Here is a 72,089-nt window from a genome sequence, read left to right as displayed (position 1 = left end):
TCAACTTCATGTCAGAATCTCGTCAATGTATGTCCAAGGGTTTGGACGATAGAGACATTTTAATTTTTCGAGATTATTCGAAAGTCAATTTTTAAAGGGCAAATATCTCCCGATGAGTAGGCATCTGAGAGACAAACCTTATGTCACTTTAAGCGAACGCATATGTCAACTTCATGTCAGAGTCTCGTCAATGTATGTCCAAGGGTTTGGAGGATAGAGACTTTTAAATTTTTCGAGATTATTCGAAAGTCAATTTTTGAAAAGGTAAATATCTCCCGATCTGTATCCATCTGAAAGACAAAACTTATGTAACTTTGAGGGAACGTATATGTCAACTTCATGTCAGAATCTCGTCAATGTATGTCCAAGAGTTTGGACGATAGAGACATTTTAATTTTTCGAGATTATTCGAAAGTCAATTTTTAAAAGGCAAATATCTCCCGATGTGTAGGCATCTGAGAGACAAACCTTATGTCACTTTGAGCGAACGCATATGTCAACTTCATGCCAGAGTCTCGTCACCGTATGTCCAAGGGTTTGGAGGATAGAGACATTTGAATTTTTCGAGATTATTCGAAAGTCAATTTTTAAAGGCAAATATCTCCCGATCTGTAGGAATCTGAGAGACAAAACTTATGTCACTTTCAGGGAACGTATATGTAAACTTCCTGTCAGAATCTCGTCAATTTATGTAAAAGGGTTTGGACGATAGAGACATTTTAATTTTTCGAGATTATTCGAAAGTCAATTTTTAAAAGGCAAATATCTCCCGATCTGTATTCATCTGAGAGACAAACCTTATGTCGCTTTGAGGGAACGCATACGTCAACTTCATGTCAGAGTCTCGTTAATGTATGTCTAAGGGTTTGGACGATAGAGACATTTAAATTTTTCGAGATTATTCGAAAATCAATTTTTAAAAGGCAAAAATCTCTCGATCTGTAGGCATCTGAGAGACAAATCTTATGACACTTTGAGGGAACGCATATGTCAACTTCATGTCAGAGTCTCGTCAATGTATGTCCAAGAGTTTGAAGGATAGAGACATTTTAATTTTTCGAGATTATTCGAAAGTCAATTTTTGAAAAGGCAAATATCTCCCGATCTGTATTAATCTGAGAGACAAAACTTATATCACTTTGAGGGAACGTATATGTCAACTTCATGTCAAAGTCACGTCAATGTATGTCGAAGGGTTTGGAGGATAGAGACATTTAAATTTTTAGAGATTATTCGAAAGTCAATTTTTGAAAAGGCAAATATCTCCCGTTCTGTAGGAATCTGAGAGACAAAACTTATGTCACCTTGAGGGAACGTATATGTCAACTTCATGTCAGAGTCTCGTCAATGTATGTCCAAGGGTTTGAAGGATAGAGACTTTTAAATTTTTCGAGATTATTCGAAAGTCAATTCTTGAAAAGGCAAATATCTCCCGATCTGTATTAATATGAAAGACAAAACTTATGTAACTTTGAGGGAACGTATATGTCAACTTCATGTCAGAATCTCGTCAATGTATGTCCAAGGGTTTGGACGATAGAGACATTTTAATTTTTCGAGATTATTCGAAAGTCAATTTTTAAAAGGCAAATATCTCCCGATCTGTAGGCATCTGAGAGACAAACCTTATGTCACTTTGAGGGAACGCATATGCCAACTTCATGTCAGAGTCTCGTCAATGTATGTCCAAGGGTGTGGAGGATAAGGCATTTTAATTTTTCGAGATTATTCGAAAGTCAATTTTTAAAAGGCAAATATCTCTCGATCTGTAGGCATCTGAGAGACATACCTTATGTCACTTTGAGTGAACGTATATGTCAACTTCATGCCAGAATCTCGTCAATGTATGTCCAAGGGTTTGGACGATAGAGACATTTAAATTTTTCGAGATTATTCGAAAGTCAATTTTTAAAGGGCAAATATCTCCCGATGAGTAGGCATCTGAGAGACAAACCTTATGTCACTTTGAGCGAACGCATATGTCAACTTCATGTCAGAGTCTCGTCAATGTATGTCCAAGGGTTTGGAGGATAGAGACTTTTAAATTTTTCGAGATTATTCGAAAGTCAATTTTTGAAAAAGCAAATATCTCCCGATCTGTATTAATCTGAGAGACAAAACTTATGTAACTTTGAGGGAACGTATATGTCAACTTCCTGTCATAGTCACGTCAATGTATGTAGAAGGGTTTGGAGGATAGAGACATTTAAATTTTTAGAGATTATTCGAAAGTCAATTTTTAAAAGGCAAATATCTCCCGATCTGTAGGAATCTGAGAGACAAAACTTATGTCACCTTGTGGGAACGTATATGTCAAAGTCATGTCAGAATCTCGTCAATGTATGTCAAAGGGTTTGGACGATAGAGACATTTTAATTTTTCGAGATTATTCGAAAGTCAATTTTTAAAAGGCAAATATCTCCCGATCTGTAGGCATCTGAGAGACAAACCTTATGTCACTTTCAGGGAAGACATATGTCAACTTCATGTCAGAGTCTCGTCAATGTATGTCAAAGGGTTTGGAGGATAAACACATTTTAATTTTTCGAGATTATTCGAAAGTCAATTTTTGAAAAGGCAAATATCTCCCGATCTGTATTAATCTGAGAGACAAATCTTATGTCACTTTGAGGGAACGTATATGTCAACTTCATGTCAGAATCTCGTCAATGTATGTCAAAGGGTTTGGACGATAGATACATTTAAATTTTTCGAGATTATTCGAAAGTCAATTTTTAATAGGCAAATATCTCCCGATCTGTAGGAATCTGAGAGACAAAACTTATACCACTTTGAGGGAACGTATATGTTAATGTCCTGTCAGAGTCACGTCAATGTATGTCCAAGTGTTTGGAGGATAGAGACATTTAAATTTTTAGAGATTGTTCGAAAGTCAATTCTTAAATGGCAAATATCTCCCGATCAGTAGGAATCTGAGATACAAAACTTATGTCACTTTGAGGGAACGTATATGCCAACTTCATGTCAGAGTCACATCAATGTATGTCCAAGGGTTTGGAGGATAGAGACATTTAAATGTTTAGAGATTATTCGAAAGTCAATTTTTAAAAGGCAAATATCTCCCGATCTGTTGGCATCTGAAAGACAAACCTTATGTCACTTTGAGGGAACGCATATGTCAACTTCATGTCAGAGTTTCGTCAATGTATGTCGAAGGGTTTGGAGGATAGAGACATTTTAATTTTTCGAGATTATTCGAAAGTCAATTTTTAAAAGGCAAATATCTCCCGATCTGTAGGCATCTGAGAGACAAACCTTATGTCACTTTGAGGGAACGCATATGTCAACTTCATGTCAGAGTCTCGTCAATATATTTCCAAGGGTTTGGAGGATAGAGACATTTAAATTTTTCGAGATTATTCGAAAGTCAATTTTTGAAAAGGCAAATATCTCCCGATCTGTATAAATCTGAGAGACAAAACTTATGTCACTTTGAGGGAACGTATATGTCAACTTCATGTCATAATCACGTCAATGTATGACGAAGGGTTTGGAGGATAGAAACATTTAAATTTTTCGAGATTATTCGAAAGTCAATTTTTAAAGGCAAATATCTCCCGATCTGTAGGAATCTGAGAGACAAAACTTATATCACTTTGAGGGAACGTATATGTCAACTTCATGTCATAGTCACGTCAATGTATGTCGAAGGGTTTGGAGGATAGAGACATTTAAATTTTTAGAGATTATTCGAAAGTCAATTTTTGAAAAGGCAAATGTCTCCCGTTCTGTAGGAATCTGAGAGACAAAACTTATGTCACCTTGATGGAACATATATGTCAACTTCATGTCAGAATCTCGTCAATGTATGTCCAAGGGTTTGGACGATAGAGACATTTTAATTTTTCGAGATTATTCGAAAGTCACTTTTTAAAAGGCAAATATCTCCCGATCTGTAGGCATCTGAGAGACAAACCTTATGTCACTTTGAGGGAACGCATATGTCAACTTCATGTCAGAGTCTCGTCAATGTATGTCCAAGGGTTTGGAGGATAACACAGTTTAATTTTTCGAGATTATTCGAAAATCAATTTTTGAAAAGGCAAATATCTCCCGATCTGTATTAATCTGAGAGACAAAACTTATGTCACTTTGAGGGAACGTATATGTCAACTTAATGTCAGAATCTCGTCAATGTATGTCCAAGGGTTTGGACGATAGAGACATTTTAATTTTTCGAGATTATTCGAAAGTCTATCTTTATAGGCAAATATCTCTCGATATGTAGGCATCTGAGAGACAAACCTTATGTCACTTTGAGGGAACGTAAATGTCAACTTCATGTCAGAATCTCGTCAATGTATGTCAAAGGGTTTGGACGATAGAGACATTTTAATTTTTCGAGATTATTCGAAAGTCAATTTTTAAAAGGCAAATATCTCCCGATGTGTAGGCATCTGAGAGACAAACCTTATGTCACTTTGAGCGAAAGCAAATGTCAACTTCATGTCAGAGTCTCGTCACTGTATGTCCAAGGGTTTGGAGGATAGAGACATTTTCATTTTTCGAGATTATTCGAAAGTCAATTATTAAAAGGCAAATATCTCCCGATCTGTAGGAATCTAAGAGACAAAACTTATGTCACTATCAGGGAACGTATATGTCAACTTCGTGTCAGAATCCTGTCAATGTATGTCCAAGGGTTTGGACGATAGAGACATTTTAATTTTTCGAGATTATTCGAAAGTCAATTTTTAAAAGGCAAATATCTCCCGATCTGTAGGCATCTGAGAGACAAACCTTATGTCACTTTGAGGGAACGCATATGCCAACTTCATGTCAGAGTCTCGTCAATGTATGTCCAAGGGTGTGGAGGATAAGACATTTTAATTTTTCGAGATTATTCGAAAGTCAATTTTTAAAAGGCAAATATCTCTCGATCTGTAGGCATCTGAGAGACAAACCTTATGTCACTTTGAGGGAACGTATATGTCAACTTCATGTCAGAATCTCGTCAATGTATGTCCAAGGGTTTGGACGATAGAGACATTTTAATTTTTCGAGATTATTGGAAAGTCAATTTTTAAAGGGCAAATATCTCCCGATGAGTAGGCATCTGAGAGACAAACCTTATGTCACTTTAAGCGAACGCATATGTCAACTTCATGTCAGAGTCTCGTCAATGTATGTCCAAGGGTTTGGAGGATAGAGACTTTTAAATTTTTCGAGATTATTCGAAAGTCAATTATTGAAAAGGCAAATATCTCCCGATCTGTAGGAATCTGAGAGACAAAACTTATGTCACTTTCAGGGAACGTATATGTAAACTTCCTGTCAGAATATCGTCAATTTATGTAAAAGGGTTTGGACGATAGAGACATTTTAATTTTTCGAGATTATTCGTAAGTCAATTTTTAAAAGGCAAATATCTCCCGATCTGTATTCATCTGAGAGACAAACCTTATGTCACTTTGAGGGAACGCATATGTCAACTTCACGTCAGAGTCTCGTTAATGTATGTCCAAGGGTTTGGACGATAGAGACATTTAAATTTTTCGAGATTATTCGAAAATCAATTTTTAAAAGGCAAATATCTCTCGATCTGTAGGCATCTGAGAGACAAATCTTATGACACTTTGAGGGAACGCATATGTCAACTTCATGTCAGAGTCTCGTCAATGTATGTCCAAGAGTTTGAAGGATAGAGACATTTTAATTTTTCGAGATTATTCGAAAGTCAATTTTTGAAAAGGCAAATATCTCCCGTTCTGTAGGAATCTGAGAGACAAAACTTATGTCACCTTGAGGGAACGTATATGTCAACTTCATGTCAGAGTCTCGTCAATGTATGTCCAAGGGTGTGGAGGATAAGACATTTTAATTTTTCGAGATTATTCGAAGGTCAATTTTTAAAAGGCAAATATCTCCCGATCTGTAGGCATCTGAGAGACAAATCTTATGACACTTTGAGGGAACGCATATGTCAACTTCATGTCATAGTCACGTCAATGTATGTCGAAGGGTTTGGAGGATAGAGACATTTAAATTTTTAGAGATTATTCGAAAGTCAATTTTTGAAAAGGCAAATATCTCCCGTTCTGTAGGAATCTGAGAGACAAAACTTATGTCACCTTGAGGGAACGTATATGTCAACTTCATGTCAGAGTCTCGTCAATGTATGTCCAAGGGTGTGGAGGATAAGACATTTTAATTTTTCGAGATTATTCGAAAGTCAATTTTTAAAAGGCAAATATCTCTCGATCTGTAGGCATCTGAGAGACAAACCTTATGTCACTTTGAGGGAACGTATATGTCAACTTCATGCCAGAATCTCGTCAATGTATGTCCAAGGGTTTGGACGATAGAGACATTTTAATTTTTCGAGATTATTCGAAAGTCAATTTTTAAAGGGCAAATATCTCCCGATGAGTAGGCATCTGAGAGACAAACCTTATGTCACTTTGAGCGAACGTATATGTCAACTTCATGTCAGAGTCTCGTCAATGTATGTCCAAGGGTTTGGAGGATAGAGACTTTTAAATTTTTCGAGATTATTCGAAAGTCAATTTTTGAAAAGGCAAATATCTCCCGATCTGTATTAATCTGAGAGACAAAACTTATGTAACTTTGAGGGAACGCATATGTCAACTTCATGTCAGAGTCTCGTCAATGTATGTCCAAGGGTTTGAAGGATAGAGACTTTTAAATTTTTCGAGATTATTCGAAAGTCAATTCTTGAAAAGGCAAATATCTCCCGATCTGTATTAATATGAAAGACAAAACTTATGTAACTTTGAGGGAACGTATATGTCAACTTCATGTCAGAATCTCGTCAATGTATGTCCAAGGGTTTGGACGATAGAGACATTTTAATTTTTCGAGATTATTCGAAAGTCAATTTTTAAAAGGCAAATATCTCCCGATGTGTAGGCATCTGAGAGACAAACCTTATGTCACTTTGAGCGAACGCATATGTCAACTTCATGCCAGAGTCTCGTCACTGTATGTCCAAGGGTTTGGAGGATAGAGACATTTGAATTTTTCGAGATTATTCGAAAGTCAATTTTTAAAGGCAAATATCTCCCGATCTGTAGGAATCTGAGAGACAAAACTTATGTCACTTTCAGGGAACGTATATGTAAACTTCCTGTCAGAATATCGTCAATTTATGTAAAAGGGTTTGGACGATAGAGACATTTTAATTTATCGAGATTATTCGAAAGTCAATTTTTAAAAGGCAAATATCTCCCGATCTGTATTCATCTGAGAGACAAACCTTATGTCACTTTGAGGGAACGCATATGTCAACTTCATGTCAGAGTCTCGTTAATGTATGTCCAAGGGTTTGGACGATAGAGACATTTAAATTTTTCGAGATTATTCGAAAATCAATTTTTAAAAGGCAAATATCTCTCGATCTGTAGGCATCTGAGAGACAAATCTTATGACACTTTGAGGGAACGCATATGTCAACTTCATGTCAGAGTCTCGTCAATGTATGTCCAAGAGTTTGAAGGATAGAGACATTTTAATTTTTCGAGATTATTCGAAAGTCAATTTTTGAAAAGGCAAATATCTCCCGATCTGTATTAATCTGAGAGACAAAACTTATATCACTTTGAGGGAACGTATATGTCAACTTCATGTCATAGTCACGTCAATGTATGTCGAAGGGTTTGGAGGATAGAGACATTTAAATTTTTAGAGATTATTCGAAAGTCAATTTTTGAAAAGGCAAATATCTCCCGTTCTGTAGGAATCTGAGAGACAAAACTTATGTCACCTTGAGGGAACGTATATGTCAACTTCATGTCAGAGTCTCGTCAATGTATGTCCAAGGGTGTGGAGGATAAGACATTTTAATTTTTCGAGATTATTCGAAAGTCAATTTTTAAAAGGCAAATATCTCCCGATCTGTAGGCATCTGAGAGACAAACCTTATGTCACTTTGTGGGAACGCATATGCCAACTTCATTTCAGAGTCTCGTCAATGTATGTCCAAGGGTGTGGAGGATAAGACATTTTAATTTTTCGAGATTATTCGAAAGTCAATTTTTAAAAGGCAAATATCTCTCGATCTGTAGGCATCTGAGAGACAAACCTTATGTCACTTTGAGGGAACGTATATGTCAACTTCATGCCAGAATCTCGTCAATGTATGTCCAAGGGTTTGGACGATAGAGACATTTTAATTTTTCGAGATTATTCGAAAGTCAATTTTTAAAAGGCAAATATCTCCCGATGAGTAGGCATCTGAGAGACAAACCTTATGTCACTTTGAGCGAACGCATATGTCAACTTCATGTCAGAGTCTCGTCAATGTATGTCCAAGGGTTTGGAGGATAGAGACTTTTAAATTTTTCGAGATTATTCGAAAGTCAATTTTTGAAAAGGCAAATATCTCCCGATCTGTATTAATCTGAGAGACAAAACTTATGTAACTTTGAGGGAACGTATATGTCAACTTCCTGTCATAGTCACGTCAATGTATGTAGAAGGGTTTGGAGGATAGAGACATTTAAATTTTTAGAGATTATTCGAAAGTCACTATTTAAAAGGCAAATATCTCCCGATCTGTAGGCATCTGAGAGACAAACCTTATGTCACTTTGAGGGAACGCATATGTCAACTTCATGTCAGAGTCTCGTCAATGTATGTAAAAGGGTTTGGAGGATAACACAGTTTAATTTTTCGAGATTATTCGAAAATCAATTTTTGAAAAGGCAAATATCTCCCGATCTGTATTAATCTGAGAGACAAAACTTATGTCACTTTGAGGGAACGTATATGTCAACTTAATGTCAGAATCTCGTCAATGTATGTCCAATGGTTTGGACGATAGAGATATTTTAATTTTTCGAGATTATTCGAAAGTCAATTTTTAAAAGGCAAATATCTCCCGATCTGTAGGAATCTGAGAGACAAAACTTATATCACTTTGAGGGAACGTATATGTAAACTTCCTGTCAGAGTCACGTCAATGTATGTCCAAAGGTTTGGACGATAGAGACATTTTAATTTTTCGAGATTATTCGTAAGTCAATTTTTGAAAAGGCAAATATCTCCCGATCTGTATGCATCTGAAAGACAAAACGTATGTCACTTTGAGGGAACGTATATGTCAATTTCATGTCAGAATCTCGTCAATGTATGTCCAAGTCTTTGGACGATACAGTCATTTAAATTTTTCGAGATTATTCGAAAGTCAATTTTTTAAAAGCAAATATCTCCCGATCTGTATGCATCTGAAAGACAAAACGTATGTCACTTTGAGGGAACGTATATGTCAACTTCATGTCAGAATCTCGTCAATGTATGTCCAAGTGTTTGGACGATAGAGACATTTTAATTTTTCGAGATTATTCGAAAGTCACTTTTTAAAAGGCAAATATCTGCCGATGTGTATTAATCTGAGAGACAAAACTTATATCACTTTGAGGGAACGTATATGTCAACTTCATGTCATAGTCACGTCAATGTATGTCGAAGGGTTTGGAGGATAGAGACATTTAAATTTTTAGAGATTATTCGAAAGTCAATTTTTGAAAAGGCAAATATCTCCCGTTCTGTAGGAATCTGAGAGACAAAACTTATGTCACCTTGAGGGAACGTATATGTCAACTTCATGTCAGAGTCTCGTCAATGTATGTCCAAGGGTGTGGAGGATAAGACATTTTAATTTTTCGAGATTATTCGAAAGTCAATTTTTAAAAGGCAAATATCTCCCGATCTGTAGGCATCTGAGAGACAAACCTTATGTCACTTTGAGGGAACGCATATGCCAACTTCATGTCAGAGTCTCGTCAATGTATGTCCAAGGGTGTGGAGGATAAGACATTTTAATTTTTCGAGATTATTCGAAAGTCAATTTTTAAAAGGCAAATATCTCTCGATCTCTAGGCATCTGAGAGACTAACCTTATGTCACTTTGAGGGAACGTATATGTCAACTTCATGCCAGAATCTCGTCAATGTATGTCCAAGGGTTTGGACGATAGAGACATTTTAATTTTTCGAGATTATTCGAAAGTCAATTTTTAAAGGGCAAATATCTCCCGATGTGTAGGCATCTGAGAGACAAACCTTATGTCACTTTGAGCGAACGCATATGTCAACTTCATGTCAGAGTCTCGTCAATGTATGTCCAAGGGTTTGGAGGATAGAGACTTTTAAATTTTTCGAGATTATTCGAAAGTCAATTTTTGAAAAGGCAAATATCTCCCGATCTGTATTAATCTGAGAGACAAAACTTATGTAACTTTGAGGGAACGTATATGTCAACTTCCTGTCATAGTCACGTCAATGTATGTAGAAGGGTTTGGAGGATAGAGACATTTAAATTTTTAGAGATTATTCGAAAGTCACTATTTAAAAGGCAAATATCTCCCGATCTGTAGGCATCTGAGAGACAAACCTTATGTCACTTTGAGGGAACGCATATGTCAACTTCATGTCAGAGTCTCGTCAATGTATGTAAAAGGGTTTGGAGGATAACACAGTTTAATTTTTCGAGATTATTCGAAAATCAATTTTTGAAAAGGCAAATATCTCCCGATCTGTATTAATCTGAGAGACAAAACTTATGTCACTTTGAGGGAACGTATATGTCAACTTAATGTCAGAATCTCGTCAATGTATGTCCAATGGTTTGGACGATAGAGATATTTTAATTTTTCGAGATTATTCGAAAGTCAATTTTTAAAAGGCAAATATCTCCCGATCTGTAGGAATCTGAGAGACAAAACTTATATCACTTTGAGGGAACGTATATGTAAACTTCCTGTCAGAGTCACGTCAATGTATGTCCAAAGGTTTGGACGATAGAGACATTTTAATTTTTCGAGATTATTCGTAAGTCAATTTTTGAAAAGGCAAATATCTCCCGATCTGTATGCATCTGAAAGACAAAACATATGTCACTTTGAGGGAACGTATATGTCAATTTCATGTCAGAATCTCGTCAATGTATGTCCAAGTCTTTGGACGATACAGTCATTTAAATTTTTCGAGATTATTCGAAAGTCAATTTTTTAAAAGCAAATATCTCCCGATCTGTATGCATCTGAAAGACAAAACGTATGTCACTTTGAGGGAACTTATATGTCAACTTCATGTCAGAATCTCGTCAATGTAGGTCCAAGTGTTTGGACGATAGAGACATTTTAATTTTTCGAGATTATTCGAAAGTCAATTTTTAAAAGGCAAATATCTGCCGATGTGTAGGCATCTGAGAGACAAACCTTATGTCACTTTGAGGGAACGCATATGTCAACTTCATGTCAGAGTCTCGTCACTGTATGTCTAAGGGTTTGGAGGATAGAGACATTTTAATTTTTCGAGATTATTCGAAAGTCAATTTTTGAAAAGGCAAATATCTCCCGATCTGTATTAATCTGAGAGACAAAACTTATGTCACTTTGAGGGAACGTATATGTCAACTTCATGTCATAGTCACGTCAATGTAGGTAGAAGGGTTTGGAGGATAGAGACATTTAAATTTTTAGAGATTATTCGAAAGACAATTTTTGAAAAGGCAAATATCTCCCGATCTGTAGGAATCTGAGAGACAAAACGTATGTCACCTTTCGGGAACGTATATGTCAAAGTCATGTCAGAATCTCGTCAATGTATGTCCAAGGGTTTGGACGATAGAGACATTTTAATTTTTCGAGATTATTCGAAAGTCAATTTTTAAAAAGCAAATATCTCCCGATCTGTAGGCATCTGAGAGACAAACCTTATGTCACTTTCAGGGAAAATATATGTCAACTTCATGTCAGAGTCTCGTCAATGTATGTCCAAGGGTTTGAAGGATAAACTCATTTAAATTTTTCGAGATTATTCGAAAGTCAATTTTTGAAAAGGCAAATATCTCCCGATCTGCAGTAATCTGAGAGACAAAACTTATATCACTTTGAGGGAACGTATATGTTAACGTCCTGTCAGGGTCACGTCAATGTATGTCAAAGTGTTTGGAGGATAGAGACATTTAAATTTTTCGAGATTATTCGAAAGTCAATTTTTAAAAGGCAAATATCTCCCGATCAGTAGGAATCTGAGAGACAAACCTTATGTCACATTGAGGGAACGTATATGTCAACTTCATGCCAGAATCACGTCAATGTATGTCCAAGGGTTTGGACGATAGAGATATTTTAATTTTTCGAGATTATTCGAAAGTCAATTTTTAAAGTGCAAATATCTCCCGATGAGTAGGCATCTGAGAGACAAACCTTATGTCACTTTGAGCGAACGCATATGTCAACTTCATGTCAGAGTCTCGTCAATGTATGTCCAAGGGTTTGGAGGATAGAGACTTTTAAATTTTTCGAGATTATTCGAAAGTCAATTTTTGAAAAGGCAAATATCTCCCGATCTGTATTAATCTGAGAGACAAATCTTATGTAACTTTGAGGGAACGTATATGTCAACTTCCTGTCATAGTCACGTCAATGTATGTCGAAGGGTTTGGAGGATAGAGACATTTAAATTTTTAGAGATTATTCGAAAGTCAATTTTGAAAAAGCAAATATCTCCCGATCTGTAGGAATCTGAAAGACAAAACTTATGACACTTTGAGGGAACGTATATGTCAACTTCCTCTCAGAGTGACGTCAATGTATGTCCAAGGGTTTGGAGGATAGAGACATTTAAATTTTTAGAGATTATTCGAAAGTCACTTTTTAAAAGGCAAATATCTCCCGATCTGTAGGCATCTGAGAGACAAACCTTATGTCACTTTGAGGGAACGCATATGTCAACTTCATGTCAGAGTCTCGTCACTGTATGTCCAAGGGTTTGGAGGATAGAGACATTTTAATTTTTCGAGATTATTCGAAAGTCAATTTTTGAAAAGGCAAATATCTCCCGATCTGTAATAATCTGAGAGACAAAACTTATGTCACTTTGAGGGAACGTATATGTCAACTTCATGTCATAGTCACATCAATGTATGTAGAAGGGTTTGGAGGATAGAGACATTTAAATTTTTAGAGATTATTCGAAAGTCAATTTTTGAAAAGGCAAATATCTCCCGATCTGTATAAATCTGAGAGACAAAACTTATGTCACTTTCAGGGAAAATATATGTCAACTTCATGTCAGAGTCTCGTCAATGTATGTCAAAGGGTTTGGAGGATAAACACATTTTAATTTTTCGAGATTATTCGAAAGTCAATTTTTGAAAAAGGCAAATATCTCCCGATCTGCATTAATCTGAGAGACAAATCTTATGTCACTTTGAGGGAACGTATATGTCAACTTCATGTCAGAATCTCGTCAATGTATGTCGAAGGGTTTGGACGATAGATACATTTAAATTTTTCGAGATTATTCGAAAGTCAATTTTTAAAAGGCAAATATCTCCCGATCTGTAGGAATCTGAGAGACAAAACTTATATCACTTTGAGGGAACGTATATGTTAACGTCCTGTCAGAGTCACGTCAATGTATGTCCAAGGGTTTGGAGGATAGAGACATTTAAATTTTTAGAGATTATTCGAAAGTCAATTTTTAAAAGGCAAATATCTCCCGATCTGTAGGCATCTGAAAGACAACCCTTATGTCACTTTGAGGGAACGCATATGTCAACTTCATGTCAGAGTTTCGTCAATGTATGTCAAAGGGTTTGGAGGATAGAGACATTTTAATTTTTCGAGATTATTCGAAAGTCAATTTTTAAAAGGCAAATATCTCCCGATCTGTAGGCATCTGAGAGACAAACCTTATGTCACTTTCAGGGAAAATATATGTCAACTTCATGTCAGAGTCTCGTCAATGTATGTCCAAGGGTTTGGAGGATAAACACATTTTAATTTTTCGAGATTATTCGAAAGTCAATTTTTGAAAAGGCAAATATCTCCCGATCTGCATTAATCTGAGAGACAAAACTTATATCACTTTGAGGGAACGTATATGTTAACGTCCTGTCAGAGTCACGTCAATGTATGTCCAAGTGTTTGTAGGATAGAGACATTTAAATTTTTAGAGATTGTTCGAAAGTCAATTCTTAAAAGGCAAATATCTCCCGATCAGTAGGAATCTGAGAGACAAACCTTATGTCACATTGAGGGAACGTATATGTCAACTTCATGCCAGAATCACGTCAATGTATGTCCAAGGGTTTGGACGATAGAGACATTTTAATTTTTCGAGATTATTCGAAAGTCAATTTTTAAAGTGCAAATATCTCCCGATGAGTAGGCATCTGAGAGACAAACCTTATGTCACTTTGAGCGAACGCATATGTCAACTTCATGTCAGAGTCTCGTCAATGTATGTCCAAGGGTTTGGAGGATAGAGACTTTTAAATTTTTCGAGATTATTCGAAAATCAATTTTTGAAAAGGCAAATATCTCCCGATCTGTATTAATCTGAGAGACAAATCTTATGTAACTTTGAGGGAACGTATATGTCAACTTCCTGTCATAGTCACGTCAATGTATGTAGAAGGGTTTGGAGGATAGAGACATTTAAATTTTTAGAGATTATTCGAAAGTCAATTGTGAAAAAGCAAATATCTCCCGATCTGTAGGAATCTGAAAGACAAAACTTATGACACTTTGAGGGAACGTATATGTCAACTTCCTCTCAGAGTCACGTCAATGTATGTCCAAGGGTTTGGAGGATAGAGACATTTAAATTTTTAGAGATTATTCGAAAGTCACTTTTTAAAAGGCAAATATCTCCCGATCTGTAGGCATCTGAGAGACAAACCTTATGTCACTTTGAGGGAACGCATATGTCAACTTCATGTCAGAGTCTCGTCAATATATGTCCAAGTGTTTGGAGGATAACACAGTTTAATTTTTCGAGATTATTCGAAAATCAATTTTTGAAAATTCAAATATCTCCCGATCTGTATTAATCTGTGAGACAAAACTTATGTCACTTTGAGGGAACGTATATGTCAACTTAATGTCAGAATCTCGTCAATGTATGTCCAAGGGTTTGGACGATAGAGACATTTAAATTTTTCGAGATTATTCGAAAGTCAATTTTTAAAAGGCAAATATCTCCCGATCTGTAGGAATCTGAGAGACAAAACTTATATCACTTTGAGGGAACGTATATGGAAACTTCCTGTCAGAGTCACGTCAATGTATGTCCAAGGGTTTGGACGATAGAGACATTTTAATTTTTCGAGATTATTCGTAAGTCAATTTTTGAAAAGGCAAATATCTCCCGATCTGTATGCATCTGAAAGACAAAACGTATGTCACTTTGAGGGAACGTATATGTCAACTTCATGTCAGAATCTCGTCGATGTATGTCCAAGTCTTTGGACGATACAGACATTTAAATTTTTCGAGATTATTCGAAAGTCAATTTTTTAAAAGCAAATATCTCCCGATCTGTATGCATCTGAAAGACAAAACGTATGTCACTTTGAGGGAACGTATATGTCAACTTCATGTCAGAATCTCGTCAATGTATGTCCAAGTGTTTGGACGATAGAGACATTTTAATTTTTCGAGATTATTCGAAAGTCAATTTTTGAAAAGGCAAATATCTCCCGATCTGTATAAATCTGAGAGACAAAACTTATGTCACCTTTCGGGAACGTATATGTCAAAGTCATGTCAGAATCTCGTCAATGTATGTCCAAGGGTTTGGACGATAGAGACATTTAAATTTTTCGAGATTATTCGAAAGTCAATTTTTAAAAAGCAAATATCTCCCGATCTGTAGGCATCTGAGAGACAAACCTTATGTCACTTTCAGGGAAAATATATGTCAACTTCATGTCAGAGTCTCGTCAATGTATGTCAAAGGGTTTGGAGGATAAACACATTTTAATTTTTCGAGATTATTCGAAAGTCAATTTTTGAAAAGGCAAATATCTCCCGATCTGCATTAATCTGAGAGACAAATCTTATGTCACTTTGAGGGAACGTATATGTCAACTTCATGTCAGAATCTCGTCAATGTATGTCGAAGGGTTTGGACGATAGATACATTTTAATTTTTCGAGATTATTCGAAAGTCAATTTTTAAAAGGCAAATATCTCCCGATCTGTAGGAATCTGAAAGACAAAACTTATGACACTTTGAGGGAACGTATATGTCAACTTCCTCTCAGAGTCACGTCAATGTATGTCCAAGGGTTTGGAGGATAGAGACATTTAAATTTTTAGAGATTATTCGAAAGTCACTTTTTAAAAGGCAAATATCTCCCGATCTGTAGGCATCTGAGAGACAAACCTTATGTCACTTTGAGGGAACGCATATGTCAACTTCATGTCAGAGTCTCGTCAATGTATGTCCAAGTGTTTGGAGGATAACACAGTTTAATTTTTCGAGATTATTCGAAAATCAATTTTTGAAAAGGCAAATATCTCCCGATCTGTATTAATCTGTGAGACAAAACTTATGTCACTTTGAGGGAACGTATATGTCAACTTAATGTCAGAATCTCGTCAATGTATGTCCAAGGGTTTGGACGATAGAGACATTTAAATTTTTCGAGATTATTCGAAAGTCAATTTTTAAAAGGCAAATATCTCCCGATCTGTAGGAATCTGAGAGACAAAACTTATATCACTTTGAGGGAACGTATATGGAAACTTCCTGTCAGAGTCACGTCAATGTATGTCCAAGGGTTTGGACGATAGAGACATTTTAATTTTTCGAGATTATTCGTAAGTCAATTTTTGAAAAGGCAAATATCTCCCGATCTGTATGCATCTGAAAGACAAAACGTATGTCACTTTGAGGGAACGTATATGTCAACTTCATGTCAGAATCTCGTCGATGTATGTCCAAGTCTTTGGACGATACAGACATTTAAATTTTTCGAGATTATTCGAAAGTCAATTTTTTAAAAGCAAATATCTCCCGATCTGTATGCATCTGAAAGACAAAACGTATGTCACTTTGAGGGAACGTATATGTCAACTTCATGTCAGAATCTCGTCAATGTATGTCCAAGTGTTTGGACGATAGAGACATTTTAATTTTTCTAGATTATTCGAAAGTCAATTTTTGAAAAGGCAAATATCTCCCGATCTGTATAAATCTGAGAGACAAAACTTATGTCACCTTTCGGGAACGTATATGTCAAAGTCATGTCAGAATCTCGTCAATGTATGTCCAAGGGTTTGGACGATAGAGACATTTAAATTTTTCGAGATTATTCGAAAGTCAATTTTTAAAAAGCAAATATCTCCCGATCTGTAGGCATCTGAGAGACAAACCTTATGTCACTTTCAGGGAAAATATATGTCAACTTCATGTCAGAGTCTCGTCAATGTATGTCAAAGGGTTTGGAGGATAAACACATTTTAATTTTTCGAGATTATTCGAAAGTCAATTTTTGAAAAGGCAAATATCTCCCGATCTGCATTAATCTGAGAGACAAATCTTATGTCACTTTGAGGGAACGTATATGTCAACTTCATGTCAGAATCTCGTCAATGTATGTCCAATGGTTTGGACGATAGATACATTTTAATTTTTCGAGATTATTCGAAAGTCAATTTTTAAAAGGCAAATATCTCCCGATCTGTAGGAATCTGAGAGACAAAACTTATATCACTTTGAGGGAACGTATATGTTAACGTCCTGTCAGAGTCACGTCAATGTATGTCCAAGGGTTTGGAGGATAGAGACATTTAAATTTTTAGAGATTATTCGAAAGTCAATTTTTAAAAGGCAAATATCTCCCGATCTGTAGGCATCTGAAAGACAACCCTTATGTCACTTTGAGGGAACGCATATGTCAACTTCATGTCAGAGTTTCGTCAATGTATGTCAAAGGGTTTGGAGGATAGATACATTTTAATTTTTCGAGATTATTCGAAAGTCAATTTTTAAAAGGCAAATATCTCCCGATCTGTAGGCATCTGAGAGACAAACCTTATGTCACTTTGAGGGAACGCATATGTCAACTTCATGTCAGAGACTCGTCAATATATGTCCAAGGGTTTGGAGGATAGAGACATATTAATTTTTCGAGATTATTCGAAAGTCAATTTTTGAAAAGGCAAATATCTCCCGATCTGTATTAATCTGAGAGACAAAACTTATGTCACTTTGAGGGAACGTATATGTCAACTTCATGTCATAGTCACGTCAATGTATGTCGAAGGGTTTGGAGGATAGAGACATTTAAATTTTTAGAGATTATTCGAAAGTCAATTTTTGAAAAGGCAAATGTCTCCCGTTCTGTAGGAATCTGAGAGACAAAACTTATGTCACCTTGAGGGAACGTATATGTCAACTTCATGTCAGAATCTCGTCAATGTATGTCCAAGGTTTTGGACGATAGAGACATTTTAATTTTTCGAGATTATTCGAAAGTCACTTTTTAAAAGGCAAATATCTCCCGATCTGTAGGCATCTGAGAGACAAACCTTATGTCACTTTGAGGGAACGCATATGTCAACTTCATGTCAGAGTCTCGACAATGTATGTCCAAGGGTTTGGAGGATAACACAGTTTAATTTTTCGAGATTATTTGAAAATCAATTTTTGAAAAGGCAAATATCTCCCGATCTGTAGGAATCTGAGAGACAAACCTTATGTCACATTGAGGGATCGTATATGTCAACTTCATGTCATAGTCACGTCAATGTATGTAGAAGGGTTTGGAGGATAGAGACATTTAAATTTTTCGAGATTATTCGAAAGTCAATTTTTAAAAGGTAAATATGTCCCGATCTGTAGGAATCTGAGAGACAAAACTTTTGTCACATTGAGGGAACGTATATGTTAACTTATTGTCAGAATCTCGTCAATGTATGTCCAAGGGTTTGGACGATAGAGACATTTTAATTTTTCGAGATTATTCAAAAGTCAATTTTTTAAAGGCAATTATCTCCCGATCTGTAGGAATCTGAGAGACAAAACTTATGTCACTTTGAGGGAACGTACATGTCAACTTCATGTCAGAATCTCGTCAATGTATGTCCAAGGGTTTGGACGATAGAGACATTTAAATTCTTCGAGATTATTCGAAAGTCAATTTTTAAAAGGCAAATATCTCTCGATCTGTAGGCATCTGAGAGACAAACCTTATGTCACTTTGAGGGAACGTAAATGTCAACTTCATGTCAGAATTTCGTTAATGTATGTCCAAGGGTTTGGACGATAGAGACATTTTAATTTTTCGAGATTATTCGAAAGTCAATTTTTAAAAGGCAAATATCTCTCGATCTGTAGGCATCTGAGAGACAAACCTTATGTCACTTTGAGGGAACGCATATGTCAACTTCATGTCAGAATCTCGTCAATGTATGTCCAAGGGTTTGGAGGATAGAGACTTTTAAATTTTTCGAGATTATTCGAAAGTCAATTTTTGAAAAGGCAAATATCTCCTGATCTGTATTAATCTGAGAGACAAAACTTATGTAACTTTGAGGGAATGTATATGTCAACTTCATGTCATAGGCACGTCAATGTATGTAGAAGGGTTTGGAGGATAGAGACATTTAAATTTTTAGAGATTATTCGAAAGTCAATTTTGAAAAAGCAAATATCTCCCGATCTGTAGGAGTCTGAATGACAAAACTTATGACACTTTGAGGGAACGTATATGTCAACTTCCTCTCAGAGTCACGTCAATGTATGTCCAAGGGTTTGGAGGATAGAGACATTTAAATTTTTAGAGGTTATTCGAAAATCAATTTTTGAAAATTCAAATATCTCCCGATCTGTAGGAATCTGAGAGACAAAACTCATGTCACTTTGAGGGAACGTATATGTCAACTTCATGTCAGAATCTCGTCAATGTATGTCCAAGTCTTTGGACGATACAGACATTTAAATTTTTCGAGATTATTCGAAAGTCAATTTTTAAAGGCAAATATCTCCCGATCTGTATGCATCTGAAAGACAAATCGTATGTCACTTTGAGGGAACGTATATGTCAACTTCATGTCAGAATCTCGTCAATGTATGTCCAAGTGTTTGGACGATAGAGACATTTAAATTTTTCGAGATTATTCGAAAGTCAATTTTTAAAAGGCAAATATCTCCCGATGTGTAGGCATCTCAGAGACAAACCTTATGTCACTTTGAGGGAACGCATATGTCAACTTCATGTCAGAGTCTCGTCACTGTATGTCCAAGGGTTTGGAGGATAGAGACATTTTAATTTTTCGAGATTATTCGAAATTCAATTTTTGAAAAGGCAAATATCTCCGGATCTGTATTAATCTGAGAGACAAAACTTATGCCACTTTGAGGGAACGTATATGTCAACTTCATGTCATAGTCACGTCAATGTATGTCGAAGGGTTTGGAGGATAGAGACATTTAAATTTATTGAGATTATTCGAAAGTCAATTTTTGAAAAGGCAAATATCTCCCGATCTGTAGGAATCTGAGAGACAAAACTTATGTCACTTTGAGGGAACGTATATGTCAACTTCATGTCATAGTCACGTCAATGTATGTCCAAGGGTTTGGACGATAGAGACATTTTAATTTTTCGAGATTATTCGAAAGTCAATTTTTAAAAGGCAAATATCTCCCGATCTGTAGGCATCTGAGAGACAAACCTTATGTCACTTTCAGGGAAAACATATGTCAACTTCATGTCAGAGTCTCGTCAATGTATGTCAAAGGGTTTGGAGGATAAACACATTTTAATTTTTCGAGATTATTCGAAAGTCAATTTTTGAAAAGGCAAATATCTCCCGATCTGTATTAATCTGAGAGACAAATCTTATGTCACTTTGAGGGAACGTGTATGTCAACTTCATGTCAGAATCTCGTCAATATATGTCGAACGGTTTGGACGATAGATACATTTAAATTTTTAGAGATTGTTCGAAAGTCAATTTTTAAAATTCAAATATCTCCCGATCTGTAGGCATCTGAAAGACAAACCTTATGTCACTTTGAGGGAACGCATATGTCAACTTCATGTCAGAGTCACGTCAATGTATGTCCAAGGGTTTGGAGGATAGAGACATTTAAATTTTTAGAGATTATTCGAAAGTCAATTATTAAAATTCAAATATCTCCCGATCTGTAGGCATCTGAAAGACAAACCTTATGTCACTTTGAGGGAACGCATATGTCAACTTCATGTCAGAGTCTCGTCAATGTATGTCAAAGGGTTTGGAGGATAGAGACATTTAAATTTTTCGAGATTATTCGAAAGTCAATTTTTAAAAGGCAAATATCTCCCGATCTGTAGGCATCTGAGAGACAAACCTTATGTCACTTTGAGGGAACGCATATGTCAACTTCATGTCAGAGTCTCGTCAATATATGTCCAAGGGTTTGGAGGATAGAGACATTTAAATTTTTCGAGATTATTCGAAAGTCAATTTTTGAAAAGGCAAATATCTCCCGATCTGTATTAATCTGAAAGACAAAACTTATGTCACTTTGAGGGAACGTATATGTCAACTTCATGTCATAGTCACGTCAATGTATGTCGAAGGGTTTGGAGGATAGAGACATTTAAATTTTTAGAGATTATTCGAAAGTCACTTTTTAAAAGGCAAATATCTCCCGATCTGTAGGCATCTGAGAGACAAACCTTATGTCACCTTGAGGGAAAGCATATGTCAACTTCATGTTAGAGTCTCGTCAATGTATGTCCAAGGGTTTGGAGGATAACACAGTTTAATTTTTCGAGATTATTCGAAAATCAATTTCTAAAAAGGCAAATATCTCCCGATCTGTATTAATCTGAGAGACAAAACTTATGTCACTTTGAGGGAACGTATATGTCAACTTAATGTCAGAATCTCTTCAATGTATGTCCAAGGGTTTGGACGATAGAGACATTTTCATTTTTCGAGATTATTCGAAAGTCAATTTTTAAAAGGCAAATATCTCCCGATCTGTAGGAATCTGAGAGACAAAACTTATATCACTTTGAGGGAACGTATATGTAAACTTCCTGTCAGAGTCACGTCAATGTATGTCCAAGGGTTTGGACGATAGAGACATTTTAATTTTTCGAGATTATTCGAAAGTCAATTTTTGAAAAGGCAAATATCTCCCGATCTGTAGGAATCTGAGAGACAAAACTTATGTCACTTTGAGGGAACGTATATGTCAACTTCATGTCAGAATCTCGTCAATGTATGGCCAAGGGTTTGGACGATAGAGAAATTTCAATTTTTCGAGATTATTCGAAAGTCAATATTAAAAGACAAATATCTCTCGATCTGTAGGCATCTGAGAGACAAACCTTATGTCACTTTGAGGGAACGTAAATGTCAACTTCGTGTCAGAATCTCGTCAATGTATGTCCAAGGGTTTGGACGATAGAGATATTTTAATTTTTCGAGATTATTCGAAAGTCAATTATTAAAACGCAAATATCTCCCGATGTGTAGGCATCTGAGAGACAAACCTTATGTCACTTTGAGCGAAAGCAAATGTCAACTTCATGTCAGAGTCTCGTCACTGTATGTCCAAGGGTTTGGAGGATAGAGACATTTGAATTTTTCGAGATTATTCGAAAGTCAATTTTTAAAAGGCAAATATCTCCCGATCTGTGGGAATCTAAAAGACAAAACTTATGTCACTTTCAGGGAACGTATATGTCAACTTCATGTCAGAATCTCGTCAATGTATGTCCAAGGGTTTGGACGATAGAGACATTTTAATTTTTCGAGATTATTCGAAAGTCAATTTTTAAAAGGCAAATATCTCCCGATCTGTAGGAATCTGAGAGACAAAACTTATGTCACTTTCAGGGAACGTATAAGTAAACTTCCTGTCAGAATCTCGTCAATGTATGTCCAAGAGTTTGGACGATAGAGACATTTTAATTTTTCGAGATTATTCGAAAGTCAATTTTTAAAAGGCAAATATCTCCCGATCTGTAGGCATCTGAGAGACAAACCTTATGTCACTTTGAGGGAACGCATATGTCAACTTCATGTCAGTGTCTCGTTAATGTATGTCCAAGGGTTTGGACGATAGAGACATTTAAATTTTTCGAGATTATTCGAAAATCAATTTTTAAAAGGCAAATATCTCCCGATCTGTAGGCATCTGAGAGACAAATCTTATGACACTTTGAGGGAACGCATATGTCAACTTCATGTCAGAGTCTCGTCAATGTATGTCCAAGAGTTTGAAGGATAGAGACATTTAAATTTTTCGAGATTATTCGAAAGTCAATTTTTGAAAAGGCAAATATCTCCCGATCTGTATTAATCTGAGAGACAAAACTTATATCACTTTGAGGGAACGTATATGTCAACTTCATGTCATAGTGACGTCAATGTATGTCGAAGGGTTTGGAGGATAGAGACATTTAAATTTTTAGAGATTATTCGAAAGTCAATTTTTGAAAAGGCAAATGTCTCCCGTTCTGTAGGAATCTGAGAGACAAACCTTATGTCACCTTGAGGGAACGTATATGTCAACTTCATGTCAGAATCTCGTCAATGTATGTCCAAGGGTTTGGACGATAGAGAAATTTTAATTTTAAGAGATTATTCGAAAGTCAATTTTTAAAATGCAAATATCTCCCGATCTGTAGGCATCTGAAAGACAAACCTTATGTTACTTTCAGGGAACATATATGTCAACTTCATGTCAGAGTCTCGTCAATGTATGTCAAAGGGTTTGGAGGATAAACACATTTTAATTTTTCGAGATTATTCGAAAGTCAATTTTTGAAAAGGCAAATATCTCCCGATCTGTATTAATCTGAGAGACAAATCTTATGTCACTTTGAGGAAACGTATATGTCAACTTCATGTCAGAATCTCGTCAATGTATGTCGAAGTGTTTTGACGACAGAGACATTTTAATTTTTCGAGATTATTCGAAAGTCAATTATTAAAAGGCAAATATCTCCCGATCTGTAGGAATCTGAGAGACAAAACTTACATCACTTTGAGGGAACGTATATGTCAACTTCCTGTCAGAGTCACGTTAATGTATGTCCAAGGGTTTGGAGGATAGAGACACTTGATTTTTAGAGATTGTTCGAAAGTCAATTCTTAAAAGGCAAATATCTCCCGATCAGTAGGAATCTGAGAGAAAAAACTTATGTCACATTGAGGGAACGTATATGTCAAATTCATGTCAGAGTCACGTCAATGTATGTCCAAGGGTTTGGAGGATAGAAACATTTAAATTTTTAGATATTATTCGAAAGTCAATTTTTAAAAGGCAAATATCTCCCGATCTGTAGGAATCTGGGAGTCAAAACTTATGTCACTTTGAGGGAACGTATATGTAAACTTCCTTTCAGAGTCACGCCAATGTATGTCCAAGGGTTTAGAGGATAGAGACATTTTAATTTTTCGAGATTATTCGAAAGTCAAGTTTTGAAAAGGCAAATATCTCCCAATCTGTAGGAATCTGAGAGACAAAACTTATGTCACTTTGAGGGAACGTATATGTAAACTTCCTGTCAGAGTCACGTCAATGTATGTCCAAGGGTTTGGAGGATAGAGACATTTTAATTTTTCGAGATTATTCGTAAATCAATTTTTGAAAAGGCAAATATCTCCCGATCTGTAGGAATCTGAGAGACAAACCTTATGTCACTTTGAGGGAACGTATATGTCAACTTCATGTCAGAATCTCGTCAATGTATGTCCAAGGGTTTGGACGATAGAGATATTTAAATTTTTCGAGATTATTCGAAAGTCAATTTTTAAAAGGCAAATATCTCTCGATCTGTAGGCATCTGAGAGACAAACCTTATGTCACTTTGAGGGAACGTATATGTCAACTTCATATCAGAATCTCGTCAATGTATGTCCAAGGGTTTGGACGATAGAGACATTTTAATTTTTCGAGATTATTCGAAAGTCAATTTTTAAAAGGCAAATATCTCCCGATGTGTAGGCATCTGAGAGACAAACCTTATGTCACTTTGAGCGAAAGCATATGTCAACTTCATGTTAGAGTCTCGTTACTGTATGTCCAAGGGTTTGGAGGATAGAGACATTTGAATTTATCGAGATTATTCGAAAGTCAATTTTTAAAAGGCAAATATCTCCCGATCTGTAGGAATCTGAGAGACAAAACTTATGTCACTTTCAGGGAACGTATATGTCAACTTCATGTCAGAATCTCGTCAATGTATATCCAAGGGTTTGGACGATAGAGACATTTTAATTTTTCGAGATTATTCGAAAGTCAATTTTTAAAAGGAAAATATCTCCCGATCTGTAGGCATCTGAGAGACAATCCTTATGTCACTTTGAGGGAACGCATATGTCAACTTCATGTCAAAGTCTCGTCAATGTATGTCCAAGGGTTTGGAGGATAACACAGTTTAATTTTTCGAGATTATTCGAAAATCAATTTTTGAAAAGGCAAATATCTCCCGATCTATATTAATCTGAGAGACAAAACTTATGTCACTTTGAGGGAACGTATATGTCAACTTAATGTCAGAATCTCGTCAATGTATGTCCAAGGGTTTGGACGATAGAGACATTTTAATTTTTCGAGATTATTCGAAAGTCAATTTTTAAAAGGCAAATATCTCCCGATCTGTAGGCATCTGAGAGACATACCTTATGTTACTTTCAGGGAACATATATGTTAACTTCATGTCAGAGTCTCGTCAATGTATGTCAAAGGGTTTGGAGGATAAACACATTTTAATTTTTCGAGATTATTCGAAAGTCAATTTTTGAAAAGGCAAATATCTCCCGATCTGTATTAATCTGAGAGACAAATCTTATGTCACTTTGAGGGAACGTACATGTCAACTTCATGTCAGAATCTCGTCAATGTATGTAGAAGGGTTTTGACGATAGAGACATTTTAATTTTTCGAGATTATTCGAAAGTCAATTCTTAAAAGGCAAATATCTCCCGATCTGTAGGAATCTGAGAGACAAAACTTACATCACTTTGAGGGAACGTATATGTCAACGTCCTGTCAGAATCTCGTCAATGTGTGTCCAAGGGTTTGGACGATAGAGACATTTTAATTTTTCGAGATTATTCGAAAGTCAATTTTTAAAAGGCAAATATCTCCCGTTGTGTAGGCATCTGAGAGACAATCCTTATGTCACTTTGAGCGAACGCATATGTCAACTTCATGTCAGAGTCTCGTCACTGTATGTCCAAGTTTTTGGAGAATAGAGACATTTGAATTTTTCGAGATTATTCGAAAGTCAATTTTTAAAAGGCAAATATCTCCCGATCTGTAGGAATCTGAGAGACAGAACTTATGTCACTTTCAGGGAAACGTTTATGTAAACTTCCTGTCAGAATCTCGTCAATGTATGTCCAAGGGTTTGGACGATAGAGACATTTTAATTTTTCGAGATTATTCGAAAGTCAATTCTTAAAAGGCAAATATCTCCCGATCTGTAGGCATCTGAGAGACAAACCTTATGTCACTTTGAGGGAACGCATATGTCAACTTCATGTCAGAGTCTCGTTAATGTATGTCCAAGGGTTTGGACGATAGAGACATTTAAATTCTTCGAGATTATTCGAAAATCAATTTTTAAAAGGCAAATATCTCCCGATCTGTAGGCATCTGAGAGACAAATCTTATGACACTTTGAGGGAACGCATATGTCAACTTCATGTCAGAGTCTCGTCAATGTATGTCCAAGAGTTTGAAGGATAGAGACATTTTAATTTTTCGAGATTATTCGAAAGTCAATTTTTGAAAAGGCAAATATCTCCCGATCTTTATTAATCTGAGAGACAAAACTTATATCGCTTTGAGGGAACGTATATGTCAACTTCATGTCATAGTCACGTCAATGTATGTCGAAGGGTTTGGAGGATAAACACATTTTAATTTTTAGAGATTATTCGAAAGTCAATTTTTGAAAAGACAAATGTCTCCCGTTCTGTAGGAATCTGAGAGACAAACCTTATGTCACCTTGAGGGAAAGTATATGTCAACTTGATGTCAGAATCTCGTCAATGTATGTCCAAGGGTTTGGACGATAGAGAAATTTTAATTTTAAGAGATTATTCGAAAGTCAATTTTTAAAAGGCAAATATCTCCCGATCTGTAGGCATCTGAGAGACAAACCTTATGTTACTTTCAGGGAATATATATGTTAACTTCATGTCAGAGTCTCGTCAATGTATGTCAAAGGGTTTGGAGGATAAACACATTTTAATTTTTCGAGATTATTCGAAAGTCAATTTTTGAAAAGGCAAATATCTCCCGATCTGTATTAATCTGAGAGACAAATCTTATGTCACTTTGAGGGAACGTACATGTCAACTTCATGTCAGAATCTCGTCAATGTATGTAGAAGGGTTTTGACGATAGAGACATTTTAATTTTTCGAGATTATTCGAAAGTCAATTTTTAAAAGGCAAATATCTCCCGATCTGTAGGAATCTGAGAGACAAAACTTACATCACTTTGAGGGAACGTATATGTCAACGTCCTGTCTGAGTCACGTTAATGTATGTCCAAGGGTTTGGAGGATAGAGACACTTAAATTTTTAGAGATTGTTCGAAAGTCAATTCTTAAAAGGCAAATATCTCCCGATCAGTAGGAATCTGAGAGAAAAAACTTATGTCAAATTGAGGGAACGTATATGTCAACTTCATGTCAGAGTCACGTCAATGTATGTCCAAGGGTTTGGAGGATAGAGACATTTAAATTTTTAGAGATTATTCGAAAGTCAATTATTAAATGGCAAATATCTCCCGATCTGTAGGAATCTGGGAGTCAAAACTTATGTCACTTTGAGGGAACGTATATGTAAACTTCCTTTCAGAGTCACGCCAATGTATGTCCAAGGGTTTGGAGGATAGAGACATTTTAATTTTTCGAGATTATTCGAAAGTCAAGTTTTGAAAAGGCAAATATCTCCCAATCTGTAGGAATCTGAGAGACAAAACTTATGTCACTTTGAGGGAACGCATATGTTATCGTCATGTCAGAGTCACGTCAATGTATGTCCAAGGGTTTGCAGGATACAGACATTTTAATTTTTCAGGGTTATTCAAAAGAAAATTATTCAGAGGCATATATCTCTCGATATGTAGGAATCTGAGTGACAAAACTCATGTCACTATGAGGACATTTAAATATCAACTTCATGTCAGAGTCCCGACAATGTACGAAAAAGGGTTTGAAGGATAGAGACATTTGAATTTTTCGAGATTATTCGAAAGTCATTATTTGAAAAGGCAAATATCTCCCGATCTGTAGGAATCTGAGAGACAAACCTTATGTCACATTGAGGGAACATATATGTCAACTTCATGTCAGAGTCAGGTCAATGTATGTGCAAGGGTTTGGAGGATAGAGACATCATAATTTTTCGAGATTATTCTAAAGTCAATTTTTAAAAAACAAATACCTCCCGATCTGTAGGAATCTGAGAGACAAAACTTATGTCACTTTGAGGGAACGTATATGTAAACTTCCTGTCAGAGTCACGCCAATGTATGTCCAAGGGTTTGGAGGATAGTCACATTTTAATTTTTCGAGATTATTGGAAAGTCAATTTTTAAAAGGGAAATATCTCCCGATCTGTAGGAATCTGAGAGACAAAACTTATGTCACTTTGAGGGAACGTATATGTCAACTTCATGTCAGAATCTCGTCAATGTATGTCCAAGGGTTTGGACGATAGAGACATTTTAATTTTTCGAGATTATTCGAAAGTCAATTTTTAAAAGGCAAATATCTCCCGATCTGTAGGCATCTGAGAGACAAACCTTATGTCACTTTGAGGGAACGCATATGGTATCGTCATGTCAGAGTCACGTCAATGTATGTCCAAGGGTTTGCAGGATACAGACATTTTAATTTTTCAGGGTTATTCGAAAGAAAATTATTCAGAGGCATATATCTCTCGATATGTAGGAATCTGAGAGACAAAACTCATGTCACTATGAGTACATTTAAATATCAACTTCATTTCAGAGTCACGACAAAGTACGAAAAAGGGTTTGAAGGATAGAGACATTTGAATTTTTCGAGATTATTCGAAAGTCAATTTTTGAAAAGGCAAATATCTCCCGATCTGTAGGATTCTGAGAGACAAACCTTATGTCACATTGAGGGAACATATATGTCAAATTCATGTCAGAGTCACGTCAATGTATGTGCAAGGGTTTGGAGGATAGAGACATCATAATTTTTCGAGATTATTCGAAAGTCAATTTTTAAAAAACAAATATCTCCCGATCTGTAGGAATCTGAGAGACAAAACTTATGTCACTTTGAGGGAACGTATATGTAAACTTCCTGTCAGAGTCACGCCAATGTATGTCCAAGGGTTTGGAGGATAGTCACATTTTAATTTTTCGAGATTATTGGAAAGTCAATTTTTAAAAGGAAAATATCTCCCGATCTGTAGGAATCTGAGAGACAAAACTTATGTCACTTTGAGGGAACGTAAATGTCAACTTCATGTCAGAGTCTCGTCAATGTATGTCCAAGGGTTTGGAGGATAACACAGTTTAATTTTTCGAGATTATTCGAAAATCAATTTTTGAAAAGGCAAATATCTCCCGATCTGTATTAATCTGAGAGACAAAACTTATGTCACTTTGAGGGAACGTATATGTCAACTTAATGTCAAAATCTTGTCAATGTATGTCCAAGGGTTTGGACGATAGAGACATTTTAATTTTTCGAGATTATTCGAAAGTCAATTTGTTAAAGGCAAATATCTCCCGATCTGTAGGAATCTGAGAGACAAAACTTATGTCACTTTGAAGGAACGTATATGTAAACTTCCTGTCAGAGTCACGTCAATGTTTGTCCAAGGGTTTGGAGGATAGAGACATTTTAATTTTTCGAGATTATTCGTAAGTCAATTTTTGAAAAGGCAAATATCTCCCGATCTGTAGGAATCTGAGAGACAAAACTTATGTCACTTTGAGGGAACGTATATGTCAACTTCATGTCAGAATCTCGTCAATGTATGTCCAAGGGTTTGGACGATAGAGACATTTCAATTTTTCGAGATTATTCGAAAGTCAATACTTAAAAGCAAATATCTCTCGATCTGTAGGCATCTGAGAGACAAACCTTATGTCACTTTGAGGGAACGTATATGTCAACTTCATGTCAGAATCTCGTCAATGTATGTCCAAGGGTTTGGACGATAGAGACATTTTAATTTTTCGAGATTATTCGAAAGTCAATTATTAAAAGGCAAATATCTCCCGATGTGTATTTATCTGAGAGACAAACCTTATGTCACTTTGAGGGAACGCATATGTCAACTTCATGTCAGAGTCTCGTCAATGTATGTACAAGGGTTTGGAGGATAACACAGTTTAATTTTTCGAGATTATTCGAAAATCAATTATTGAAAAGGCAAATATCTCCCGATCTGTATTAATCTGGGAGACAAAACTTATGTCACTTTGAGGGAACGTATATGTCAACTTAATGTCTGAATCTCGTCAATGTATGTCCAAGGGTTTGGACGATAGAGACATTTTAATTTTTCGAGATTATTCGAAAGTCAATTTTTAAAAGGCAAATATCTCCCGATCTGTAGGCATCTGAGAGACATACCTTATGTTACTTTCAGGGAACATATATGTTAACTTCATGTCAGAGTCTCGTCAATGTATGTCAAAGGGTTTGGAGGATAAACACATTTTAATTTTTCGAGATTATTCGAAAGTCAATTTTTGAAAAGGCAAATATCTCCCGATCTGAATTAATCTGAGAGACAAATCTTATGTCACTTTGAGGGAACGTACATGTCAACTTCATGTCAGAATCTCGTCAATGTATGTAGAAGGGTTTTGACGATAGAGACATTTTAATTTTTCGAGATTATTCGAAAGTCAATTCTTAAAAGGCAAATATCTCCCGATCTGTAGGAATCTGAGAGACAAAACTTACATCACTTTGAGGGAACGTATATGTCAACGTCCTGTCAGAATCTCGTCAATGTGTGTCCAAGGGTTTGGACGATAGAGACATTTTAATTTTTCGAGATTATTCGAAAGTCAATTTTTAAAAGGCAAATATCTCCCGTTGTGTAGGCATCTGAGAGACAATCCTTATGTCACTTTGAGCGAACGCATATGTCAACTTCATGTCAGAGTCTCGTCACTGTATGTCCAAGTTTTTGGAGAATAGAGACATTTGAATTTTTCGAGATTATTCGAAAGTCAATTTTTAAAAGGCAAATATCTCCCGATCTGTAGGAATCTGAGAGACAGAACTTATGTCACTTTCAGGGAAACGTTTATGTAAACTTCCTGTCAGAATCTCGTCAATGTATGTCCAAGGGTTTGGACGATAGAGACATTTTAATTTTTCGAGATTATTCGAAAGTCAATTCTTAAAAGGCAAATATCTCCCGATCTGTAGGCATCTGAGAGACAAACCTTATGTCACTTTGAGGGAACGCATATGTCAACTTCATGTCAGAGTCTCGTTAATGTATGTCCAAGGGTTTGGACGATAGAGACATTTAAATTCTTCGAGATTATTCGAAAATCAATTTTTAAAAGGCAAATATCTCCCGATCTGTAGGCATCTGAGAGACAAATCTTATGACACTTTGAGGGAACGCATATGTCAACTTCATGTCAGAGTCTCGTCAATGTATGTCCAAGAGTTTGAAGGATAGAGACATTTTAATTTTTCGAGATTATTCGAAAGTCAATTTTTGAAAAGGCAAATATCTCCCGATCTTTATTAATCTGAGAGACAAAACTTATATCGCTTTGAGGGAACGTATATGTCAACTTCATGTCATAGTCACGTCAATGTATGTCGAAGGGTTTGGAGGATAAACACATTTTAATTTTTAGAGATTATTCGAAAGTCAATTTTTGAAAAGACAAATGTCTCCCGTTCTGTAGGAATCTGAGAGACAAACCTTATGTCACCTTGAGGGAAAGTATATGTCAACTTGATGTCAGAATCTCGTCAATGTATGTCCAAGGGTTTGGACGATAGAGAAATTTTAATTTTAAGAGATTATTCGAAAGTCAATTTTTAAAAGGCAAATATCTCCCGATCTGTAGGCATCTGAGAGACAAACCTTATGTTACTTTCAGGGAATATATATGTTAACTTCATGTCAGAGTCTCGTCAATGTATGTCAAAGGGTTTGGAGGATAAACACATTTTAATTTTTCGAGATTATTCGAAAGTCAATTTTTGAAAAGGCAAATATCTCCCGATCTGTATTAATCTGAGAGACAAATCTTATGTCACTTTGAGGGAACGTACATGTCAACTTCATGTCAGAATCTCGTCAATGTATGTAGAAGGGTTTTGACGATAGAGACATTTTAATTTTTCGAGATTATTCGAAAGTCAATTTTTAAAAGGCAAATATCTCCCGATCTGTAGGAATCTGAGAGACAAAACTTACATCACTTTGAGGGAACGTATATGTCAACGTCCTGTCTGAGTCACGTTAATGTATGTCCAAGGGTTTGGAGGATAGAGACACTTAAATTTTTAGAGATTGTTCGAAAGTCAATTCTTAAAAGGCAAATATCTCCCGATCAGTAGGAATCTGAGAGAAAAAACTTATGTCAAATTGAGGGAACGTATATGTCAACTTCATGTCAGAGTCACGTCAATGTATGTCCAAGGGTTTGGAGGATAGAGACATTTAAATTTTTAGAGATTATTCGAAAGTCAATTATTAAATGGCAAATATCTCCCGATCTGTAGGAATCTGGGAGTCAAAACTTATGTCACTTTGAGGGAACGTATATGTAAACTTCCTTTCAGAGTCACGCCAATGTATGTCCAAGGGTTTGGAGGATAGAGACATTTTAATTTTTCGAGATTATTCGAAAGTCAAGTTTTGAAAAGGCAAATATCTCCCAATCTGTAGGAATCTGAGAGACAAAACTTATGTCACTTTGAGGGAACGCATATGTTATCGTCATGTCAGAGTCACGTCAATGTATGTCCAAGGGTTTGCAGGATACAGACATTTTAATTTTTCAGGGTTATTCAAAAGAAAATTATTCAGAGGCATATATCTCTCGATATGTAGGAATCTGAGTGACAAAACTCATGTCACTATGAGGACATTTAAATATCAACTTCATGTCAGAGTCCCGACAATGTACGAAAAAGGGTTTGAAGGATAGAGACATTTGAATTTTTCGAGATTATTCGAAAGTCATTATTTGAAAAGGCAAATATCTCCCGATCTGTAGGAATCTGAGAGACAAACCTTATGTCACATTGAGGGAACATATATGTCAACTTCATGTCAGAGTCAGGTCAATGTATGTGCAAGGGTTTGGAGGATAGAGACATCATAATTTTTCGAGATTATTCTAAAGTCAATTTTTAAAAAACAAATACCTCCCGATCTGTAGGAATCTGAGAGACAAAACTTATGTCACTTTGAGGGAACGTATATGTAAACTTCCTGTCAGAGTCACGCCAATGTATGTCCAAGGGTTTGGAGGATAGTCACATTTTAATTTTTCGAGATTATTGGAAAGTCAATTTTTAAAAGGGAAATATCTCCCGATCTGTAGGAATCTGAGAGACAAAACTTATGTCACTTTGAGGGAACGTATATGTCAACTTCATGTCAGAATCTCGTCAATGTATGTCCAAGGGTTTGGACGATAGAGACATTTTAATTTTTCGAGATTATTCGAAAGTCAATTTTTAAAAGGCAAATATCTCCCGATCTGTAGGCATCTGAGAGACAAACCTTATGTCACTTTGAGGGAACGCATATGGTATCGTCATGTCAGAGTCACGTCAATGTATGTCCAAGGGTTTGCAGGATACAGACATTTTAATTTTTCAGGGTTATTCGAAAGAAAATTATTCAGAGGCATATATCTCTCGATATGTAGGAATCTGAGAGACAAAACTCATGTCACTATGAGTACATTTAAATATCAACTTCATTTCAGAGTCACGACAAAGTACGAAAAAGGGTTTGAAGGATAGAGACATTTGAATTTTTCGAGATTATTCGAAAGTCAATTTTTGAAAAGGCAAATATCTCCCGATCTGTAGGATTCTGAGAGACAAACCTTATGTCACATTGAGGGAACATATATGTCAAATTCATGTCAGAGTCACGTCAATGTATGTGCAAGGGTTTGGAGGATAGAGACATCATAATTTTTCGAGATTATTCGAAAGTCAATTTTTAAAAAACAAATATCTCCCGATCTGTAGGAATCTGAGAGACAAAACTTATGTCACTTTGAGGGAACGTATATGTAAACTTCCTGTCAGAGTCACGCCAATGTATGTCCAAGGGTTTGGAGGATAGTCACATTTTAATTTTTCGAGATTATTGGAAAGTCAATTTTTAAAAGGAAAATATCTCCCGATCTGTAGGAATCTGAGAGACAAAACTTATGTCACTTTGAGGGAACGTAAATGTCAACTTCATGTCAGAGTCTCGTCAATGTATGTCCAAGGGTTTGGAGGATAACACAGTTTAATTTTTCGAGATTATTCGAAAATCAATTTTTGAAAAGGCAAATATCTCCCGATCTGTATTAATCTGAGAGACAAAACTTATGTCACTTTGAGGGAACGTATATGTCAACTTAATGTCAAAATCTTGTCAATGTATGTCCAAGGGTTTGGACGATAGAGACATTTTAATTTTTCGAGATTATTCGAAAGTCAATTTGTTAAAGGCAAATATCTCCCGATCTGTAGGAATCTGAGAGACAAAACTTATGTCACTTTGAAGGAACGTATATGTAAACTTCCTGTCAGAGTCACGTCAATGTTTGTCCAAGGGTTTGGAGGATAGAGACATTTTAATTTTTCGAGATTATTCGTAAGTCAATTTTTGAAAAGGCAAATATCTCCCGATCTGTAGGAATCTGAGAGACAAAACTTATGTCACTTTGAGGGAACGTATATGTCAACTTCATGTCAGAATCTCGTCAATGTATGTCCAAGGGTTTGGACGATAGAGACATTTCAATTTTTCGAGATTATTCGAAAGTCAATACTTAAAAGCAAATATCTCTCGATCTGTAGGCATCTGAGAGACAAACCTTATGTCACTTTGAGGGAACGTATATGTCAACTTCATGTCAGAATCTCGTCAATGTATGTCCAAGGGTTTGGACGATAGAGACATTTTAATTTTTCGAGATTATTCGAAAGTCAATTATTAAAAGGCAAATATCTCCCGATGTGTATTTATCTGAGAGACAAACCTTATGTCACTTTGAGGGAACGCATATGTCAACTTCATGTCAGAGTCTCGTCAATGTATGTACAAGGGTTTGGAGGATAACACAGTTTAATTTTTCGAGATTATTCGAAAATCAATTATTGAAAAGGCAAATATCTCCCGATCTGTATTAATCTGGGAGACAAAACTTATGTCACTTTGAGGGAACGTATATGTCAACTTAATGTCTGAATCTCGTCAATGTATGTCCAAGGGTTTGGACGATAGAGACATTTTAATTTTTCGAGATTATTCGAAAGTCAATTTGTTAAAGGCAAATATCTCCCGATCTGTAGGAATCTGAGAGACAAAACTTATGTCACTTTGAGGGAACGTATATGTAAACTTCCTGTCAGAGTCACGTCAATGTATGTCCAAGGGTTTGGAGGATAGAGACATTTTAATTTTTCGAGATTATTCGTAAGTCAATTTTTGAAAAGGCAAATATCTCCCGATCTGTAGGAATCTGAGAGACAAAACTTATGTCACTTTGAGGGAACGTACATGTCAACTTCATGTCAGAATCTCGTCAATGTATGTCCAAGGGTTTGGACGATAGAGACATTTAAATTGTTCGAGATTATTCGAAAGTCAATTTTTAAAAGGCAAATATCTCTCGATCTGTAGGCATCTGAGAGACAAACCTTATGTCACTTTGAGGGAACGTATATGTCAACTTCATGTCAGAATCTCGTCAATGTATGTCCAAGGGTTTGGACGATAGAGACATTTTAATTTTTGAGATTATTCGAAAGTCAATTTTTAAAAGGCAAATATCTCCCGATGTGTAGGCATCTGAGAGACAAACCTTATGTCACTTTGAGCGAAAGCATATGTCAACTTCATGTCAGAATCTCGTCAATGTATGTCCAAGGGTTTGGACGATAGAGACATTTTAATTTTTCGAGATTATTCGAAAGTCAATTATTAAAAGGCAAATATCTCCCGATCTGTAGACATCTGAGAGACACACCTTATGTCACTTTGAGGGAACGCATATGTCAACTTCATGTCATAGTCTCGTCAATGTATGTACAAGGGTTTGGAGGATAACACAGTTTAATTTTTCGAGATTATTCGAAAATCAATTATTGAAAAGGCAAATATCTCCCGATCTGTATTAATCTGGGAGACAAAACTTATGTCACTTTGAGGGAACGTATATGTCAACTTAATGTCTGAATCTCGTCAATGTATGTCCAAGGGTTTGGACGATAGAGACATTTTAATTTTTCGAGATTATTCGAAAGTCAATTTTTAAAGGCAAATGTCTCCCGATCTGTAGGAATCTGAGAGACAAAACTTATGTCACTTTGAGGGAACGTATATGTCAACTTCATATCAGAATCTCGTCAATGTATGTCCAAGGGTTTGGACGATAGAGACATTCTAATTTTTCGAGATTATTCGAAAGTCAATTTTTAAAGGCAAATATCTCCCGATCTGTAGGCATCTGAGAGACAAACCTTATGTCACTTTGAGGGAACGCATATGTCAACTTCATGTCAGAAACTCGTCAATGTATGTCCAAGGGTTTGGAGGATAACACAGTTTAATTTTTCGAAATTATTCGAAAGTCAATTATTGAAAAGGCAAATATCTCCCGATCTATATTAATCTGAGAGACAAAACTTATGTCACTTTGAGGGAACGTATATGTCAACTTAATGTCAGAATCTCGTCAATGTATGTCCAAGGGTTTGGACGATAGAGACATTTAAATTTTTCGAGATTATTCGAAAGTCAATTTTTAAAAGGCAAATATCTCCCGATCTGTAGGAATCTGAGAGACAAAACTTATATCACTTTGAGGGAACGTATATGTAAACTTCCTGTCAGAGTCACGTCAATGTATGTCCAAGGGTTTGGAGGATAGAGATATTTTAATTTTTCGAGATTATTCGAAAGTCAATTTTTGAAAAGGCAAATATCTCCCGATCTGTAGGAATCTGAGAGACAAAACTAATGCCACTTTGAGGTAACGTATATGTCAACTTCATGTCAGAATCTCGTCAATGTATGTCCAATGGTTTGGAAGATAGAGACATTTTAATTTTTCGAGATTATTCGAAAGTCAATTTTTAAAAGGCAAATATCTCTCGATCTGTAGGCATCTGAGAGACAAACCTTATGTCACTTTGAGGGAACGTATATGTCAACTTCATGTCAGAATCTCGTCAATGTATGTCAAAGGGTTTGGACGATAGAGACATTTTAATTTTTCGAGATTATTCGAAAGTCAATTTTTAAAAGGCAAATATCTCCCGATCTGTAGGAATCTGAGAGACAAAACTTATGTCACTTTCAGGGAACGTATATGTAAACTTCCTGTCAGAATCTCGTCAATGTATGTCCAAGGGTTTGGACGATAGAGACATTTTAATTTTTCGAGATTATTCGAAAGTCAATTATTAAAAGGCAAATATCTCCCGATCTGTAGGCATCTGAGAGACAAACCTTATGTCACTTTGAGGGAACGCATATGTCAACTTCATGTCAGAGTCTCGTTAATGTATGTCCAAGGGTTTGGACGATAGAGACATTTAAATTCTTCGATATTATTCGAAAATCAATTTTTAAAAGGCAAATATCTCCCGATCTGTAGGCATCTGAGATACAAATCTTATGACACTTTGAGGGAACGCATATGTCAAGTTCATGTCAGAGTCTCGTCAATGTATGTCCAAGAGTTTGAAGGATAGAGACATTTTAATTTTTCGAGATTATTCGAAAGTCAATTTTTGAAAAGACAAATATCTCCCGTTCTGTAGGCATCTGAGAGACAAACCTTATGTTACTTTCAGATAACATATATGTCAACTTCATGTCAGAGTCTCGTCAATGTATGTCAAAGGGTTTGGAGGATAAACACATTTTAATTTTTCGAGATTATTCGAAAGTCAATTTTTGAAAAGGCAAATATCTCCCGATCTGTATTAATCTGAGAGACAAATCTTATGTCACTTTGAGGGAAGGTATATGTCAACTTCATGTCAGAATCTCGTTAATGTATGTCGAAGGGTTTTGTCGATAGAGACATTCTAATTTTTCGAGATTATTCGAAATTCAATATTTAAAAGGCAAATATGTCCCGATCTGTAGGAATCTGAGAGACAAAACTTATATCACTTTGAGGGAACGTATATGTCAACGCCCTGTCAGAGTCACGTTAATGTATGTCCAAGGGTTTGGAGGATAGAGACATTTAAATTCTAAGAGATTGTTCGAAAGTCAATTTTTTAAAGGCAAATATCTCCCGATCAGTAGGAATCTGAGAGAAAAAACTTATGTCACATTGAGGGAACGTATATGTCAACTTCATGTCAGAGTCACGTCAATGTATGTCCAAGGGTTTGGAGGATAAACACATTTTAATTTTTAGAGATTATTCGAAAGTTAATTATTAAAATTCAAATATCTGCCGATCTGTAGGAATCTGAGAGACAAAACTTATGTCACTTTGAGGGATCGTATATGTCAACTTTCTGTCAGAGGTACGTCAATGTATGTACAAGGGTTTGGAGGATAGAGACATTTAAATTTTTAGAGATTATTCGAAAGTCAATTTTTAAAAGGCAAATATCTCCCGATCTGTAGGAATCTGGGAGTCAAAACTTATGTCACTTTGAGGGAACGTATATGTATACTTCCTTTTAGAGTCACGCCAATGTATGTCCAAGGGTTTGGAGGATAGAGACATTTTAATTTTTCGAGTTTATTCGAAAGTCAAGTTTTGAAAAGGCAAATATCTCCCAATCTGTAGGAATCTGAGAGACAAAATTGATGTCACTTTGAGGGAACGCATATGTTATCGTCATGTCAGAGTCACGTCAATGTATGTCCAAGGGTTTGCAGGATACAGACATTTAAATTTTTCAGGGTTATTCAAAAGAAAATTATTCAGAGGCATATATCTCTCGATATGTAGGAATCTGAGAGACAAAACTCATATCACTATGAGGACATTTAAATATCAACTTCATGTCAGAGTCACGACAATGTACGAAAAAGGGTTTGAAGGATAGAGACATTTGAATTTTTCGAGATTATTCGAAAGTCAATTTTTGAAAAGGCAAATATCTCCCGATCTGTAGGAATCTGAGAAACAAACCTTATGTCACATTGAGGGAACATATATGTCAACTTCATGTCAGAGTCACGTCAATGTATGTGCAAGGGTTTGGAGGATAGAGACATCATAATTTTTCGAGATTATTCGAAAGTCAATTTTTGAAAAGGCAAATATCTCCCGATCTGTATTAATCTGAGAGACAAAACTTATGTCACTTTGAGGGAACGTATATGTCAACTTCATGTCATAGTCACGTCAATGTATGTCGAAGGGTTTGGAGGATAGAGACATTTAAATTTATTGAGATTATTCGAAAGTAAATTTTTGAAAAGGCAAATATCTCCCGATCTGTAGGAATCTGAGAGACAAAACTTATGTCACTTTGAGGGAACGTATATGTCAACTTCATGTCATAGTCACGTCAATGTATGTCCAAGGGTTTGGACGATAGAGACATTTTAATTTTTCGAGATTATTCGAAAGTCAATTTTTAAAAGGCAAATATCTCCCGATCTGTAGGCATCTGAGAGACAAACCTTATGTCACTTTCAGGGAAAACATATGTCAACTTCATGTCAGAGTCTCGTCAATGTATGTCAAAGGGTTTGGAGGATAAACACATTTTAATTTTTCGAGATTATTCGAATGTCAATTTTTGAAAAGGCAAATATCTCCCGATCTGTATTAATCTGAGAGACAAATCTTATGTCACTTTGAGGGAACGTGTATGTCAACTTCATGTCAGAATCTCGTCAATATATGTCGAAGGGTTTGGACGATAGATACATTTAAATTTTTAGAGATTGTTCGAAAGTCAATTTTTAAAATTCAAATATCTCCCGATCTGTAGGCATCTGAAAGACAAACCTTATGTCACTTTGAGGGAACGCATATGTCAACTTCATGTCAGAGTCACGTCAATGTATGTCCAAGGGTTTGGAGGATAGAGACATTTAAATTTTTAGAGATTATTCGAAAGTCAATTTTTAAAATTCAAATATCTCCCGATCTGTAGGCATCTGAAAGACAAACCTTATGTCACTTTGAGGGAACGCATATGTCAACTTCATGTCAGAGTCTCGTCAATGTATGTCAAAGGGTTTGGAGGATAGAGACATTTAAATTTTTCGAGATTATTCGAAAGTCAATTTTTAAAAGGCAAATATCTCCCGATCTGTAGGCATCTGAGAGACAAACCTTATGTCACTTTGAGGGAACGCATATGTCAACTTCATGTCAGAGTCTCGTCAATATATGTCCAAGGGTTTGGAGGATAGAGACATTTTAATTTTTCGAGATTATTCGAAAGTCAATTTTTGAAAAGGCAAATATCTCCCGATCTGTATTAATCTGAAAGACAAAACTTATGTCACTTTGAGGGAACGTATATGTCAACTTCATGTCATAGTCACGTCAATGTATGTCGAAGGGTTTGGAGGATAGAGACATTTAAATTTTTAGAGATTATTCGAAAGTCACTTTTTAAAAGGCAAATATCTCCCGATCTGTAGGCATCTGAGAGACAAACCTTATGTCACCTTGAGGGAACGCATATGTCAACTTCATGTTAGAGTCTCGTCAATGTATGTCCAAGGGTTTGGAGGATAACACAGTTTAATTTTTCGAGATTATTCGAAAATCAATTTCTAAAAAGGCAAATATCTCCCGATCTGTATTAATCTGAGAGACAAAACTTATGTCACTTTGAGGGAACGTATATGTCAACTTAATGTCAGAATCTCTTCAATGTATGTCCAAGGGTTTGGACGATAGAGACATTTTCATTTTTCGAGATTATTCGAAAGTCAATTTTTAAAAGGCAAATATCTCCCGATCTGTAGGAATCTGAGAGACAAAACTTATATCACTTTGAGGGAACGTATATGTAAACTTCCTGTCAGAGTCACGTCAATGTATGTCCAAGGGTTTGGACGATAGAGACATTTTAATTTTTCGAGATTATTCGAAAGTCAATTTTTGAAAAGGCAAATATCTCCCGATCTGTAGGAATCTGAGAGACAAAACTTATGTCACTTTGAGGGAACGTATATGTCAACTTCATGTCAGAATCTCGTCAATGTATGGCCAAGGGTTTGGACGATAGAGAAATTTCAATTTTTCGAGATTATTCGAAAGTCAATATTAAAAGGCAAATATCTCTCGATCTGTAGGCATCTGAGAGACAAACCTTATGTCACTTTGAGGGAACGTAAATGTCAACTTCGTGTCAGAATTTCGTCAATGTATGTCCAAGGGTTTGGACGATAGAGATATTTTAATTTTTCGAGATTATTCGAAAGTCAATTATTAAAAGGCAAATATCTCCCGATGTGTAGGCATCTGAGAGACAAACCTTATGTCACTTTGAGCGAAAGCAAATGTCAACTTCATGTCAGAGTCTCGTCACTGTATGTCCAAGGGTTTGGAGGATAGAGACATTTGAATTTTTCGAGATTATTCGAAAGTCAATTTTTGAAAAGGCAAATATCTCCCGATCTGTGGGAATCTAAAAGACAAAACTTATGTCACTTTCAGGGAACGTATATGTCAACTTCATGTCAGAATCTCGTCAATGTATGTCCAAGGGTTTGGACGATAGAGACATTTTAATTTTTCGAGATTATTCGAAAGTCAATTTTTAAAAGGCAAATATCTCCCGATCTGTAGGAATCTGAGAGACAAAACTTATGTCACTTTCAGGGAACGTATAAGTAAACTTCCTGTCAGAATCTCGTCAATGTATGTCCAAGAGTTTGGACGATAGAGACATTTTAATTTTTCGAGATTATTCGAAAGTCAATTTTTAAAAGGCAAATATCTCCCGATCTGTAGGCATCTGAGAGACAAACCTTATGTCACTTTGAGGGAACGCATATGTCAACTTCATGTCAGTGTCTCGTTAATGTATGTCCAAGGGTTTGGACGATAGAGACATTTAAATTTTTCGAGATTATTCGAAAATCAATTTTTAAAAGGCAAATATCTCCCGATCTGTAGGCATCTGAGAGACAAATCTTATGACACTTTGAGGGAACGCATATGTCAACTTCATGTCAGAGTCTCGTCAATGTATGTCCAAGAGTTTGAAGGATAGAGACATTTAAATTTTTCGAGATTATTCGAAAGTCAATTTTTGAAAAGGCAAATATCTCCCGATCTGTATTAATCTGAGAGACAAAACTTATATCACTTTGAGGGACCGTATATGTCAACTTCATGTCATAGTGACGTCAATGTATGTCGAAGGGTTTGGAGGATAGAGACATTTAAATTTTTAGAGATTATTCGAAAGTCAATTTTTGAAAAGGCAAATGTCTCCCGTTCTGTAGGAATCTGAGAGACAAACCTTATGTCACCTTGAGGGAACGTATATGTCAACTTCATGTCAGAATCTCGTCAATGTATGTCCAAGGGTTTGGACGATAGAGAAATTTTAATTTTAAGAGATTATTCGAAAGTCAATTTTTAAAATGCAAATATCTCCCGATCTGTAGGCATCTGAAAGACAAACCTTATGTTACTTTCAGGGAACATATATGTCAACTTCATGTCAGAGTCTCGTCAATGTATGTCAAAGGGTTTGGAGGATAAACACATTTTAATTTTTCGAGATTATTCGAAAGTCAATTTTTGAAAAGGCAAATATCTCCCGATCTGTATTAATCTGAGAGACAAATCTTATGTCACTTTGAGGAAACGTATATGTCAACTTCATGTCAGAATCTCGTCAATGTATGTCGAAGTGTTTTGACGACAGAGACATTTTAATTTTTCGAGATTATTCGAAAGTCAATTATTAAAAGGCAAATATCTCCCGATCTGTAGGAATCTGAGAGACAAAACTTACATCACTTTGAGGGAACGTATATGTCAACTTCCTGTCAGAGTCACGTTAATGTATGTCCAAGGGTTTGGAGGATAGAGACACTTGATTTTTAGAGATTGTTCGAAAGTCAATTCTTAAAAGGCAAATATCTCCCGATCAGTAGGAATCTGAGAGAAAAAACTTATGTCACATTGAGGGAACGTATATGTCAAATTCATGTCAGAGTCACGTCAATGTATGTCCAAGGGTTTGGAGGATAGAAACATTTAAATTTTTAGATATTATTCGAAAGTCAATTTTTAAAAGGCAAATATCTCCCGATCTGTAGGAATCTGGGAGTCAAAACTTATGTCACTTTGAGGGAACGTATATGTAAACTTCCTTTCAGAGTCACGCCAATGTATGTCCAAGGGTTTAGAGGATAGAGACATTTTAATTTTTCGAGATTATTCGAAAGTCAAGTTTTGAAAAGGCAAATATCTCCCAATCTGTAGGAATCTGAGAGACAAAACTTATGTCACTTTGAGGGAACGTATATGTAAACTTCCTGTCAGAGTCACGTCAATGTATGTCCAAGGGTTTGGAGGATAGAGACATTTTAATTTTTCGAGATTATTCGTAAATCAATTTTTGAAAAGGCAAATATCTCCCGATCTGTAGGAATCTGAGAGACAAACCTTGTGTCACTTTGAGGGAACGTATATGTCAACTTCATGTCAGAATCTCGTCAATGTATGTCCAAGGGTTTGGACGATAGAGATATTTAAATTTTTCGAGATTATTCGAAAGTCAATTTTTAAAAGGCAAATATCTCTCGATCTGTAGGCATCTGAGAGACAAACCTTATGTCACTTTGAGGGAACGTATATGTCAACTTCATATCAGAATCTCGTCAATGTATGTCCAAGGGTTTGGACGATAGAGACATTTTAATTTTTCGAGATTATTCGAAAGTCAATTTTTAAAAGGCAAATATCTCCCGATGTGTAGGCATCTGAGAGACAAACCTTATGTCACTTTGAGCGAAAGCATATGTCAACTTCATGTTAGAGTCTCGTTACTGTATGTCCAAGGGTTTGGAGGATAGAGACATTTGAATTTATCGAGATTATTCGAAAGTCAATTTTTAAAAGGCAAATATCTCCCGATCTGTAGGAATCTGAGAGACAAAACTTATGTCACTTTCAGGGAACGTATATGTCAACTTCATGTCAGAATCTCGTCAATGTATATCCAAGGGTTTGGACGATAGAGACATTTTAATTTTTCGAGATTATTCGAAAGTCAATTTTTAAAAGGAAAATATCTCCCGATCTGTAGGCATCTGAGAGACAATCCTTATGTCACTTTGAGGGAACGCATATGTCAACTTCATGTCAAAGTCTCGTCAATGTATGTCCAAGGGTTTGGAGGATAACACAGTTTAATTTTTCGAGATTATTCGAAAATCAATTTTTGAAAAGGCAAATATCTCCCGATCTATATTAATCTGAGAGACAAAACTTATGTCACTTTGAGGGAACGTATATGTCAACTTAATGTCAGAATCTCGTCAATGTATGTCCAAGGGTTTGGACGATAGAGACATTTTAATTTTTCGAGATTATTCGAAAGTCAATTTTTAAAAGGCAAATATCTCCCGATCTGTACGCATCTGAGAGACATACCTTATGTTACTTTCAGGGAACATATATGTTAACTTCATGTCAGAGTCTCGTCAATGTATGTCAAAGGGTTTGGAGGATAAACACATTTTAATTTTTCGAGATTATTCGAAAGTCAATTTTTGAAAAGGCAAATATCTCCCGATCTGTATTAATCTGAGAGACAAATCTTATGTCACTTTGAGGGAACGTACATGTGAACTTCATGTCAGAATCTCGTCAATGTATGTAGAAGGGTTTTGACGATAGAGACATTTTAATTTTTCGAGATTATTCGAAAGTCAATTTTTAAAAGGCAAATATCTCCCGATCTGTAGGAATCTGAGAGACAAAACTTACATCACTTTGAGGGAACGTATATGTCAACGTCCTGTCAGAATCTCGTCAATGTGTGTCCAAGGGTTTGGACGATAGAGACATTTTAATTTTTCGAGATTATTCGAAAGTCAATTTTTAAAAGGCAAATATCTCCCGTTGTGTAGGCATCTGAGAGACAATCCTTATGTCACTTTGAGCGAACGCATATGTCAACTTCATGTCAGAGTCTCGTCACTGTATGTCCAAGTTTTTGGAGAATAGAGACATTTGAATTTTTCGAGATTATTCGAAAGTCAATTTTTAAAAGGCAAATATCTCCCGATCTGTAGGCATCTGAGAGACAAACCTTATGTCACTTTGAGGGAACGCATATGTCAACTTCATGTCAGAGTCTCGTTAATGTATGTCCAAGGGTTTGGACGATAGAGACATTTAAATTCTTCGAGATTATTCGAAAATCAATTTTTAAAAGGCAAATATCTCCCGATCTGTAGGCATCTGAGAGACAAATCTTATGACACTTTGAGGGAACGCATATGTCAACTTCATGTCAGAGTCTCGTCAATGTATGTCCAAGAGTTTGAAGGATAGAGACATTTTAATTTTTCGAGATTATTCGAAAGTCAATTTTTGAAAAGGCAAATATCTCCCGATCTGTATTAATCTGAGAGACAAAACTTATATCGCTTTGAGGGAACGTATATGTCAACTTCATGTCATAGTCACGTCAATGTATGTCGAAGGGTTTGGAGGATAGAGACATTTTAATTTTTCGAGATTATTCGAAAGTCAATTTTTGAAAAGGCAAATATCTCCCGATCTGTATTAATCTGAAAGACAAAACTTATGTCACTTTGAGGGAACGTATATGTCAACTTCATGTCATAGTCACGTCAATGTATGTCGAAGGGTTTGGAGGATAGAGACATTTAAATTTTTAGAGATTATTCGAAAGTCACTTTTTAAAAGGCAAATATCTCCCGATCTGTAGGCATCTGAGAGACAAACCTTATGTCACCTTGAGGGAACGCATATGTCAACTTCATGTTAGAGTCTCGTCAATGTATGTCCAAGGGTTTGGAGGATAACACAGTTTAATTTTTCGAGATTATTCGAAAATCAATTTCTAAAAAGGCAAATATCTCCCGATCTGTATTAATCTGAGAGACAAAACTTATGTCACTTTGAGGTAACGTATATGTCAACTTAATGTCAGAATCTCTTCAATGTATGTCCAAGGGTTTGGACGATAGAGACATTTTCATTTTTCGAGATTATTCGAAAGTCAATTTTTAAAAGGCAAATATCTCCCGATCTGTAGGAATCTGAGAGACAAAACTTATATCACTTTGAGGGAACGTATATGTAAACTTCCTGTCAGAGTCACGTCAATGTATGTCCAAGGGTTTGGACGATAGAGACATTTTAATTTTTCGAGATTATTCGAAAGTCAATTTTTGAAAAGGCAAATATCTCCCGATCTGTAGGAATCTGAGAGACAAAACTTATGTCACTTTGAGGGAACGTATATGTCAACTTCATGTCAGAATCTCGTCAATGTATGGCCAAGGGTTTGGACGATAGAGAAATTTCAATTTTTCGAGATTATTCGAAAGTCAATATTAAAAGGCAAATATCTCTCGATCTGTAGGCATCTGAGAGACAAACCTTATGTCACTTTGAGGAAACGTAAATGTCAACTTCGTGTCAGAATCTCGTCAATGTATGTCCAAGGGTTTGGACGATAGAGATATTTTAATTTTTCGAGATTATTCGAAAGTCAATTATTAAAAGGCAAATATCTCCCGATGTGTAGGCATCTGAGAGACAAACCTTATGTCACTTTGAGCGAAAGCAAATGTCAACTTCATGTCAGAGTCTCGTCACTGTATGTCCAAGGGTTTGGAGGATAGAGACATTTGAATTTTTCGAGATTATTCGAAAGTCAATTTTTGAAAAGGCAAATATCTCCCGATCTGTGGGAATCTAAAAGACAAAACTTATGTCACTTTCAGGGAACGTATATGTCAACTTCATGTCAGAATCTCGTCAATGTATGTCCAAGGGTTTGGACGATAGAGACATTTTAATTTTTCGAGATTATTCGAAAGTCAATTTTTAAAAGGCAAATATCTCCCGATCTGTAGGAATCTGAGAGACAAAACTTATGTCACTTTCAGGGAACGTATAAGTAAACTTCCTGTCAGAATCTCGTCAATGTATGTCCAAGAGTTTGGACGATAGAGACATTTTAATTTTTCGAGATTATTCGAAAGTCAATTTTTAAAAGGCAAATATCTCCCGATCTGTAGGCATCTGAGAGACAAACCTTATGTCACTTTGAGGGAACGCATATGTCAACTTCATGTCAGTGTCTCGTTAATGTATGTCCAAGGGTTTGGACGATAGAGACATTTAAATTTTTCGAGATTATTCGAAAATCAATTTTTAAAAGGCAAATATCTCCCGATCTGTAGGCATCTGAGAGACAAATCTTATGACACTTTGAGGGAACGCATATGTCAACTTCATGTCAGAGTCTCGTCAATGTATGTCCAAGAGTTTGAAGGATAGAGACATTTAAATTTTTCGAGATTATTCGAAAGTCAATTTTTGAAAAGGCAAATATCTCCCGATCTGTATTAATCTGAGAGACAAAACTTATATCACTTTGAGGGAACGTATATGTCAACTTCATGTCATAGTGACGTCAATGTATGTCGAAGGGTTTGGAGGATAGAGACATTTAAATTTTTAGAGATTATTCGAAAGTCAATTTTTGAAAAGGCAAATGTCTCCCGTTCTGTAGGAATCTGAGAGACAAACCTTATGTCACCTTGAGGGAACGTATATGTCAACTTCATGTCAGAATCTCGTCAATGTATGTCCAAGGGTTTGGACGATAGAGAAATTTTAATTTTAAGAGATTATTCGAAAGTCAATTTTTAAAATGCAAATATCTCCCGATCTGTAGGCATCTGAAAGACAAACCTTATGTTACTTTCAGGGAACATATATGTCAACTTCATGTCAGAGTCTCGTCAATGTATGTCAAAGGGTTTGGAGGATAAACACATTTTAATTTTTCGAGATTATTCGAAAGTCAATTTTTGAAAAGGCAAATATCTCCCGATCTGTATTAATCTGAGAGACAAATCTTATGTCACTTTGAGGAAACGTATATGTCAACTTCATGTCAGAATCTCGTCAATGTATGTCGAAGTGTTTTGACGACAGAGACATTTTAATTTTTCGAGATTATTCGAAAGTCAATTATTAAAAGGCAAATATCTCCCGATCTGTAGGAATCTGAGAGACAAAACTTACATCACTTTGAGGGAACGTATATGTCAACTTCCTGTCAGAGTCACGTTAATGTATGTCCAAGGGTTTGGAGGATAGAGACACTTGATTTTTAGAGATTGTTCGAAAGTCAATTCTTAAAAGGCAAATATCTCCCGATCAGTAGGAATCTGAGAGAAAAAACTTATGTCACATTGAGGGAACGTATATGTCAAATTCATGTCAGAGTCACGTCAATGTATGTCCAAGGGTTTGGAGGATAGAAACATTTAAATTTTTAGATATTATTCGAAAGTCAATTTTTAAAAGGCAAATATCTCCCGATCTGTAGGAATCTGGGAGTCAAAACTTATGTCACTTTGAGGGAACGTATATGTAAACTTCCTTTCAGAGTCACGCCAATCTATGTCCAAGGGTTTAGAGGATAGAGACATTTTAATTTTTCGAGATTATTCGAAAGTCAAGTTTTGAAAAGGCAAATATCTCCCAATCTGTAGGAATCTGAGAGACAAAACTTATGTCACTTTGAGGGAACGTATATGTAAACTTCCTGTCAGAGTCACGTCAATGTATGTCCAAGGGTTTGGAGGATAGAGACATTTTAATTTTTCGAGATTATTCGTAAATCAATTTTTGAAAAGGCAAATATCTCCCGATCTGTAGGAATCTGAGAGACAAACCTTATGTCACTTTGAGGGAACGTATATGTCAACTTCATGTCAGAATCTCGTCAATGTATGTCCAAGGGTTTGGACGATAGAGATATTTAAATTTTTCGAGATTATTCGAAAGTCAATTTTTAAAAGGCAAATATCTCTCGATCTGTAGGCATCTGAGAGACAAACCTTATGTCACTTTGAGGGAACGTATATGTCAACTTCATATCAGAATCTCGTCAATGTATGTCCAAGGGTTTGGACGATAGAGACATTTTAATTTTTCGAGATTATTCGAAAGTCAATTTTTAAAAGGCAAATATCTCCCGATGTGTAGGCATCTGAGAGACAAACCTTATGTCACTTTGAGCGAAAGCATATGTCAACTTCATGTTAGAGTCTCGTTACTGTATGTCCAAGGGTTTGGAGGATAGAGACATTTGAATTTATCGAGATTATTCGAAAGTCAATTTTTAAAAGGCAAATATCTCCCGATCTGTAGGAATCTGAGAGACAAAACTTATGTCACTTTCAGGGAACGTATATGTCAACTTCATGTCAGAATCTCGTCAATGTATATCCAAGGGTTTGGACGATAGAGACATTTTAATTTTTCGAGATTATTCGAAAGTCAATTTTTAAAAGGAAAATATCTCCCGATCTGTAGGCATCTGAGAGACAATCCTTATGTCACTTTGAGGGAACGCATATGTCAACTTCATGTCAAAGTCTCGTCAATGTATGTCCAAGGGTTTGGAGGATAACACAGTTTAATTTTTCGAGATTATTCGAAAATCAATTTTTGAAAAGGCAAATATCTCCCGATCTATATTAATCTGAGAGACAAAACTTATGTCACTTTGAGGGAACGTATATGTCAACTTAATGTCAGAATCTCGTCAATGTATGTCCAAGGGTTTGGACGATAGAGACATTTTAATTTTTCGAGATTATTCGAAAGTCAATTTTTAAAAGGCAAATATCTCCCGATCTGTAGGCATCTGAGAGACATACCTTATGTCACTTTCAGGGAACATATATGTTAACTTCATGTCAGAGTCTCGTCAATGTATGTCAAAGGGTTTGGAGGATAAACACATTTTAATTTTTCGAGATTATTCGAAAGTCAATTTTTGAAAAGGCAAATATCTCCCGATCTGTATTAATCTGAGAGACAAATCTTATGTCACTTTGAGGGAACGTACATGTCAACTTCATGTCAGAATCTCGTCAATGTATGTAGAAGGGTTTTGACGATAGAGACATTTTAATTTTTCGAGATTATTCGAAAGTCAATTTTTAAAAGGCAAATATCTCCCGATCTGTAGGAATCTGAGAGACAAAACTTACATCACTTTGAGGGAACGTATATGTCAACGTCCTGTCAGAATCTCGTCAATGTGTGTCCAAGGGTTTGGACGATAGAGACATTTTAATTTTTCGAGATTATTCGAAAGTCAATTTTTAAAAGGCAAATATCTCCCGTTGTGTAGGCATCTGAGAGACAATCCTTATGTCACTTTGAGCGAACGCATATGTCAACTTCATGTCAGAGTCTCGTCACCGTATGTCCAAGTTTTTGGAGAATAGAGACATTTGAATTTTTCGAGATTATTCGAAAGTCAATTTTTAAAAGGCAAATATCTCCCGATCTGTAGGAATCTGAGAGACAGAACTTATGTCACTTTCAGGGAACGCTTATGTAAACTTCCTGTCAAAATCTCGTCAATGTATGTCCAAGGGTTTGGACGATAGAGACATTTTAATTTTTCGAGATTATTCGAAAGTCAATTCTTAAAAGGCAAATATCTCCCGATCTGTAGGCATCTGAGAGACAAACCTTATGTCACTTTGAGGGAACGCATATGTCAACTTCATGTCAGAGTCTCGTTAATGTATGTCCAAGGGTTTGGACGATAGAGACATTTAAATTCTTCGAGATTATTCGAAAATCAATTTTTAAAAGGCAAATATCTCCCGATCTGTAGGCATCTGAGAGACAAATCTTATGACACTTTGAGGGAACGCATATGTCAACTTCATGTCAGAGTCTCGTCAATGTATGTCCAAGAGTTTGAAGGATAGAGACATTTTAATTTTTCGAGATTATTCGAAAGTCAATTTTTGAAAAGGCAAATATCTCCCGATCTGTATTAATCTGAGAGACAAAACTTATATCGCTTTGAGGGAACGTATATGTCAACTTCATGTCATAGTCACGTCAATGTATGTCGAAGGGTTTGGAGGATAAACACATTTTAATTTTTAGAGATTATTCGAAAGTCAATTTTTGAAAAGACAAATGTCTCCCGTTCTGTAGGAATCTGAGAGACAAACCTTATGTCACCTTGAGGGAAAGTATATGTCAACTTGATGTCAGAATCTCGTCAATGTATGTCCAAGGGTTTGGACGATAGAGAAATTTTAATTTTAAGAGATTATTCGAAAGTCAATTATTAAAAGGCAAATATCTCCCGATCTGTAGGCATCTGAGAGACAAACCTTATGTTACTTTCAGGGAATGTATATGTTAACTTCATGTCAGAGTCTCGTCAATGTATGTCAAAGGGTTTGGAGGATAAACACATTTTAATTTTTCGAGATTATTCGAAAGTCAATTTTTGAAAAGGCAAATATCTCCCGATCTGTATTAATCTGAGAGACAAATCTTATGTCACTTTGAGGGAACGTACATGTCAACTTCATGTCAGAATCTCGTCAATGTATGTAGAAGGGTTTTGACGATAGAGACATTTTAATTTTTCGAGATTATTCGAAAGTCAATTTTTAAAAGGCAAATATCTCCCGATCTGTAGGAATCTGAGAGACAAAACTTACATCACTTTGAGGGAACGTATATGTCAACGTCCTGTCAGAGTCACGTTAATGTATGTCCAAGGGTTTGGAGGATAGAGACACTTAAATTTTTAGAGATTGTTCGAAAGTCAATTCTTAAAAGGCAAATATCTCCCGATCAGTAGGAATCTGAGAGAAAAAACTTATGTCAAATTGAGGGAACGTATATGTCAACTTCATGTCAGAGTCACGTCAATGTATGTCCAAGGGTTTGGAGGATAGAGACATTTAAATTTTTAGAGATTATTCGAAAGTCAATTATTAAATGGCAAATATCTCCCGATCTGTAGGAATCTGGGAGTCAAAACTTATGTCACTTTGAGGGAACGTATATGTAAACTTCCTTTCAGAGTCACGCCAATGTATGTCCAAGGGTTTGGAGGATAGAGACATTTTAATTTTTCGAGATTATTCGAAAGTCAAGTTTTGAAAAGGCAAATATCTCCCAATCTGTAGGAATCTGAGAGACAAAACTTATGTCACTTTGAGGGAACGCATATGTTATCGTCATGTCAGAGTCACGTCAATGTATGTCGAAGGGTTTGCAGGATACAGACATTTTAATTTTTCAGGGTTATTCAAAAGAAAATTATTCAGAGGCATATATCTCTCGATATGTAGGAATCTGAGTGACAAAACTCATGTCACTATGAGGACATTTAAATATCAACTTCATGTCAGAGTCCCGACAATGTACGAAAAAGGGTTTGAAGGATAGAGACATTTGAATTTTTCGAGATTATTCGAAAGTCATTATTTGAAAAGGCAAATATCTCCCGATCTGTAGGAATCTGAGAGACAAACCTTATGTCACATTGAGGGAACATATATGTCAACTTCATGTCAGAGTCAGGTCAATGTATGTGCAAGGGTTTGGAGGATAGAGACATCATAATTTTTCGAGATTATTCTAAAGTCAATTTTTAAAAAACAAATACCTCCCGATCTGTAGGAATCTGAGAGACAAAACTTATGTCACTTTGAGGGAACGTATATGTAAACTTCCTGTCAGAGTCACGCCAATGTATGTCCAAGGGTTTGGAGGATAGTCACATTTTAATTTTTCGAGATTATTGGAAAGTCAATTTTTAAAAGGGAAATATCTCCCGATCTGTAGGAATCTGAGAGACAAAACTTATGTCACTTTGAGGGAACGTATATGTCAACTTCATGTCAGAATCTCGTCAATGTATGTCCAAGGGTTTGGACGATAGAGACATTTTAATTTTTCGAGATTATTCGAAAGTCAATTTTTAAAAGGCAAATATCTCCCGATCTGTAGGCATCTGAGAGACAAACCTTATGTCACTTTGAGGGAACGCATATGGTATCGTCATGTCAGAGTCACGTCAATGTATGTCCAAGGGTTTGCAGGATACAGACATTTTAATTTTTCAGGGTTATTCGAAAGAAAATTATTCAGAGGCATATATCTCTCGATATGTAGGAATCTGAGAGACAAAACTCATGTCACTATGAGTACATTTAAATATCAACTTCATTTCAGAGTCACGACAGAGTACGAAAAAGGGTTTGAAGGATAGAGACATTTGAATTTTTCGAGATTATTCGAAAGTCAATTTTTGAAAAGGCAAATATCTCCCGATCTGTAGGAATCTGAGAGACAAACCTTATGTCACATTGAGGGAACATATATGTCAAATTCATGTCAGAGTCACGTCAATGTATGTGCAAGGGTTTGGAGGATAGAGACATCATAATTTTTCGAGATTATTCGAAAGTCAATTTTTAAAAAACAAATATCTCCCGATCTGTAGGAATCTGAGAGACAAAACTTATGTCACTTTGAGGGAACGTATATGTAAACTTCCTGTCAGAGTCACGCCAATGTATGTCCAAGGGTTTGGAGGATAGTCACATTTTAATTTTTCGAGATTATTGGAAAGTCAATTTTTAAAAGGAAAATATCTCCCGATCTGTAGGAATCTGAGAGACAAAACTTATGTCACTTTGAGGGAACGTAAATGTCAACTTCATGTCAGAGTCTCGTCAATGTATGTCCAAGGGTTTGGAGGATAACACAGTTTAATTTTTCGAGATTATTCGAAAATCAATTTTTGAAAAGGCAAATATCTCCCGATCTGTATTAATCTGAGAGACAAAACTTATGTCACTTTGAGGGAACGTATATGTCAACTTAATGTCAAAATCTTGTCAATGTATGTCCAAGGGTTTGGACGATAGAGACATTTTAATTTTTCGAGATTATTCGAAAGTCAATTTGTTAAAGGCAAATATCTCCCGATCTGTAGGAATCTGAGAGACAAAACTTATGTCACTTTGAAGGAACGTATATGTAAACTTCCTGTCAGAGTCACGTCAATGTTTGTCCAAGGGTTTGGAGGATAGAGACATTTTAATTTTTCGAGATTATTCGTAAGTCAATTTTTGAAAAGGCAAATATCTCCCGATCTGTAGGAATCTGAGAGACAAAACTTATGTCACTTTGAGGGAACGTATATGTCAACTTCATGTCAGAATCTCGTCAATGTATGTCCAAGGGTTTGGACGATAGAGACATTTCAATTTTTCGAGATTATTCGAAAGTCAATACTTAAAAGCAAATATCTCTCGATCTGTAGGCATCTGAGAGACAAACCTTATGTCACTTTGAGGGAACGTATATGTCAACTTCATGTCAGAATCTCGTCAATGTATGTCCAAGGGTTTGGACGATAGAGACATTTTAATTTTTCGAGATTATTCGAAAGTCAATTATTAAAAGGCAAATATCTCCCGATGTGTATTTATCTGAGAGACAAACCTTATGTCACTTTGAGGGAACGCATATGTCAACTTCATGTCAGAGTCTCGTCAATGTATGTACAAGGGTTTGGAGGATAACACAGTTTAATTTTTCGAGATTATTCGAAAATCAATTATTGAAAAGGCAAATATCTCCCGATCTGTATTAATCTGGGAGACAAAACTTATGTCACTTTGAGGGAACGTATATGTCAACTTAATGTCTGAATCTCGTCAATGTATGTCCAAGGGTTTGGACGATAGAGACATTTAAATTTTTCGAGATTATTCGAAAGTCAATTTGTTAAAGGCAAATATCTCCCGATCTGTAGGAATCTGAGAGACAAAACTTATGTCACTTTGAGGGAACGTATATGTAAACTTCCTGTCAGAGTCACGTCAATGTATGTCCAAGGGTTTGGAGGATAGAGACATTTTAATTTTTCGAGATTATTCGTAAGTCAATTTTTGAAAAGGCAAATATCTCCCGATCTGTAGGAATCTGAGAGACAAAACTTATGTCACTTTGAGGGAACGTACATGTCAACTTCATGTCAGAATCTCGTCAATGTATGTCCAAGGGTTTGGACGATAGAGACATTTAAATTTTTCGAGATTATTCGAAAGTCAATTCTTAAAAGCAAATATCTCTCGATCTGTAGGCATCTGAGAGACAAACCTTATGTCACTTTGAGGGAACGTATATGTCAACTTCATGTCAGAATCTCGTCAATGTATGTCCAAGGGTTTGGACGATAGAGACATTTTAATTTTTCGAGATTATTCGAAAGTCAATTATTAAAAGGCAAATATCTCCCGATGTGTATTTATCTGAGAGACAAACCTTATGTCACTTTGAGGGAACGCATATGTCAACTTCATGTCAGAGTCTCGTCAATGTATGTACAAGGGTTTGGAGGATAACACAGTTTAATTTTTCGAGATTATTCGAAAATCAATTATTGAAAAGGCAAATATCTCCCGATCTGTATTAATCTGGGAGACAAAACTTATGTCACTTTGAGGGAACGTATATGTCAACTTAATGTCTGAATCTCGTCAATGTATGTCCAAGGGTTCGGACGATAGAGACATTTAAATTTTTCGAGATTATTCGAAAGTCAATTTGTTAAAGGCAAATATCTCCCGATCTGTAGGAATCTGAGAGACAAAACTTATGTCACTTTGAGGGAACGTATATGTAAACTTCCTGTCAGAGTCACGTCAATGTATGTCCAAGGGTTTGGAGGATAGAGACATTTTAATTTTTCGAGATTATTCGTAAGTCAATTTTTGAAAAGGCAAATATCTCCCGATCTGTAGGAATCTGAGAGACAAAACTTATGTCACTTTGAGGGAACGTACATGTCAACTTCATGTCAGAATCTCGTCAATGTATGTCCAAGGGTTTGGACGATAGAGACATTTAAATTGTACGAGATTATTCGAAAGTCAATTTTTAAAAGGCAAATATCTCTCGATCTGTAGGCATCTGAGAGACAAACCTTATGTCACTTTGAGGGAACGTATATGTCAACTTCATGTCAGAATCTCGTCAATGTATGTCCAAGGGTTTGGACGATAGAGACATTTTAATTTTTGAGATTATTCGAAAGTCAATTTTTAAAAGGCAAATATCTCCCGATGTGTAGGCATCTGAGAGACAAACCTTATGTCACTTTGAGCGAAAGCATATGTCAACTTCATGTCAGAATCTCGTCAATGTATGTCCAAGGGTTTGGACGATAGAGACATTTTAATTTTTCGAGATTATTCGAAAGTCAATTATTAAAAGGCAAATATCTCCCGATCTGTAGACATCTGAGAGACACACCTTATGTCACTTTGAGGGAACGCATATGTCAACTTCATGTCATAGTCTCGTCAATGTATGTACAAGGGTTTGGAGGATAACACAGTTTAATTTTTCGAGATTATTCGAAAATCAATTATTGAAAAGGCAAATATCTCCCGATCTGTATTAATCTGGGAGACAAAACTTATGTCACTTTGAGGGAACGTATATGTCAACTTAATGTCTGAATCTCGTCAATGTATGTCCAAGGGTTTGGACGATAGAGACATTTTAATTTTTCGAGATTATTCGAAAGTCAATTTTTAAAGGCAAATATCTCCCGATCTGTAGGAATCTGAGAGACAAAACTTATGTCACTTTGAGGGAACGTATATGTCAACTTCATTTCAGAATCTCGTCATTGTATGTCCAAGGGTTTGGACGATAGAGACATTCTAATTTTTCGAGATTATTCGAAAGTCAATTTTTAAAGGCAAATATCTCCCGATCTGTAGGCATCTGAGAGACAAACCTTATGTTACTTTCAGATAACATATATGTCAACTTCATGTCAGAGTCTCGTCAATGTATGTCAAAGGGTTTGGAGGATAAACACATTTTAATTTTTCGAGATTATTCGAAAGTCAATTTTTGAAAAGGCAAATATCTCCCGATCTGTATTAATCTGAGAGACAAATCTTATGTCACTTTGAGGGAAGGTATATGTCAACTTCATGTCAGAATCTCGTTAATGTATGTCGAAGGGTTTTGTCGATAGAGACATTCTAATTTTTCGAGATTATTCGAAATTCAATATTTAAAAGGCAAATATGTCCCGATCTGTAGGAATCTGAGAGACAAAACTTATATCACTTTGAGGGAACGTATATGTCAACGCCCTGTCAGAGTCACGTTAATGTATGTCCAAGGGTTTGGAGGATAGAGACATTTAAATTCTAAGAGATTGTTCGAAAGTCAATTTTTTAAAGGCAAATATCTCCCGATCAGTAGGAATCTGAGAGAAAAAACTTATGTCACATTGAGGGAACGTATATGTCAACTTCATGTCAGAGTCACGTCAATGTATGTCCAAGGGTTTGGAGGATAGAGACATTTAAATTTTTAGAGATTATTCGAAAGTTAATTATTAAAATTCAAATATCTGTCGATCTGTAGGAATCTGAGAGACAAAACTTATGTCACTTTGAGGGATCGTATATGTCAACTTTCTGTCAGAGGTACGTCAATGTATGTACAAGGGTTTGGAGGATAGAGACATTTAAATTTTTAGAGATTATTCGAAAGTCAATTTTTAAAAGGCAAATATCTCCCGATCTGTAGGAATCTGGGAGTCAAAACTTATGTCACTTTGAGGGAACGTATATGTATACTTCCTTTTAGAGTCACGCCAATGTATGTCCAAGGGTTTGGAGGATAGAGACATTTTAATTTTTCGAGTTTATTCGAAAGTCAAGTTTTGAAAAGGCAAATATCTCCCAATCTGTAGGAATCTGAGAGACAAAATTGATGTCACTTTGAGGGAACGCATATGTTATCGTCATGTCAGAGTCACGTCAATGTATGTCCAAGGGTTTGCAGGATACAGACATTTAAATTTTTCAGGGTTATTCAAAAGAAAATTATTCAGAGGCATATATCTCTCGATATGTAGGAATCTGAGAGACAAAACTCATATCACTATGAGGACATTTAAATATCAACTTCATGTCAGAGTCACGACAATGTACGAAAAAGGGTTTGAAGGATAGAGACATTTGAATTTTTCGAGATTATTCGAAAGTCAATTTTTGAAAAGGCAAATATCTCCCGATCTGTAGGAATCTGAGAAACAAACCTTATGTCACATTGAGGGAACATATATGTCAACTTCATGTCAGAGTCACGTCAATGTATGTGCAAGGGTTTGGAGGATAGAGACATCATAATTTTTCGAGATTATTCGAAAGTCAATTTTAAAAAAACAAATATCTCCCGATCTGTAGGAATCTGAGAGACAAAACTTATGTCACTTTGAGGGAACGTATATGTAAACTTCCTGTCAGAGTCACGCCAATGTATGTCCAAGGGTTTGGAGGATAGTCACATTTTAATTTTTCGAGATTATTGGAAAGTCAATTTTTAAAAGGCAAATACCTCCCGATCTGTAGGAATCTAAGAGACAAAACTTATGTCACTTTGAGGGAACGTATATGTCAACTTCATGTCAAAATCTCGTCAATGTATGTCCAAGGGTTTGGACGATAGAGACATTTTAATTTTTCGAAATTATTCTAAAGTCAATTTTTAAAAGGCAAATATCTCCCGATCTGTAGGCATCTGAGAGACAAACCTTATGTCACTTTGAGGGAACGCATATGTCAACTTCATGTCAGAGTCTCGTCAATGTATGTCCAAGGGTTTGGAGGACAACACAGTTTAATTTTTCGAGATTATTCGAAAATCAATTTTTGAAAAGGCAAATATCTCCCGATCTGTAGGAATCTGAGAGACAAAACTTACATCACTTTGAGGGAACGTATATGTCAACGTCATGTCAGAATATCGTCAATGTATGTCCAAGGGTTTGGACGATAGAGACATTTTAATTTTTCGAGATTATTCGAAAGTCAATTCTTAAAAGGCAAATATCTCTCGATCTGTAGGCATCCGAGAGACAAACCTTATGTCACTTTGAGGGAACGTATATGTCAACTTCATGTCAGAATCTCGTCTATGTATGTCCAAGGGTTTGGACGATAGAGACATTTTAATTTCTCGAGATTATTCGAAAGTCAATTTTTAAAAGGCAAATATCTCCCGATGTGTATTCATCTGAGAGACAAACCTTATGTCACTTTGAGCGAAAGCATATGTCAACTTAATGTCAGAATCTCGTCAATGTATGTCCAAGGGTTTGGACGATAGAGACAATTTAATTTTTCGAGATTATTCGAAAGTCAATTTTTAAAAGGCAAATATCTCCCGATGTGTATTCATCTGAGAGACAAAACTTACATCACTTTGAGGGAACGTATATGTCAACTTCATGTCAGAATCTCGTCAATGTATGTCCAAGGGTTTGGACGATAGAGACAATTTAATTTTTCGAGATTATTCGAAAGTCAATTTTTAAAAGGCAAATATCTCTCGATCTGTAGGAATCTGAGAGACAAACCTTATGACACTTTGAGGGAACGCATATGTCAACTTCATGTCAGAGTCTCGTCAATGTATGTCCAAGAGTTTGAAGGATAGAGACATTTTAATTTATCGAGATTATTCGAAAGTCAATTTTTGAAAAGGCAAATATCTCCCGATCTGTATTAATCTGAGAGACAAAACTTATATCACTTTGAGGGAACGTATATGTCAACTTCATGTCATAGTCACGTCAATGTATGTCCAAGGGTTTGGAGGATAGAGGTATTTAAATTTTTCGAGATTATTCGAAAGTCAATTTTTGAAAAGGCAAATATCTCCCGATCTGTAGGAATCTGAGAGACAAAACTTATGTCACTTTGAGGGAAAGTATATGTCAACTTCATGTCAGAATCTCGTCAATGTATGTCCAAGGGTTTGGACGATAGAGACATTTTAATTTTTCGAGATTATTCGAAAGTCAATTCTTAAAAGGCAAATATCTCTCGATCTGTAGGCGTCTGAGAGACAAACCTTATGTCACTTTGAGCGAAAGCATATGTCAACTTCATGTCAGAATCTCGTCAATGTATGTCCAAGGGTTTGGAGGATAGAGACATTTGAATTTTTAGAGATTATTCGAAAGTCAATTATTAAAAGGCAAATAACTCCCGATCTGTATTAATCTGAGAGACAAAACTTATGTCACTTTGAGGGAACGTATATGTCAACATCATGTCATAGTCACGTCAATGTATATAGAAGGGTTTGGACGATAGAGACATTTTAATTTTTCGAGATTATTCGAAAGTCAATTTTTAAAAGGCAAATATCTCCCGATGTGTAGGCATCTGAGAGACAAACCTTATGTCACTTTGAGCGAAAGCATATGTCAACTTCATGTTAGAGTCTCGTTACTGTATGTCCAAGGGTTTGGAGGATAGAGACATTTGAATTTATCGAGATTATTCGAAAGTCAATTTTTAAAAGGCAAATATCTCCCGATCTGTAGGCATCTGAGAGACAAACCTTATGTCACTTTGAGGGAACGCATATGTCAACTTCATGTCAAAGTCTCGTCAATGTATGTCCAAGGGTTTGGAGGATAACACAGTTTAATTTTTCGAGATTATTCGAAAATCAATTTTTGAAAAGGCAAATATCTCCCGATCTATATTAATCTGAGAGACAAAACTTATGTCACTTTGAGGGAACGTATATGTCAACTTAATGTCAGAATCTCGTCAATGTATGTCCAAGGGTTTGGACGATAGAGACATTTTAATTTTTCGAGATTATTCGAAAGTCAATTTTTAAGAGGCAAATATCTCCCGATCTGTAGGAATTTGAGAGACAAAACTTATATCACTTTGAGGGAACGTATATGTAAACTTCCTGTCAGAGTCACGTCAATGTACGTTCAAGGGTTTGGAGGATAGAGACATTTTAATTTTTCGAGATTATTCGAAAGTCAATTTTTGAAAAGGCAAATATCTCCCGATCTGTGTTAATCTGAGAGACAAAACTTATGTCACTTTGAGGGAACGTATATGTCAACTTCATGTCAGAATCTCGTCAATGTATGTCCAATGGTTTGGACGATAGAAACATTTTAATTTTTCGAGATTATTCGAAAGTCAATTTTTAAAAGGCTAATATCTCTCGATCTGTAGGCATCTGAGAGACAAACCTTATGTCACGTTGAGGGAACGTATATGTCAACTTCATGTCAGAATCTCGTCAATGTGTGTCCAAGGGTTTGGACGATAGATACATTTTAATTTTTCGAGATTATTCGAAAGTCAATTTTTAAAAGGCAAATATCTCCCGTTGTGTAGGCATCTGAGAGACAAACCTTATGTCACTTTGAGCGAACGCATATGTCAACTTCATGTCAGAGTCTCCTCACTGTATGTCCAAGGTTTTGGAGAATAGAGAGATTTGAATTTTTCGAGATTATTCGAAAGTCAATTTTTAAAAGGCAAATATCTCCCGATCTGTAAGAATCTGAGAGACAGAACTTATGTCACTTTCAGGGAACGTATATGTAAACTTCCTGTCAGAATCTCGTCAATGTATGTCCAAGGGTTTGGACGATAGAGACATTTTAATTTTTCGAGATTATTCGAAAGTCAATTCTTAAAAGGCAAATATCTCCCGATCTGTAGGCATCTGAGAGACAAACCTTATGTCACTTTGAGGGAACGCATATGTCAACTTCATGTCAGAGTCTCGTTAATGTATGTCCAAGGGTTTGGACGATAGAGACATTTAAATTCTTCGAGATTATTCGAAAATCAATTTTTAAAAGGCAAATATCTCTCGATCTGTAGGCATCTGAGAGACAAACCTCATGTCACTTTGAGGGAACGTATATGTCAACTTCATGTCAGAATCTCGTCAATGTATGTCGAAGCGTTTGGACGATAGAGACATTTTAATTTTTCGAGATTATTCGAAAGTCAATTTTTAAAAGGCAAATATCTCCCGATGTGTAGGCATCTGAGAGACAAACCTTATGTCACTTTGAGCGAACGCATATGTCAACTTCATGTCAGAGTCTTGTCACTGTATGTCCAAGAGTTTGGAGGATAGAGACATTTGAATTTTTCGAGATTATTCGAAAGTCAATTTTTAAAAGGCAAATATCTCCCGATCTGTAGGAATCTGAGAGACAAACCTTATGACACTTTGAGGGAACGCATATGTCAACTTCATGTCAGAGTCTCGTCAATGTATGTCCAAGAGTTTGAAGGATAGAGACATTTTAATTTATCGAGATTATTCGAAAGTCAATTTTTGAAAAGGCAAATATCTCCCGATCTGTATTAATCTGAGAGACAAAACTTATATCACTTTGGGGAACGTAAAAGTCAACTTCATGTCATAGTCACGTCAATGTATGTCCAAGTGTTTGGAGGATAGAGGTATTTAAATTTTTCGAGATTATTCGAAAGTCAATTTTTGAAAAGGCAAATATCTCCCGATCTGTAGGAATCTGAGAGACAAAACTTATGTCACTTTGAGGGAAAGTATATGTCAACTTCATGTCAGAATCTCGTCAATGTATGTCCAAGGGTTTGGACGATAGAGACATTTTAATTTTTCGAGATTATTCGAAAGTCAATTCTTAAAAGGCAAATATCTCTCGATCTGTAGGCGTCTGAGAGACAAACCTTATGTCACTTTGAGGGAACATATATGTCAACTTCCTGTCAGAGTCACGTCAATGTATGTCCAAGGGTTTGGAGGATAGAGACATTTGAATTTTTAGAGATTATTCGAAAGTCAATTATTAAAAGGCAAATAACTCCCGATCTGTATTAATCTGAGAGACAAAACTTATGTCACTTTGAGGGAACGTATATGTCAACATCATGTCATAGTCACGTCAATGTATATAGAAGGGTTTGGACGATAGAGACATTTTAATTTTTCGAGATTATTCGAAAGTCAATTTTTAAAAGGCAAATATCTCCCGATGTGTAGGCATCTGAGAGACAAACCTTATGTCACTTTGAGCGAAAGCACATGTCAACTTCATGTTAGAGTCTCGTTACTGTATGTCCAAGGGTTTGGAGGATAGAGACATTTGAATTTATCGAGATTATTCGAAAGTCAATTTTTAAAAGGCAAATATCTCCCGATCTGTAGGAATCTAAGAGACAAAACTTATGTCACTTTCAGGGAACGTTAATGTCAACTTCATGTCAGAATCTCGTCAATGTATATCCAAGGGTTTGGACGATAGAGACATTTTAATTTTTCGAGATTATTCGAAAGTCAATTTTTAAAAGGCAAATATCTCCCGATCTGTAGGCATCTGAGAGACAAACCTTATGTCACTTTGAGGGAACGCATATGTCAACTTCATGTCAAAGTCTCGTCAATGTATGTCCAAGGGTTTGGAGGATAACACAGTTTAATTTTTCGAGATTATTCGAAAATCAATTTTTGAAAAGGCAAATATCTCCCGATCTATATTAATCTGAGAGACAAAACTTATGTCACTTTGAGGGAACGTATATGTCAACTTAATGTCAGAATCTCGTCAATGTATGTCCAAGGGTTTGGACGATAGAGACATTTTAATTTTTCGAGATTATTCGAAAGTCAATTTTTAAGAGGCAAATATCTCCCGATCTGTAGGAATTTGAGAGACAAAACTTATATCACTTTGAGGGAACGTATATGTAAACTTCCTGTCAGAGTCACGTCAATGTATGTTCAAGGGTTTGGAGGATAGAGACATTTTAATTTTTCGAGATTATTCGAAAGTCAATTTTTGAAAAGGCAAATATCTCCCGATCTGTGTTAATCTGAGAGACAAAACTTATGTCACTTTGAGGGAACGTATATGTCAACTTCATGTCAGAATCTCGTCAATGTATGTCCAATGGTTTGGACGATAGAAACATTTTAATTTTTCGAGATTATTCGAAAGTCAATTTTTAAAAGGCTAATATCTCTCGATCTGTAGGCATCTGAGAGACAAACCTTATGTCACGTTGAGGGAACGTATATGTCAACTTCATGTCAGAATCTCGTCAATGTGTGTCCAAGGGTTTGGACGATAGAGACATTTTAATTTTTCGAGATTATTCGAAAGTCAATTTTTAAAAGGCAAATATCTCCCGTTGTGTAGGCATCTGAGAGACAAACCTTATGTCACTTTGAGCGAACGCATATGTCAACTTCATGTCAGAGTCTCGTCACTGTATGTCCAAGGTTTTGGAGAATAGAGACATTTGAATTTTTCGAGATTATTCGAAAGTCAATTTTTAAAAGGCAAATATCTCCCGATCTGTAGGAATCTGAGAGACAGAACTTATGTCACTTTCAGGGAACGTATATGTAAACTTCCTGTCAGAATCTCGTCAATGTATGTCCAAGGGTTTGGACGATAGAGACATTTTAATTTTTCGAGATTATTCGAAAGTCAATTCTTGAAAGGCAAATATCTCCCGATCTGTAGGCATCTGAGAGACAAACCTTATGTCACTTTGAGGGAACGCATATGTCAACTTCATGTCAGAGTCTCGTTAATGTATGTCCAAGGGTTTGGACGATAGAGACATTTAAATTCTTCGAGATTATTCGAAAATCAATTTTTAAAAGGCAAATATCTCCCGATCTGTAGGCATCTGAGAGACAAATCTTATGACCCTTTGAGGGAACGCATATGTCAACTTCATGTCAGAGTCTCGTCAATGTATGTCCAAGAGTTTGAAGGATAGAGACATTTTAATTTTTCGAGATTATTCGAAAGTCAATTTTTGAAAAGGCAAATATCTCCCGATCTGTATTAATCTGAGAGACAAAACTTATATCACTTTGAGGGAACGTATATGTCAACTTCATGTCATAGTCACGTCAATGTATGTCGAAGGGTTTGGAGGATAAACACATTTTAATTTTTAGAGATTATTCGAAAGTCAATTTTTGAAAAGACAAATGTCTCCCGTTCTGTAGGAATCTGAGAGACAAACCTTATGTCACCTTGAGGGAACGTATATGTCAACTTGATGTCAGAATCTCGTCAATGTATGTCCAAGGGTTTGGACGATAGAGAAATTTTAATTTTAAGAGATTATTCGAAAGTCAATTTTTAAAAGGCAAATATCTCCCGATCTGTAGGCATCTGAGAGACAAACCTTATGTTACTTTCAGGGAACATATATGTTAACTTCATGTCAGAGTCTCGTCAATGTATGTCAAAGGGTTTGGAGGATAAACACATTTTAATTTTTCGAGATTATTCGAAAGTCAATTTTTGAAAAGGCAAATATCTCCCGATCTGTATTAATCTGAGAGACAAATCTTATGTCACTTTGAGGGAACGTACATGTCAACTTCATGTCAGAATCTCGTCAATGTATGTAGAAGGGTTTTGACGATAGAGACATTTTAATTTTTCGAGATTATTCGAAAGTCAATTTTTAAAAGGCAAATATCTCCCGATCTGTAGGAATCTGAGAGACAAAACTTACTTCACTTTGAGGGAACGTATATGTCAACGTCCTGTCAGAGTCACGTTAATGTATGTCCAAGGGTTTGGAGGATAGAGACACTTAAATTTTTAGAGATTGTTCGAAAGTCAATTCTTAAAAGGCAAATATCTCCCGATCAGTAGGAATCTGAGAGAAAAAACTTATGTCAAATTGAGGGAACGTATATGTCAACTTCATGTCAGAGTCACGTCAATGTATGTCCAAGGGTTTGGAGGATAGAGACATTTAAATTTTTAGAGATTATTCGAAAGTCAATTATTAAATGGCAAATATCTCCCGATCTGTAGGAATCTGGGAGTCAAAACTTATGTCACTTTGAGGGAACGTATATGTAAAATTCCTTTCAGAGTCACGCCAATGTATGTCCAAGGGTTTGGAGGATAGAGACATTTTAATTTTTCGAGATTATTCGAAATTCAAGTTTTGAAAAGGCAAATATCTCCCAATCTGTAGGAATCTGAGAGACAAAACTTATGTCACTTTGAGGGAACGCATATGTTATCGTCATGTCAGAGTCACGTCAATGTATGTCCAAGGGTTTGCAGGATACAGACATTTTAATTTTTCAGGGTTATTCAAAAGAAAATTATTCAGAGGCATATATCTCTCGATATGTAGGAATCTGAGTGACAAAACTCATGTCACTATGAGGACATTTAAATATGAACTTCATTTCAGAGTCCCGACAATGTACGAAAAAGGGTTTGAAGGATAGAGACATTTGAATTTTTCGAGATTATTCGAAAGTCATTATTTGAAAAGGCAAATATCTCCCGATCTGTAGGAATCTGAGAGACAAACCTTATGTCACATTGAGGGAACATATATGTCAACTTCATGTCAGAGTCACGTCAATGTATGTGCAAGGGTTTGGAGGATAGAGAAATCATAATTTTTCGAGATTATTCTAAAGTCAATTTTTAAAAAACAAATACCTCCCGATCTGTAGGAATCTGAGAGACAAAACTTATGTCACTTTGAGGGAACGTATATGTAAACTTCCTGTCAGAGTCACGCCAATGTATGTCCAAGGGTTTGGAGGATAGTCACATTTTAATTTTTCGAGATTATTGGAAAGTCAATTTTTAAAAGGGAAATATCTCCCGATCTGTAGGAATCTGAGAGACAAAACTTATGTCACTTTGAGGGAACGTATATGTCAACTTCATGTCAGAATCTCGTCAATGTATGTCCAAGGGTTTGGACGATAGAGACATTTTAATTTTTCGAGATTATTCGAAAGTCAATTTTTAAAAGGCAAATATCTCCCGATCTGTAGGCATCTGAGAGACAAACCTTATGTCACTTTGAGGGAACGCATATGGTATCGTCATGTCAGAGTCACGTCAATGTATGTACAAGGGTTTGCAGGATACAGACATTTTAATTTTTCAGGGTTATTCGAAAGAAAATTATTCAGAGGCATATATCTCTCGATATGTAGGAATCTGAGAGACAAAACTCATGTCACTATGAGTACATTTAAATATCAACTTCATGTCAGAGTCACGACAGAGTACGAAAAAGGGTTTGAAGGATAGAGACATTTGAATTTTTCGAGATTATTCGAAAGTCAATTTTTGAAAAGGCAAATATCTCCCGATCTGTAGGAATCTGAGAGACAAACCTTATGTCACATTGAGGGAACATATATGTCAAATTCATGTCAGAGTCACGTCAATGTATGTGCAAGGGTTTGGAGGATAGAGACATCATAATTTTTCGAGATTATTCGAAAGTCAATTTTTAAAAAACAAATATCTCCCGATCTGTAGGAATCTGAGAGACAAAACTTATGTCACTTTGAGGGAACGTATATGTAAACTTCCTGTCAGAGTCACGCCAATGTATGTCCAAGGGTTTGGAGGATAGTCACATTTTAATTTTTCGAGATTATTGGAAAGTCAATTTTTAAAAGGAAAATATCTCCCGATCTGTAGGAATCTGAGAGACAAAACTTATGTCACTTTGAGGGAACGTAAATGTCAACTTCATGTCAGAGTCTCGTCAATGTATGTCCAAGGGTTTGGAGGATAACACAGTTTAATTTTTCGAGATTATTCGAAAATCAATTTTTGAAAAGGCAAATATCTCCCGATCTGTATTAATCTGAGAGACAAAACTTATGTCACTTTGAGGGAACGTATATGTCAACTTAATGTCAAAATCTTGTCAATGTATGTCCAAGGGTTTGGACGATAGAGACATTTTAATTTTTCGAGATTATTCGAAAGTCAATTTGTTAAAGGCAAATATCTCCCGATCTGTAGGAATCTGAGAGACAAAACTTATGTCACTTTGAGGGAACGTATATGTAAACTTCCTGTCAGAGTCACGTCAATGTATGTCCAAGGGTTTGGAGGATAGAGACATTTTAATTTTTCGAGATTATTCGTAAGTCAATTTTTGAAAAGGCAAATATCTCCCGATCTGTAGGAATCTGAGAGACAAAACTTATGTCACTTTGAGGGAACGTATATGTCAACTTCATGTCAGAATCTCGTCAATGTATGTCCAAGGGTTTGGACGATAGAGACATTTCAATTTTTCGAGATTATTCGAAAGTCAATTCTTAAAAGCAAATATCTCTCGATCTGTAGGCATCTGAGAGACAAACCTTATGTCACTTTGAGGGAACGTATATGTCAACTTCATGTCAGAATCTCGTCAATGTATGTCCAAGGGTTTGGACGATAGAGACATTTTAATTTTTCGAGATTATTCGAAAGTCAATTATTAAAAGGCAAATATCTCCCGATGTGTATTCATCTGAGAGACAAACCTTATGTCACTTTGAGGGAACGCATATGTCAACTTCATGTCAGAGTCTCGTCAATGTATGTACAAGGGTTTGGAGGATAACACAGTTTAATTTTTCGAGATTATTCGAAAATCAATTATTGAAAAGGCAAATATCTCCCGATCTGTATTAATCTGGGAGACAAAACTTATGTCACTTTGAGGGAACGTATATGTCAACTTAATGTCTGAATCTCGTCAATGTATGTCCAAGGGTTTGGACGATAGAGACATTTTAATTTTTCGAGATTATTCGAAAGTCAATTTGTTAAAGGCAAATATCTCCCGATCTGTAGGAATCTGAGAGACAAAACTTATGTCACTTTGAGGGAACGTATATGTAAACTTCCTGTCAGAGTCACGTCAATGTATGTCCAAGGGTTTGGAGGATAGAGACATTTTAATTTTTCGAGATTATTCGTAAGTCAATTTTTGAAAAGGCAAATATCTCCCGATCTGTAGGAATCTGAGAGACAAAACTTATGTCACTTTGAGGGAACGTACATGTCAACTTCATGTCAGAATCTCGTCAATGTATGTCCAAGGGTTTGGACGATAGAGACATTTAAATTGTTCGAGATTATTCGAAAGTCAATTTTTAAAAGGCAAATATCTCTCGATCTGTAGGCATCTGAGAGACAAACCTTATGTCACTTTGAGGGAACGTATATGTCAACTTCATGTCAGAATCTCGTCAATGTGTGTCCAAGGGTTTGGACGATAGAGACATTTTAATTTTTCGAGATTATTCGAAAGTCAATTTTTAAAAGGCAAATATCTCCCGTTGTGTAGGCATCTGAGAGACAAACCTTATGTCACTTTGAGCGAACGCATATGTCAACTTCATGTCAGAGTCTCGTCACTGTATGTCCAAGGTTTTGGAGAATAGAGACATTTGAATTTTTCGAGATTATTCGAAAGTCAATTTTTAAAAGGCAAATATCTCCCGATCTGTAGGAATCTGAGAGACAGAACTTATGTCACTTTCAGGGAACGTATATGTAAACTTCCTGTCAGAATCTCGTCAATGTATGTCCAAGGGTTTGGACGATAGAGACATTTTAATTTTTCGAGATTATTCGAAAGTCAATTCTTAAAAGGCAAATATCTCCCGATCTGTAGGCATCTGAGAGACAAACCTTATGTCACTTTGAGGGAACGCATATGTCAACTTCATGTCAGAGTCTCGTTATTGTATGTCCAAGGGTTTGGACGATAGAGACATTTAAATTCTTCGAGATTATTCGAAAATCAATTTTTAAAAGGCAAATATCTCCCGATCTGTAGGCATCTGAGAGACAAATCTTATGACACTTTGAGGGAACGCATATGTCAACTTCATGTCAGAGTCTCGTCAATGTATGTCCAAGAGTTTGAAGGATAGAGACATTTTAATTTTTCGAGATTATTCGAAAGTCAATTTTTGAAAAGGCAAATATCTCCCGATCTGTATTAATCTGAGAGACAAAACTTATATCACTTTGAGGGAACGTATATGTCAACTTCATGTCATAGTCACGTCAATGTATGTCGAAGGGTTTGGAGGATAAACACATTTTAATTTTTAGAGATTATTCGAAAGTCAATTTTTGAAAAGACAAATGTCTCCCGTTCTGTATTAATCTGAGAGACAAACCTTATGTCACCTTGAGGGAACGTATATGTCAACTTGATGTCAGAATCTCGTCAATGTATGTTCTAGGGTTTGGACGATAGAGAAATTTTAATTTTAAGAGATTATTCGAAAGTCAATTTTTAAAAGGCAAATATCTCCCGATCTGTAGGCATCTGAGAGACAAACCTTATGTTACTTTCAGGGAACATATATGTTAACTTCATGTCAGAGTCTCGTCAATGTATGTCAAAGGGTTTGGAGGATAAACACATTTTAATTTTTCGAGATTATTCGAAAGTCAATTTTTGAAAAGGCAAATATCTCCCGATCTGTATTAATCTGAGAGACAAATCTTATGTCACTTTGAGGGAACGTACATGTCAACTTCATGTCAGAATCTCGTCAATGTATGTAGAAGGGTTTTGACGATAGAGACATTTTAATTTTTCGAGATTATTCGAAAGTCAATTTTTAAAAGGCAAATATCTCCCGATCTGTAGGAATCTGAGAGACAAAACTTACATCACTTTGAGGGAACGTATATGTCAACGTCCTGTCAGAGTCACGTTAATGTATGTCCAAGGGTTTGGAGGATAGAGACACTTAAATTTCTAGAGATTGTTCGAAAGTCAATTCTTAAAAGGCAAATATCTCCCGATCAGTAGGAATCTGAGAGAAAAAACTTATGTCAAATTGAGGGAACGTATATGTCAACTTCATGTCAGAGTCACGTCAATGTATGTCCAAGGGTTTGGAGGATAGAGACATTTAAATTTTTAGAGATTATTCGAAAGTCAATTATTAAATGGCAAATATCTCCCGATCTGTAGGAATCTGGGAGTCAAAACTTATGTCACTTTGAGGGAACGTATATGTAAACTTCCTTTCAGAGTCACGCCAATGTATGTCCAAGGGTTTGGAGGATAGAGACATTTTAATTTTTCGAGATTATTCGAAAGTCAAGTTTTGAAAAGGCAAATATCTCCCAATCTGTAGGAATCTGAGAGACAAAACTTATGTCACTTTGAGGGAACGCATATGTTATCGTCATGTCAGAGTCACGTCAATGTATGTCCAAGGGTTTGCAGGATACAGACATTTTAATTTTTCAGGGTTATTCAAAAGAAAATTATTCAGAGGCATATATCCCTCGATATGTAGGAATCTGAGTGACAAAACTCATGTCACTATGAGGACATTTAAATATCAACTTCATGTCAGAGTCCCGACAATGTACGAAAAAGGGTTTGAAGGATAGAGACATTTGAATTTTTCGAGATTATTCGAAAGTCATTATTTGAAAAGGCAAATATCTCCCGATCTGTAGGAATCTGAGAGACAAACCTTATGTCACATTGAGGGAACATATATGTCAACTTCATGTCAGAGTCACGTCAATGTATGTGCAAGGGTTTGGAGGATAGAGACATCATAATTTTTCGAGATTATTCTAAAGTCAATTTTTAAAAAACAAATACCTCCCGATCTGTAGGAATCTGAGAGACAAAACTTATGTCACTTTGAGGGAACGTATATGTAAACTTCCTGTCAGAGTCACGCCAATGTATGTCCAAGGGTTTGGAGGATAGTCACATTTTAATTTTTCGAGATTATTGGAAAGTCAATTTTTAAAAGGGAAATATTTCCCGATCTGTAGGAATCTGAGAGACAAAACTTATGTCACTTTGAGGGAACGTATATGTCAACTTCATGTCAGAATCTCGTCAATGTATGTCCAAGGGTTTGGACGATAGAGACATTTTAATTTTTCGAGATTATTCGAAAGTCAATTTTTAAAAGGCAAATATCTCCCGATCTGTAGGCATCTGAGAGACAAACCTTATGTCACTTTGAGGGAACGCATATGGTATCGTCATGTCAGAGTCACGTCAATGTATGTCCAAGGGTTTGCAGGATACAGACATTTTAATTTTTCAGGGTTATTCGAAAGAAAATTATTCAGAGGCATATATCTCTCGATATGTAGGAATCTGAGAGACAAAACTCATGTCACTATGAGTACAATTAAATATCAACTTCATGTCAGAGTCACGACAGAGTACGAAAAAGGGTTTGAAGGATAGAGACATTTGAATTTTTCGAGATTATTCGAAAGTCAATTTTTGAAAAGGCAAATATCTCCCGATCTGTAGGAATCTGAGAGACAAACCTTATGTCACATTGAGGGAACATATATGTCAAATTCATGTCAGAGTCACGTCAATGTATGTGCAAGGGTTTGGAGGATAG

Source organism: Zootermopsis nevadensis, unplaced genomic scaffold, assembly GCF_977971745.1.
Source record: "Zootermopsis nevadensis isolate Lab colony 2312 unplaced genomic scaffold, Znev_1.0 Znev_ptg000028l, whole genome shotgun sequence".
Taxonomy (NCBI): domain Eukaryota; kingdom Metazoa; phylum Arthropoda; class Insecta; order Blattodea; family Termopsidae; genus Zootermopsis; species Zootermopsis nevadensis.
Note: the sequence above shows the minus strand (reverse complement) of the source record.